The 72,089-nt window shown below is 32.7% G+C and overlaps 1 protein-coding gene and 1 pseudogene across 1 annotated transcript; one reads left to right on the forward strand and one right to left on the reverse strand.

Moving 5' to 3' along the window:
* Nucleotides 1-21,857: 21,857 nt before the first annotated feature.
* Nucleotides 21,858-21,955, forward strand: LOC128039488 (small nucleolar RNA R71; annotated as a pseudogene).
* A 28,724-nt stretch (nucleotides 21,956-50,679) lies between these two features.
* On the reverse strand, nucleotides 50,680-60,817 carry LOC105787982 (GPCR-type G protein 1). Its single transcript, XM_052625706.1, has 15 exons — nucleotides 60,436-60,817; nucleotides 59,126-59,226; nucleotides 58,571-58,678; nucleotides 57,837-57,957; nucleotides 57,401-57,530; nucleotides 56,954-57,032; nucleotides 55,891-55,979; nucleotides 55,174-55,266; nucleotides 54,099-54,125; nucleotides 53,920-54,006; nucleotides 53,439-53,510; nucleotides 52,832-52,962; nucleotides 52,521-52,685; nucleotides 52,284-52,341; nucleotides 50,680-50,917 (listed from the first exon to the last, which is right to left on the reverse strand). The coding sequence occupies exons 1-13, from the start codon at nucleotides 60,648-60,650 to the stop codon at nucleotides 52,532-52,534; spliced, it is 1,407 nt and encodes a 468-aa protein (XP_052481666.1). The 5' UTR covers nucleotides 60,651-60,817; the 3' UTR covers nucleotides 50,680-50,917; nucleotides 52,284-52,341; nucleotides 52,521-52,531.
* Between the last annotated feature and the right edge of the window lie 11,272 nt (nucleotides 60,818-72,089).

Below are 72,089 nucleotides of genomic sequence, written 5' to 3' on the forward strand. Positions count from 1 at the left end.
TGAAGGTATTCCTCCTGATGAGGTACCATCAAACCCTTCTCATGAAATTCCTAATCGAAGAAAGCAAACACTTGGGGCTGTACACGGTAAAGGAAAAAAATCAAGTTCAAGTAGAAAATCATCAAGAAATACATTAACTACTCAGATTGAGAAATTGTGTGAAAGTATGGCTAGTCCAAGGAAGTCAGTGAATGAAATTATTTTTCCTCACTCTCAATATACTATTTCAAATGCAATGGATGTTTTGCGTGCTTTGGGAGATGAAATTCCAAAAAAAAGATGAATTGTACTATTTTGCCACCAAAATGTTCCAAAGACCGGTGAAATGAGAAGTGTTTTTGAACTTAGATCCAGATGATAGGGTTTGGTGGCTTCGACGTGAGTATGCTGAACAAAATCCAATTGCATCATTTTCGTCCTTGGTAGCAACATCCTCATTTCCTTTCCAACCATACCATCAACCACCTCCACCATAAGCTCCTTAGAAATATTATTGTAATATAACTATACTACTTTTTTATATGTAAAACTAATGTATGATACTTTTTATATTTGATATTTTTATGCTATGCTTTTAATCAAGTTTCTGTGTTATATAGAATGTCACGAAATATTAATTTATTTTCATTTGATTACTTTTTCAGGTTATGGATGAATTTAACAATATGTATAATAGTTTTGATATGAATTATGATACCTTTGAATTAAGTGAAGAAGCTCAACGAAGAATAGCCACAATTGTTACCCAAGTTGAGCACAACAATTATCATAAAGAGGAAGAATATATGTTAAGCAGTGTATTGGTATACCATGAAACTTATTTCACTATGCAACCGTGTATGGATTCAAATAATACATGTCAAATGTGGGTGGACGAAGTATTAAATGGGCACGATGATCGTTGCATGATTAGTTTTAGGATGCCAAAAAATATATTTCACAGCTTGTTGCATGATTTGCAAACAAATTATGGCTTAAAGAATGGGAAAGTATCGGCGATGGAGAAGTTAGCATTATCATTGTACATTCTTGGAAATAGAGAATCAAATTCAAATGCAACAGAGCGATTTCAACGATCTGGGGAAACTGTTAGTTAAATTTTTACTGATATGTTGCATATATTTGCTCGAATGGGAATAGACACGATTAAACCCATTGAAGGTTAATTCGAGGAAGTACCGAACCATATTCGACATGATACAAGATATTGGCCTCACTTTAAGGTAAAATTTACACAATCTTTATATTTTAAAAACATAAATTATTTCTAACTTTTATCTCATTACTTGTATTTATTTTAAAGGATTGTATTGGGGCCATAGATGGAACACACATAAAAGCATGCATTTCGCCTTCTTGTCAAATACCTTATATCGGACTGAAAGGTGAACCAACTCAAAATTTTATGGCAGTTTGTGACTTCAACAAGTGCTTTATTTTTGCATTTCCTGGTTGGGAAGGAACAACACATGATAGTAGAATTTTTTTGCAAGCACTTAGAAAGAAAGAGTTGAAGTTTCCACACCCTCCACCAGGTTGAACTTTAATTTTTTAATTACTTTTTACATAAAAAAATATTAAAATTTTTAATTTATTTTTAAACTTGATATTATGTTTTACTTTTTTGTAGGAAAATATTATCTTGTGGATTCAGGATATCCAAAAATGGCAGGTTTTCTAGGTCCATATAGGGGGGAACGATATCATTTACCTGATTTTCGTCGAGGTAATCATCAAGTATCTGGAAAAAAAGAAATCTTTAATCATGCTCATTCTTCGTTACGCTCTGTGATTGAACGAACATTTGGGGTGTGGAAAAAAAATGGCCAATATTAAGAGATATTCCAAGCTATTCATTCGACAAGAAAATTTTAATAGTTATCGCAACAATGGTTTTGCATAATTACATTCGAAGACATGCTTGGTCAAATGATGAGGATTTTCGAGAATTTGAGAATATACCCGACATGCCAGTCTCTTCAAGCCAGTTTGACAGAGGTGAATCGAGTTCTTCTAACAGAGAATGTGACCTTGAAATCACGATGTTAAGGGAAACCATTGCAACTAGTTTAATGAATCCATATTTGTAAAAACATTTTGTATCATAACCTAATTTCTAGTAATAATGAAACTTGTTATGTCTTATGTTACTATATTTTTTATTAAAATCATCCATTTAGATACTTCAAAATTTGATCCAAGTATAATGTTACTATTTGTGAAAATAATATTTATCATTGTTATAAAAAATATTTAACTATAAAAATTAAAATAATTATCATTTTATCGATAAATAATTTAAATTAATTATATAATTCATTAAAATATTGGAAGATACATTTTAATATTTTATTAAATGAATTTATAAATTCACATATTTTAATAAATTTTAAAAAGTAAAATAATTTAAAAAACTTCTATTACATATCAATTCTAATCTGATGTCTTTAATAGTCATTTTTTATTCTCACCTCACCGCTACAGCTGTGTTTGAATCCAAACACACACTCCACCATTGTTTCTAATCTCACCGCTACAGTATCCAATCTCACCGCTACAACAACTAATCTCACCGCCACTACTATTTTTAACCTCACAGGAGGTAAACACACTACTCATCCAAACTAGCCCTTAGTAGGTACTATGTACCAGTGATACAGACCGTAACGATGGCTTGAGATCCTGCATCTATTGCAGATTTTTTGTAGCTTGTATGAGCAGCACGGTGAGGTGGTCAAAGCTCTAAAATCAACTCGAATGAGTGATACCCTTTGATTACCTAAAATTAGATCTTCATAATACGACGATTGAGAATGTGATGTGAATTAATGCACCGTGTAATAGTCACCTGTTGTGAGTAGTGTTTGACAGGAAATTTGTTATTTAATCTTATAATTTGATTTGTAATGTTAATTTGGTAAATTATCGTTTAAATTAGCGAACTTACTAAGCTTCAAGTAAGCTTAGTCATGCCTTGTTTTTTGTTTTGTAGATTACCTTTTGTGATCGGGAGATCGGATCAACTCGAAGAATCACACTATCCCGAGGACTTTTCAGTAGATTTTGTAAACATTATGGTTTTATGGCATGTAATAGGGCAAATGGTTATGATATTATATTTCCTAGCTATGTGGAATTGTTTGGATGTTCACTTTGATTTATTGTTCAAATTTAAGTACGTTAGTGCATGTATTCATGAAGTGGTAAGTGTCTTGTAGGTTGCTATTATGTGTTGAAAATGAATTAGATTAGGTGTATGTTATGGCATATATATGATAGCTTTGATCATGAGTAGTATAAGCATTATAATGTGTTTTGGTTCATAATACTTTGGTGTGGTTTTGATGAATAAAAAGGGCATGTGTTGTTTGTCTTAGAGTGTTTTTATAGACTTGTGAACATGTGCTATAAATTTGTTTAGGTACCTATGTAATTGGGTAAGGAAATAGCATGATTTTGGTCATTTTTGGGCACACACAGCCTGGGACACGGGCTATCACACGACCATGCATCACACACGGGCTGTCACATGACCGTGTGTCACACATGGGCATGTGCACTAAGCGTGTTAGGTGCAGGGATCACATAGGCTGGAACACGGCTTGCGAAATAACCGTGTAAGACAAGTCAGTGAGTTACATGGTTGAGCACATGGGTATGCACACGGGCGTGTGGGGTAGCCGCACGACCATGTTTGGAGCCACATGGTTTGGGCTCTATCACACGACCGTGTGACCCCTATAGGTGAAATTCTTCAGTTTTTCCTCAAATGTTCTAACTTGTTTCAATTTGGTCCCTAATTACTCGAAAGCTATTTTTAAGGCCACGTAGGCTCGATTTAAGGCCCGTAAATGCATGATTTATTCTATTTTGAATTTCATATATATTTATTAAATTAATTTAAAATTTAATTACCGTTGGCAATAAATGTTCTATTTTGTGCGGTAATACTTTGTAACCCGATTCCGGTGACAGAAACGGGTTATGGGTGTTACATGCACACTCACAAAGTGCGTTGGTGCACCCTTAGGCCTCATTCTACCCCTGATTTGTCGTAATTCGATGTAGCATATTAAACTAGTTTTTGCACTTAAGGAGCCTGGATAGAAGCATTTCTGTTATATTTTAATTAAGTTTCTTTAGTTTTACTTATATATAGTAAAATGTGCAAATTTTGTCTTTTATTGACCTTAAGGGTAGAATGAGGCCTAAAGATGAGCTAATGTACTTTTTGAATGTACAAGAGACCATTAGAAGGCACACTAAATGAATACTGGTTGCTATCTCACAACACGAATGACTCGATGTTACAACATAAGGAACAAAATGAATAAACTCAAGTCTGCCTCCAATGTCGCGACACAAACTGAAGGTGTCGCTGCATACCCCTAAAGATAGCTGCAGAGGAGCATACTGTTGTTATGTCACGACACAGGTCCTAGTGTGTCGCGACATCGATTCTGTGATAGAAACTAAACACAAAGTAGGGGCGGTTCGGTCTGTACAATCAAACTTTAAAGCTCTAGAATGTCAGGGAACCTAGGGTTAAGGACAACGACCACCTTAAGGCTATAAATAAGCTCATTTGTCACCTGTTAGAGACATCATTCCTTTAGCTTAGATTCTCTATGTAAATTTTAGTTTAGTATTTTCTTTCATTCTTAGGTTTTAGTTTTATTTAGTTGTTCTTGTCGATTTCAAGAGATCAGAATTGTGAAATCATTCAACTTTGTAGGTTGGCACTTAATCTCAATACAATCAGGCTCTTTCATTTACTCTATCTTTTCTATTTAATTAGCATGCTTTCTCTTTACATCGATTATATATTGTTTATGAATGCCATGAGGAATTAATCATTCTATGGGGGATTATTGAGTGTAGGTAAGATTTGTTAACTATTTTGTAGGGTTACTCAATGGATCAATTGTTTGGGAAAGGGAGAACGTGAAGCAAATCCTAGTCCTAACAACCCCAAAGTCATTAAGGTGGGAATTAACACAAAATATGTATGACCCATCCGTGAACACCTTAACTCCAAACCAGTTCGGACTGTAACGTCAAAAGATAAGTAGTTCTTGTTGATTCATTATGTTAGTGAAAGGTCAGAAGATCTTACAAGGGTAGTAACTAGTTTATTAACGAGGAAACCCAAAATGACAGTTGATGGAGAATATCGAAGTGAGCTAATCACCCATAATCAGATTTGATTTATTCTTTCTTTTTAATCTCTTGAGTTTTATCTTTCTTATGTTATTTTTTCTTTATTACTATTATTATAAGAACCCCAAGAATCCTTTATTTTATATTCTTTGTACTATAACTAATTTAAAAGTACTATTTTGATCTTTTAGTGTTTAGGTTAAAATTGATCTTGCATTTTCCTCCCTTAGGTACGATCTTAAGAGTACTCACCTACTTTGTTGTAAAACAATATTACAACTTGCGGATATCGCCTTGTCTTTCTATCTTTTTATTACAATATTCACACTCTGAACATTAGTACGTCCGAATGTAGTCAAGTTGTTGTCGCCATTTTCGGGGAGGCAACGCCACTAGGTTAATCTTAATTTTCGCAGTTAATTAGAATAATTAGGAAAATTTGAAGTTATAGATATAATTTTATTTGTTGTTACTAATCTCTTCTTTCTGAGTTAGTGTATGACTCGCAGTAGGGGCACACCTAATGTAGCAGTAGATGCAAGATCCACCACCTGTCGCAGGTAATGTACGAGGAGACCTTATGAACAGAACATACGAGGATGCGTACAAAATCATTGAGAAAATGGCTCTAAACTCCTGTCAGTGGCCAATTGAATGCTTCACAAATGACTAGAAACCTTCTAAGGTCAAAGCTATCCAGGAGGATGATAAGTATTATCAAATAGTGGATAGACTTACTTGTATTGAGTTTTCTTCTACACCATCTATGCATGGAGGAGATAACCCACTCTTCCATTATATCAATAATCCTGATGAAGTATAAACTACATTGGGAATAGGGGTGGAAACCCTTATTCGAATACATACAATCTTGGTTGGAGGGATTAGCCAAACCTGAGATAGGGAGGAAACCAATGAGGTGGTAATAGCTCAAATAGAGTTAAAAATACTAATTACCAACCTCTTTATTTGTAGAAACCTCAAGATAGGGCCAACCCTAGTGACCATACTACATGTGGTCAACGATTGGACAAAATTGATGGAGAAATGCAGTCAATGAGAACTGATGTCAAACAGGTGCAGTCTAAGTGCACCAATTCAATAAGAATGTTGACTAAACTTAAAGATTAAATGAGCCAATTGATGAGCATGATGGGTGACATCAAAAGACAAATTGAAACAGGTATTCCCAGCAATACGAAAGATAATCCATGGAGAAAAGGTAAGGAGCATGTGAAAGCAATTGCACTTCGACTGGGAAAAGTACTGAGTAGCCCAAAAACCATTACTCCAGAGACAATTACGAAGAAGAATGACGATCCTCAAAAAGTACCCCCAGAAGTAGAAGATGAGCTAGAATCAGAGGAGGTAACCATACTGGCAGTGGAAACCGAGAAGGAACTAACTAAAAAGTCTTTCAGTGCAAAAATCTCATTCCCTTCAAGACTAGAAGAAAAAAAAAAGCTAGATGAGGATGAATTTGTAAGTTTCCTAAACCTATTTAAGACATTAAATGTCAACCTACCTTTAATTGAGTTAATTGAAAAGGTTCCCAAGTACGCTAAGTTTTTATAGGAGATGATGGCTAGGTGTAAGAAAATTAAGGTAGGAGAACAAGATACTTTAAATGCTTCTTGTAGCGTGATTATTTAAAGAAAGGTACCTCGAAAGTTAAAAGACCCATGAAGCTTTACTATTCCCATAGAGATAGGGAGCATTCATTTTAATATAGCTCTATGCGATCTAGAGGCTAGTATTAATTTAATGTCTCTACCAATTTTTTAAAAAGTCGGGTTAAGGGATCTAAAAACTACTCAGCTAACATTACAGTTGGTTGACAGGTCCTCGGTAAGTCTGAAAGGGGTACTGGAAGATGTGTTAGTTAAAGTATGAAGTTTCATTATCCCATAGACTTTGTGGTACTTAATTTCGAAGAAGATCGTGAGATATTGATCTGGTTAGGAAGTCCCTTTATAGCCATTTCTAGATCCACAATTGATTTAGAAAAGAATGAATTAACTATGAAAATTAATGATGAGACTAAAACTTTTAAATATGGCCATCAATCGAGTGGGGAAGATAGGAAGAAGTTAGAGGAACAATGTAAACAATTATTTATTTCTAACGTCCTTGAGACAAGAGACACGCTTCCTTTTATGCATGCAGAAAGAATAAACAGGTTTAAGGAAAGGGACAAACATTCATAGGTGGAATGGCACAATAAAAGATGGACCAATACTGACAAAACAGGAAAATCCTCCTGTCTCGTGTAAAATGATATGCGATTTGTTCAAGTATACAGGTCGGTTCAAGTAATAAAGTGATGAGTGAGTATCATTCCCACGAGGATCAGATTGAGGCACAAAAGTGATCAAGTTATTATATTATCATTAATGTTATGGCAAGACTGAAGAATAAGATGCTATGGTAAACTAAGGTAAGTACGCAGTGATAATTCAAAGGAATGATGATGTATTTGATAGATGGAATTGATGACTAATTGGAAATGCTATGGAAAAAGTGAAAGTAGAAATGTAATGGCAATAACGAGAGTGATTATCCGAATAGACTGTAACAAAAAAATAAGTAACTAAATATGTTGTGACAAAGATACTACGAAAAAGAATAAGGATAGAGTGATGTTGATTTGGAAGGTCCAGATTACCTAGAATCAACCATTGCTGTTAATAATGCCTTGGCAAAATCATTTCTACTTACTGCACAAAAGAGTTCCAAAATGGCATGTCTCTCGCGAGAGCAAAACCTTAAGTTACCTTGCCCGTGTCTATAGGCTTTTTAGATATTTTGCATGGGCTCATTCTATATGATCGTGACTTTATGTCTAGAGTCGACTACAAGTGTCTATCAAATACTTGCTCATTTCATTTAATTTTAATCCAAACCTTTCGAAATTAGAATAAGTTTTTAGTATGCGAACAACCTTTTATGTCTAGAGATAATTTATAGTTTAATGAAGAAATAAGAAAAATCAAATGAAATAGTAATGTAAATTAGATAAATACCGCGTTCATAAAAATAACTAAAGGTTCATCGAAAGTAATCCCAACCCTATGAGATTTAGCTTATGGGTTAGGAAGTAAAATTCCAAACCAAAATATTACCCGACATTGCGTTCAACTACTCAATTCAATCTTTTGAAGGAAATAATAGAAGAATTTTGGGAAGCAGCTTTCACTTGCCCAGTCCACACTTCAATAGCACAAGGTTCTATGATGGCGAATAAGGACTGCCTTTGACTTCTTGTCCTTGCGTAGCTGGACCCTTATTCACACCTAAGGATTTCTCTCACCTTTTTCTGTCGTTTGTGACGTCTCCTTCATTATTTTTTGTAGATACATTAGGCTAGGGTCGGCTAATAGCTCATGATTATCTTCCCCTCTTTTAGGGGGATTTATTTGGTACAAGTTTGAATTTGAATTTGAATTGGGACTGTAGCGCAAAAAATGTTAACTTGGTCTTCTAGACATTGCCACGACTTCCGTGCTGGCAAACTGTTTGCACTTTGCCCTAACAAAACTTCACTCCTTTATTTCCTCGTTCCAAAACTTGTTCCTGTCACATCAAAACAAAAAAACTCCACCACAAGTGATTAAAAACACCTAATTCCAACACATTCCAAGTCCTAATGCAATACTAAAAATGTTAACTAAAATTTCCTAAAATGCAACAAAAGGCATGAAGTATAACTCTTTTCAAGAGTTATCACCTCCATAGGTGAATTGATGGCACTGTCAGATGAATCTGGCAGTAAAACTTAAAATTAGTTGAATCGTTGCTTAAATTTTGTAAATTATTATATACTTAACTAATCACATAGTTTATATTTTGAATTTTATTTGATATAGGTTCATCTCTAAACTAAAACATCCGTAAAGCTGGAGTTTTTAGCTGAAACAGAGTTTGTGTCGCGAGATCGCCCCAATGAGTCGAGACATAGCAGACAGTTTTCTCTAGCACTTTAAACTGACGGACATGTCACAACATGGAACCCCTATGTTACGACATCAGTGTATTGTCAGGGATTTCTAAATATAAAACCCCTGTGTCGCGACATCGTTGCAATTTTCTACATGGTTGACCCGACGCATTTGCGCAACCTGGTGACTTACCATTCACTTAACCTGATTTTTAACCCTTTAAAACCCTATTTTATAACCTAAAACCATATTTACTTCTAATTAAAACACCTCTTAACCTCTAATCTATCAAACTCTCTCAAATTTCTCAAAACCTCTTAAACCCTAAACCCCTAATTTCTTAAACATTTTATTCCCTCTTCACAAACACTTCAATAATACTTGGAGCAACAAGGAATGAGAAAATCGTGGGAAAATAAGGAATTCAAACGAACTTCGACTATATAATAAAGGTTAAGGGTTCTTCAACTCAAACTTTTTACTTTTCCATTGAATTGTTTACCTAGGATTGAAATATCATGCCTTCTAAGAAAGTTAGGCGAATCATGGAAATAGAGCCATCAATGGTTCAAAATCCCTCTATTTTCCCAAATACAGATGTTGAAAAATATTTTAATGAACTTCAAGGAAAAACATCCGTCCAAGAGAGGGGATTTGATCCATCCATGATTTTGTGTAAGGAAATATGGCCTTTAGTACGATATCATAGGTGGGAACATTTTTAAACAATCCCTAAAGAGGGTTGTGGTCCTCGTTGCTCAAGAATTTTATGCCTCATTACGGGACCAAGAGTCTAGAAACACTAAAGTTCATATCTGGATATGGTTTTTGTGTGAGGGAAAGAGGTTAGAGTAACCCTGCGTATTATTTGTGGCTTTTATAATGCTCCATACTATGAAAACATTTTATTGATGAAATTGATCTGGAATATTGTCGAGACATAGATATTGATAACATTATAAACTTTTTGACTAAAGGTAGAGGTGAAAGGAAATATCGCGTAGGTACCAATATCTCAGTCTCCTTTCAACAAGCGATCATATTTCCTGAGGCCAAAATATGGATCCAATCTGTATCAACAGGAATTGCACCTACTTTAAATATTTCTAACGTTAATACTTTTTTAACAGTGTTACTCTATGCTATTTTGCACAAAAAAGCAGGTATGTATCGGTAAATGGATTCATCGAAACATGAGAAGATGCATTGGTAGCCAAAAAGTGGGAGTCTTCTTTCCTCACCTAGTGACAACATTATGCAAAAAGGTAGGTGTACCTATGACATCCACTGAGCAATAGCTGAAACCTTCCAAAAGTATTATCAGCGATACATTGTTCCACCAGTAAGTAGAATTACGAGCCAAACAAATGAAAGATTGGAACAAGCGACAACAAGAAGTGACAGCTACACCGACTTCATCACAAGGGTTGACATGAGCTCAACAAGACGTCGGTAAAAATAGTCATCCAAAACTTGATTGGATGATACAGAAGATGCAAGAGTCGAGACCAATATTCCAAGAATTCGCAAGGAAAAATAACATCCAGGTCCTCTATTATACACCTAACATGTTCAGGCTGACGAATATGGAACAATAAGAAGAAGCGCATGAAAGCGATGAGGAAGGAGAATGATGGAAGTGAGGAGATGGATGAGAAGGACGATTGAACTATTTTAAAAAATTGTATTAAGTTTTGGATGATTTTAATTTAAACTTTGTATGAGTAAGATTAATAAGTAAACTTTTAGTATATTCTGTTTAAGTTTTCTATGTAGGAACCCAACACAAGGGTTACAAAAACAATTCAAGCTTAACATAGTCAAATGAGGAAGCACCCACCATTAGCAGTTGGAGTGACCACGGTCAATCGGGTAACTTCTCTCCTTACATTTTTATGGGCTACACATTGAGGATACTTTGTCAACTAAAGTGTGAGGGGTACCATAGCAAAATTTATTTTTAAATTTTTCTTTGATTTTTCTTGTCTTTTGTGTGCTTGAGCTTGTAGAAATACAAGTGATTGGCTAGGAGCATGTACATATATTGATTGTGGTTATGAATAAGTTTGGAATGCTGATAGGAAATTTTAAATTTTTTATTATTAGACTACTAAGTTCTATATGTTACACTGTAAATAGGTATTAAACCATCATTGTACCAAGTGATATAAAAAATACAAGGAAACGAGCATGCTATTATGAATGATAAAGGGTTGAATTTGTGTTTGTTTGGTTGATTAAATTTGTGCATGTTGAGATATTTAAGGATGACCTAAGGAATTGTTTGGAACACATCCAGAGCCAAAAAGTTGTCCTATTTATATTTCACCTTTAGTACCAATTTTTGAGCTTGTTGACACTTCTTGATGAACCACATTACAAGCCCTGAGCCTGAAAACGTCAATTCGTATTTGCCCTTTTTCTTTGGTCCTGTACTGCATGATTATAGACATCTAGCCATTTGTATTGAGGGTTAAGTAGATACATCACGGCAGAGTTTGCAAAAATATAGTGAAATAGGAAAGATTAGTGTGATATGGGAACTATAGGTTAGCCTAATGTATGGAACAAAAACAAAAATCCAAAAAAGGAAATTAGTACGAGTAGAAAAGGTCCTAAATTGGAAAAAATATATTCATGAGTGAGATGTATTGAAAAAGAAAAAAGTCACAAAGTCACAAAAGAAAGAAAAACTTGTTTAGTAGTGCACAAAAACTCGTAAGGCTAGCCATATTTACTATGTCATGCTATGATTTCCTATATATGGAGAGACAAGGAAGGTGAGAGAAGGAGAAATAAGGTGGTGAGCGGGTAAGGGTCGCTAAGGGGGAGGAATAAGGACCAGTATGTGCCAAACTATTTTTGTGTTTGTAACACTCTTTATGCTTATTGTTATTGAATTTCGTACCTGCCCTAAGCCTCGAAACATTACAAGCCGAAAAGTCCTTTATGACCTAAAATATCCTTATACATGAATGGATATCATACTGAACATATGCATAAATGACTGTTTGTATTCTGCTCGAATAATCAAAGTACTTGTATGATCTATTGATGGGTTCCTACAGGTGAAACTCTTAATATTTGTATACTTTATAGCGTATTATACTTAAATGTTGTGGTCAAAAGTGGTAAGTCAACTACTCATCTATTGAGATTGTTTATAAGTATGAAATGCCTAAGTTGTATGCTCCGAAGTCAATACTTGTATCATATTTGCTCAAGGGTCGTCATTTTATTATCATTGTTTACGTTGCTTAAGGACAAGAAATGACTTAAGTGTGGGGGAGTTTGATCTACCGTAATTTGATGTAGCAAATTAAACTAGATTTCTTAGTTAATGAGTCAGAATACAAGCATTTCTATTATATTTTAATTAAGTTTCTTTAGTTTTAATTATATCTAATAAAATGTGCGAATTAAGTCTTTTATTGACCTTAAGGGCTGAATAAGGCCTAAGGGTGAGCTAACATACTTTTTAAGTGTGTAGGAGACCATTAGAAGGTGCACTAAATGATTATTGGTCGTTATGTCACAACACAGATGACTCAATGTCGCAACATAGGGAATAGAATGAAAAAGCTCAATCTACCTTCAATGTTGCGACACACATTGAGGGTATCATGACATACCCCTGAAGATGGCTACAGAGGAGCATACTGGTTGCTATGTCACGACACGGGTCCTAGTGTGTCGCGACATCGACCCTGTGATAGAAACTAAAGATGAAGCAGGGGTGTTTCGGTCTTCACAATCAAAATTTAAAGCTCGGGAATGTTAGGTTACCTAGGGTTAAGGATGACAGCCACCTAAAGTCTATAAATAGGCTCATTTGTCACATGTTAGAGACATTATTCCTTTAGCTTAGATTCTCTGTGTAAAATTTAGTTTAGTATTTTCTGTCATTCTTAGGTTTTAGTTTTATTTAGTTGTTCTTATTGATTTCAAGAGATTTAAATTGTGGAATCATTCAACTCTTTGGGTTGGCGCTTACTCTCAATATAATCAGGCTCTTTCATTTACTCTGTCTTTTCAATTTAATTAGCATGCTTTTTCTATACATCGATTATATATTGTTTATGAACGCCGTGAGGAACTAATCCTTCTATGGGGGATTAGTGGGTGGAGGTAAGATTTTTTAACTGTTTTGTAGGGTTACTTAATGGAACAACTGTTTGGGAAAGGGAGAACGTGAAACAAACCCCAGGCCTCTCAACCCCAAGAAGTCATCAAGGTAAGAATTAACACAAAATTGATATTGCCCATTTGTGAACACCTTAACCCCAAACCAGTCTGGGATATGAGGTCAGAAGGTAAGTAGTTCTTGCTGACTCGTTATGTTAGTGGTAGATGGGAAGATCTTGCTAGGGTAGCGACTAGTTGATTGATGAGGAAACCCGAAACGACGGTTTATGGAGAATACCAAAGCGAGCTAATCACCCATAATCAGATTTGATTTATTCTTCCTTTTTAATCTCTTGAGTTTTATCTTTTTATGTTATTTTGTTTTATTAATATTATTATAAAAACCCCAAGAATCCTTTATTTTATATTCTTCCTACTATAACTAATTAAAATTACTAATTATATCTTTTAGTGTTTAGGTTAAAATTGATGTAGCATTTTCCTCCATTGGCTACGATCCTCGTAGTACTCACCTACTTCGCTGTAAAACTATTACAATTTGACTCGTATACTTGTAGTTACTGCCTTGTCTTTCTATCTTTTTATTGCAGTATTCACACTCTAGGCGTTAGTACATCCAGAGGCGGTCAAGTTGTTCTCTAAGGTCAATAAAATACTCAATTTGCACATTTTATTTACTTATTAAAAATGTATGAAAACATAATTCAAACCTACTGAAAATGCTTGTTTCAAGCTCCTAAAGTGGGATAATTATTTTAATTTGCTACACAGAATTACGATAGATTAAACTCCTCCACACTTAAGTCATTTCTTGCCCTCAAGCAACATAAACATAAGCATGAAATACAAATGACGGCCCTTAAGAAAATATGATACAAGTATTGAGTTTAGAGCACATGACTTGAACATTTCACATTCACTAACAACTTTAACATGATGAATCACTGATTTACCACTTCTGGCCATAAACATCTAAGTTTAGCATGTTACAAAGTATACAAGCATCAAGGGTCTCACCTGTAGGGATCCATCAATAAATCATACAAGTAATTTGATTATCTGAGCAGAATACAAATAGTCATTTATGCGTATGTTTAGTATGATATCCATTCATGTATAAGGATATTTAGGTCACATAGGACTTTTCGAGTTGTAACATTCTGAGGCTTATGATAGGTATGTATTTTAAAGATAGTAAGTATCAAGAGGGTTACAAAAGAAAATAGTTTGGCACATTGCATTGATCCCTATTCTTCCCCCCCGTAGTGATCCGTACCCGCTCACCACCTTATTTCTCCTTCTCTCACCTTCCTTGTCTATCCATATATAGGAAATCATAGCATGACATAGTAACTATGGCTAGCCTACGAGTTTCTGTGCACTAATGAATGAGTTTCTCTTTCTTTTGTGACTTTGTCACGTTCTTTTTCAACTCATCTCACTCAAGAATACTTTTTTTTTATTTTTCAAGAATTTTTTCTACTTGTATTACTTTTACTTTTTGAGTATTTCTTTTGTTTTTCACTTTCAGGTTAACCTATAGTTCCCATATCACACTAATATTTCCATTTCACTATATTTTTACAAACTCCACTGTGATGTATCTACTTAACCCTCAATACATACGGTCAAACGTCTATAGTTGTGCAGTGCAGGACCAAAGAAAAAGTGGCAAATACAAATAATCATCTTTAGGCTTGGGGTTTGTAATAAGGTTCATCAAGAAGTGTTAATAGGCTCAAAAATTGGTGCTAAAGGTGAACATGAATAGGTAAGATTTTTGGCTCTAAATGTGTTCCAACAATGCCTTAGGTCATCTCCGAATATCTCAATATGCACAAATTTAACCAACCAAACAACCTCAAAATCAATCATTTATCATTCATACTAGCATGCGCGTTTCCTTGTATTTTCTATGTCATTTGGTACAATTGATTGCTTAATACCTATTTATAGTGTAACATATAAAACTTAGTAGTCTAATAATAAAAAATTTAAAATCAACTACCATCATGCCAATTTTATTTGTGAACACAAACAACCTATGTACATGCTCCTAACCAATCACTTGTATTTCTACAAGCTCAAGCACACCAAAGACAAGAAAAATCCAAGAAAAATGTGGAAATTGAAAACAAAAAAACAAGTTTTCTATTGTACCCCCCACACTTTAGTTGACACATTGTCCTCAATGTGTAGCCCATAAAAAGATAAGGAAAGAAGTTAGCTGATTGATCGTGGTCGCTCCAACGGCTAATGGTGGGTGCTTCTTCCTTTGATCGTGTGAAACTCGAATTATTTGTGTCTCCTTCGTGTTGGGTTTCTACATTGAAAATGAAATGCAATATAACTAAAACTCTACTATGAATCCTACTCCTACAGAGTGTAAATCAAAATTAGTAAAAAATTAATATAGGTCTTTAATAACGAAATTAAAATTATTCAATCTTCTTCTTCAAAATCCATCTCCTTGCTTTTGCCGTACTCTTCATTCTCTCCTTCCTCTTCGCTTTCACACCTCTCCTCTTCTTGTTCCAGATTTGTTGGCCCAAACATGTCGGGTGTATAATTGGGGACCCGGATGTTGTTTTTCCTAGCAAATTCTTGAAAAAATGGTCTTGACTCTTGCATCCACTGAATCATCCAATCTAACTTTGGATGACTACTCTCACCAACTTCTTGTTGAGCTTGTGCCAACATTTGTGAAGAAGTTGGTGTAGCTGTCACTTCCTGCTGTTGCTTGTTCCAATAATTTATCTATTTAGCTTGTAGTTCTATAAATTTTTTGAACATTGTGTCCCCGATAATGTTTTAGGAAGGTTTCAAAGACTACTCAGTAAATGTCATAGATACACCCACCATTTTGCATAAGGCCATCACTAGATAGGGAAAGAAAACTCCCACCTTCTAGCCACTAATGTATCTCTTCATGTTCTAGTAGATCCATTTGCCAATACACACCTGCTTTTTCTACATGATTGCATACAGTAAAACTGCTCAAAAGGTATTAACATTAGAAACATTTAAAGTAGATACTATTTGTGTACACACAAATTGAATCCACATTTGATGAAAGGACACATGAACATTGGTACCTAAGCGATATTTCCATTCACCCCTTCCTTCAGTTAAAAAGTTTATAATTTTATCCATATCTATGTCTCAGAAATATTCTAAATCAGTTTCATTAGTAAAATCATTTTTATAGTATGGAGCATTACAAAAGTCGCAGATAATTCGAGGGGTTACATGCACATTTTTCCTTCGCACAAGTACTATATCCCATATATGGCCTTCAGTGTTCCTAAACTCTTGATCCCTTAATGTTGCATAAAATTCATGGACCACAGGGACCACAACATTATCTTTAGGGATCATCCCAAAACGTTCCCACTTATGATATCTGACTAAAGACCATATTTCCTTACACAAAATGATGGACGGATCAAATCCCCTCTCTTGGATAAAGGTTTTTCCTTAAAGTTCAATAAAATATTTTTTAATATCTGGGTTTGAAAAATTAGAGGGATTTGGAATCGTCGACGGTTCTGGTTCATTATTTCGTCTAACTTTTCTAGGAGGCATGATGTTTTGGTTTTAACTCACTAATGAAATATCAAGCAAACAAATCCAATAGAACAATAAAAGTTTGAGTTAGGAACCCTTAACCTTAAATATATCATTGGATTCCTTGTCACACTTTATTTTCTCGTCATTCCTTGGAGTGGTTCAGTTCTTGCCCTTCATAAGTAAGATTGAAAGAAGCAATTTTTCCAAACAAATCAAAAAGAAAAAGGGAAGAATATTTTTTTAGGGTTTAAGGTATTTAGGGAGATTTAAAAAAGGTAAAGGGTGTTTAAATAAGAGTTAATGTGTTTTTAGGTTAAGAAACATGTATTTTGGGGGTTTAAAATGGGGCAAATTAAGGGTTAAACTGTCGGGTTGCTGGAATGGGTTGGGTCAACCCTGTAGAAAAATTACTGTGATGTCGCGATATAGGGGTTCCATGTTGTGACATCCCTGGCATTTTGACGTTATCGCAACATCAGGGTTCGATGTCACGACCCACTCTAGATTTTTGGATTTTTTAGTAAATTGATTATGGTGTTGCAACACCTAAGGTCCATGTCAGCACATCAAAAGAATTTTCTCAATTTTAAAAGCTGCCCTAGGTGTTGCGACACAAGACTCTTGTGTTACGACACAGTTGCTTATAAAACACAAAGTTAATGTGAATTAAAATATATACTAAAGAGTTAGCTAAATATACAATATTTTACAAATGTTAAGCATTAGGTCAAATATTTTAAGTCTTACTGTCGGATTCATCCGACAGTATCATCAGTTCACCAATGGGTGATTCTTCCGTTCTGTCAGTATTAGTCCATCATCCATTGTGCCATTCAACTTGTGCACGTTTGTCCCTTTAGTTAAACCTATTTATTCTTTCTGGATGCATAAAAGGAAGCGTGTCCCTTGACTCGGGAGTGTTAGAAATAAATAATTTTTTACACTACTCTACTAACTTCCTCCTACCTTCCTCGCTTGGTTGATGGCTACATTTAAAAGTTTACGTCTCACCATTGATTTTCATATTTAATTCATTTTTCTCTAAATCAATGGTTGACCTAGAAGTGGTCAGGAAAGGTCTACCTAATAAGATCAGTATCTCACAATCTTCTTCAAAATCAAGCACCACAAAATCTGTTGGGATAATGAAACTACGTGCTTTGACTAACACAACTTCTAATACACCTCTTGGATGAACTGAAGATCTGTTGGCCAACTGTAGTATTATATGCGTATTTTTAAGATCTCTTAACCAGAGTTTTTCAAAGACACATAAAGGCATTAAATTAATACTAGATCCTAAATCACATAGATCTCTATTAAAATAAATGCTACCTATCTCTATAGGAATAGTAAAACTTCCTGAATATTTTAATTTTTGAGGAACCCGTCTTGAGATAATAGCTCTACAGGAAGCTCATATACTAACTTGTTCCCCAACCTTAATTTTCCTACGCTGAGACATAATTTCCTTTAAAATATTTTGTTTTCTCTATTATATTGTTGACCAGAAAAATGAGTTCAAATATAAGTGTTTGTCTATAAAAGAAAGGGGTATATATTTTAGGGACACTCTACTGAATTTTTAGGCTAAATTACTAAGAAGGCAGTTGTTTGCTCAATTCATCTTTTTAGTTAAAAGCTTTTGTTTCATGAGTGATTTATAATCAAATTGTGACATGAGATAATACATGGCAGTCTAGTGTATATTGCATTGAGGTTGTCAAGTATAAAATCATGTGACAATATGAATTGCCTAGAACAATTTTATGTTGGAAATTGAATATATGTGAAAAGAAATTGAGTTTAGGAGAGAGATAACCTAGGTATATTCAGAAGAAATCTGCTATAGTTTTAACTGCTGAAATATTTAGGAACTTCTACCTTTAGGAAACATTTTCTGTGCTTCATTTGCTAGACAGACTTACAAGAACTATAAATCATTTTTCTTTGTTTCAGTAGAAGATTGCAGAGAATAGAGCTAAACAATATGCTTATTATGATTTGGCATTATAATTGGTGATTGATTGTTTTGAAAATTCCTTACATTCATGCATATTCATACGTTATTTACTTCAGGACAGGCAGTAATTTAGGTTTGGGGGTGTGATAACTCTTGAAAAGAGTTATATTTCAGGCCTCTAGATGGAATTAATTGCTTTTAATTAAGTAAATGCATCTGCATTTTTAGGATAATTTTAGAACATTGCATAACAAAGCTTGGATTGATCTATAATAGTCATTATTTGTTACTTTTATCACTTAATGAGGAAATGTGTGGTTTTGTGTGAACACAGGTGTATGAAGAACAAGAAGAAAAAGAAGAAGAAGAAGATAAAGGAAAGAAAGAAGATGAAGAAGGAAAATAAGCAAAATGAAACATTGTCATGGAAAATGGTAAGATTGATTGCCAACAGAATTCCTATGGCAATTTTGAGAAGATGACTCAGCACTGTAACCACGTCACTCTCAATCAGTTGTGCGTGTACTTGAAAAACCAACATGAAAAGAGGAATGAAAAATGTGTGCTGAGGTGGAATGGATCTACCCAATAAAAGAATGAGAGAGAAGAAGAAGAAAGGGAGGGGAATTTGCTTAAGAAAAAAATTGGTGACAGCAGTTTTCTCTCTGCACAGAAAAAATCCATTGGAAAATTCCAAAGAAAGAAGGTTAGCAACAAAGAGAGCAGAGCACAGGCGTGAGTAAAGGGAAGAGACATCTACCCTAGGTTCAAGAGACTGAAGATCAGAGAGGACCTAGAGTGTGGCGAGAAATTCATGCATTTCTACTTTATTTTCTTAATTTCTCTGATTCAAACTTATTTTAGAATGTTGAGGAATGATTTTATTTTGATGTTAACGCTTCCACCTATGAACTAAATCCTTTCTGGGTTGGAGTTATTTTGGGTGAATGTTTTATCACATTTAATGCCCATGATTAGATATTACATGCATTATTGTTTCATTCGATTTATGTTTATTTTAAATACAAGCATGCAAGCTCTAGACATAGTTGATTGTGTGCTTTGTTCTTAAGTATTTTTAATTATGAAAAGGTTAAATATAATGGATCTTAAATTGTTTAATGCAAGCGAATACTCGATAGAATATTCGTATCACTCTAGACATACATGTTTCGATTTGTACAGAGAAGAACATTCATTATGGTTATTAATCTTGAGTTATATAGACATAGAGTAACTTAAATTTCTAGCTTAAGATCTAACAATCGACAGAGGCAAATCATAGTAGTGATTCTCTCGGTAGTAGATTAGACAATATTTTGATATGAACATTTCACCTGAATAATTCCAACCCTATTCATTCAGCAGCAGAAAAACTCTTTCTTTTCTCTATAATTTGCCACAACATTTTATTTGCCATATCAATTCTTTGTTTTTTTTTTCACATTTGATTTCATTAATTCATTATTCAAACATCTTATTCAACTCAAGAATATTTCCTGTTATTCAGTATAGCCACTAGGATTATAATAACTTACTCCATTTCTTACCAATTTCCGATCCCTATAGACACGATACTTACGTATCACTTTATTACTTGAATGACGTGTACACTTGCACAATTGCATTAGTTATTTACATGCAATAGTATGCCAAATATTGATCCACCAGTTGGAGTGTAACTGTATTCAGTCTAGCCTTACCAATATCTAATCATCTAAACACAGAAGTAGGCATCAAGTTGATACTTGATCCCAATTTGCACATAGCGTTACCGCAATAAAATTCTCCAATATTGCAAGGTAAGGTGAAACTTCCTGGATCCTTCAACTTATGAGGTAACTTGTTCTGAAAAAATAGGCTACATTCTGTAGTCAGGGCCATAGTTTCAAACTCCATAAACCTTATTTTCTTAGATAGAAATTCCTTCATAGCTTTCGCATGGTTCGACGCTTACTCTAAAGCTTCCACCAACGGAATGTTGATACATAGTTGTTTCAACATATCCAAAATTCTCCTAAATTGAGTATCCTTATATTCCTAGAGTCTTTGAGGATTTGGAGGTTGTGGAACTTTGGTTGGATTGGACAGCTCTTTGGAGGTAATGTCTCTGCATTTAACATAGATGTTAGATTATCAGAATTTACAAGTTTAGATTTTACCTCTTCAGAATCTGTAGCATCTAGTTTTTTTGGTGTAGGAATTTCAACTCCTGGTTTATTTTCCTTTTCCTTGATAGGCTCGTCTTCAACCTCAACTTCTTTGGGTAATGAAGTCCTTCTACTTTGTAAAGCAATTTCCTTGCAGTGTTCCTTACCCACTCTCCTTGGATTTTCCATGTCACTTGGCAAGGCACCTTACGATCTATTACGAAGTTCCGTAGCTAACTGACCCTTTTAAGTTTCCAATTTTTTTAGTGTTGTTGCTTGACTTTGGATTAAGGCATCATTCTTTGCCATGTACGCCTTCAACAAATTCTATAAACTATTAGATGGTTCAACTTGTGGTGGGTTCTGAACTTGTTGATTGAACCCAAGAGGTTGATTTGCTCTATGTTGTATGTAGTTGTTGTTTGGTCCAGCTCCTTGGTTACTTCAAGAAAAGTTAAGATGGTTACGACATGAAGGATTATAAAGTTTGACTGTGGTCCTTGTCCACTTCTATTTTGGTGTTGATTCACTACATGACAACAAGACTTGGGATTTGGTGGACAATTCTCGAAAGAATGACCGTCCCCATAAGATACACAAGAAATAGCATCAAGTTGACTCGATGGTTGAGCTGCAACATGATTAAAATCGTTAGTAGTAAACTGTTTCAGCATTGAAGAAATAAGAGATACTTGAGCTGAGAGTGAAGTAAGGGCATCTACTTCATGCACTCTGGCTACTCGTCTTCTTAAAGTTGCTCGATTTTTCAGCCACTAGTAACTATTACTGGCTATTCTCTCAATGATCTTGTAAGCCTCGTTATAAGACTTCGACAAGAGAGCACCAGTCGTAGAGGCATCTACCACCAACCTTGTGTATGAGTTGAGACCATTATAAAATGTCTCCCACTGGATGCAATGTGGAATCCCATAGTAGGGGCATCTACGAAGTAACTCATTGAATCTTTCCAATGCCTCATAAAGGGATTCATCATCCATCTTCTGGAAAGTGGTGATCTCATTCCACAACTTAGCATTTTTACTTGGTGGGAAATGCTTTACCATAAAGCATTCATCTAATTCTATTGAATGTGGTGACAACGAATTAAGCCATGCTAGTACTCGATCTCCCAATGAGTACGAAGACAACTTCAGTCTCAATGCGTCTTCAGTTATACTGGCTATCTTAAAAGAAGTTCTCACCACCATAAATAGTCGAAAGTGAAGGTGTGGATCTTTTGTAGGAATTCCACTAAATTGGCCCATTGTTTGAAGCATCTAAAACATCACATGCTTAGGTTCAAACATCAGTGCCTCAATCTTCGATTTCCTAACTCTCGAATTTAGTTCGTTAAAAAGTGCCATAGCATATTGTCTTATGGCTCAATCCCTATCATCAGCAATAAGGTTTGGATTACAAACATTAACGGCTCTATTCCCTTGAACATCATTTTGATTTTCAAGGTCCATCTCTACGGCTTGTCTTTGGGCTAATCTTTCTCGTCTTCTTTTTCAAAATTTCTGTTCGGTTTTAGGGTCTACAGGGAGTAGATCGATGATACAATCTATGCTAATCAACACCTGGAAAAAAATAAATATTAATTAATTAATTAATTAAAATAAAAATAAATAAACCAATTTGTAAGAAATAATTTCACAAATAATGATTAAATTAATAGTCCCTAGACATGGCGCCAAAAACTTGTAACGCGTAGGTTTGTGCAAGTATACACAATCGTCATCAAGTAATAAGTAAGTAAAAGAGTTATCGTCTCCACAAGGATTGTATATGTTAATAAAATAATTGCAAAATTAAATATTGCAAGTTGGTAAGAAAACACAATAATTTCGATTGGTAGGTGTTAAAGTAAATTAATTAAATGAAAATCAGTTAATCAAAATGCAATGAATGAAATGAGATGGTTTAGCAACAAATTCACAAGCTTCAGCAATAATAACATGAATGAGCTAGAATAATTACAACATTCAACTTAATTCATTTTTCATCATGCTTATCAATGTCCGGAAAGTATTCCATGGCAACTTGATCTTTCATTAACTTGAAACCAGTTTAAGTCCTTTTGGAATCTTTTACTTAGAAAAACATGCATACTACCATGATCATATTTAACTAAGGGTTTCTTAGAGTTATGTGAAGTAACAAGGACGGATTAGATTTGAAACACTTTAATCACACAAATCTAAATGTTATGCAAGATAATAGAGCTCTCTCAAATTATTATGAATATTTAATTTAATTGGGTTAAGATCTAAACTAAGCATGCATCTTTCAAATATTACATCCATTAATCATCATCTAGCTAGGATTGCTCAACTAATTCTAATGCATTCAATCACATTTTAATGAATGAAATACATGCATAAGTTTAATTGAAAGCATGAACGATTGAGCCACAAACATCATAAATATGAATCAAATGAACTTCGTCAAATGAATGTAATCATTCCAACTGAAACAAAATTAAGTTATCATTGTTGATGAAAAAACATTAAAAAAATTTGTGAACATGTTGATTAACTAAGAACAAATTAAAGATAAAAAATAATATACTCTTAATGATTTCGGTAGTCCTTCGAGAATCAATCGTAGAGGCTTCATTCGATCCTTATGTTTGGTCCTTCGCAAAGTGCTCCTCAAGGTGGCCGACCAGGGGAGAATTCTATCAAGGAATTGCTAGCTAAGGGGAATAGGGAGAATGAATGGATTTATATGTGAAAAGGAGAGGAATTGTGTAAATACCCGATAGTCAAAGGTGTCAGAAAACATATTTTTGGGACTCTATTTTCATAAATTGAACCCGTAAATATTTTTTTTAAATATTTATGAGGCTAGCTTAGTAGCTAATTAATTTTTGGAATAGTGAATTTTGTGAAATTAGGAGATATTATGGTACAGGGAGTAAATCGCGTAAGGGTTAAAACTTGAATTATAGATTGAAATAATCTAAAGGGGTTAAAGTAGAAATTAAACCATTTAATAAATCATTGTGTGTAGGTGGCCAAATATGGTTAAGTGTAAATGCATGTATGTATATTTTATATATGTTATAATATATAAAAATAATGATAATAATAAATTAAATGAAATAGAAAGAAAGTGGAAAGACAGAGATGAAATGCATGCAAATTAGAAAAGAAAGAAAAAGGAGAAGAAGCTCACGGCTAGGGGTTTGGAAGTTCAAATCCAAATTGGTTAGTGCAATTTAGTCCCTCTACTTGTAATTTTATATTTTTAGTATTGTTCAAGATTTTAGATGTTGACATTGTTGAATAGTTTAAGTATTAGGGATTAAATAGATAGATTTTAAGTTAGAAATGGAAAATGACTAAATTGTAGAATTAATTATTGATTTTAAACAATAGGGACTAAGTTGTGAAAATTCAAAATTATGGGGTCGAATTGAAAAAGAGGAAGCTAAACGTAGTCTAAAGTGAAATTAGTACAAAAATATGAAGTTAAATGTGATGATTAAAATTAGTCTCAATTTAGGGACTAAATTGAAGAATAAGCAAAACATAGTGTGAAAAATTGAAATTTTAATGTGAAATTGAAATGTATAATATTAATGTGATTTAATTGTTTTATTCTGAATCTAACGTCGTACTGGAATCCTCGAGTAAAAATGGGAAGGATAAAATCGATGTCGAATAGCTCAGAAACCACTGTTTGTGTTTCTATAATGCGAATTAAATAGTAGATTATTGCATATATAATTGTTTGCATATGGTAAGCAATTAAGGTGAGTACTTTGGTACTTGGGAATTGAATTAAATTCATAATTGAAATGAAATGGATTGATTTTGTATATTATGAAATATATTGATTATGAATATATATGTATTAAGAAAAATGTGATGATTATCAAATTGAATATATGCTTATATGTGATTATATATATTCATGAAACTGAGACATTGGTTGTATTGAAAAGTGAAATGAATCCCTATTAACTGTATCGGTTGAGTCGGATATAGATGGCATGCCATAGGATAGGAAGAGTTTAGGGATTACTTTGACCTCAAGTCGATGAGGCACTAGGTGCCAATTTTCTTTGGTTTAACCGATGAGACACTGGGTGTCAATTTATATAGTGTTAGGCACAGTTATTATTTTGGATATATCTGATAAGGCACTGGGTGCCAAACTAGTGTGTTGGTTGGATCCATGTATCCTTTCGAATCCGTGTCGTGTTAATAGGGGGAATTAAAATAATAGTTTATGAGATGAGAAAATATTGAAATGGCAAATATGAGAAATGATTATGAGATGAGAAATGAAATGAAATATGAATTGATGAATTGAGATGTGAAACTTGAATGAATTCAAGTATTGATCAAAGATATGAATCATGTCCTTGCATGAGATGATGTATTCAAATGTTAAATGAAATGCCATTGATATATTTATACTTATATATTTGAACATGTGAAAATCTTAGTAGATGTGAATAAGGAATGAGCAAAAATTATACTATTGAACTGAAACACATTAACATAGCTTACTTGTTGCATTTTGCATTTGAAATATTTATATCAAGTTTATGTTATTCGGATTATAGAAATACCACTGATTTTTACTAAGCGTGCGGTTTTGGTTTCCGTGCGCAGGCTAAGTACTGTTCGAATTATTGCCTACTCAGCATCAAATCACAAATCCCGAGCTCAAGTTTGGTAATATTTCATTTTGAAATGGCTTGTACCTAGGGAGTCTTTTGTTGATATCGTTTATAAGATGTTGTTAACTTAGCTGCTAATGAAATGATGGTTAAATATGTATATGGTTGAGGTCGAGGCTATGTTGGTATGCTAGCCTAGTTTATATTTTGGTATATGATAGTTTAAACTTGGTAGCTTAGCATAATGCTTGGTATGTGATTAGCTTCATATTTGGTAACTTTAGAAGTTTGGAAGTTAGTTCAAATATGGCAAGTGTGATATGAATGAAAGACTTGAATGTTTGATGTGTTGTTGATGTATTTGAACATATAAAATATGGTACCAATGAGGGTACATTGGTTAGGCATATTAGGTGATGAATTTGGTGTATTTTGGGCATGTTTAATCTTGTTTTCAATAGGTTAAACAATTAGCAATTGACTTACTTAGTGTCCAAGTAAATAGGAAATGGTAAACCTGTGATTTAAGGCACATTTTAGGTCCACATGGCCAGACACACGAGCATGTGACATGGCCGTGTGAGACACACGGCTAGCACACGGGCGTCCGAGGCCATTTTGATAGGGTACACAATTTGGCACATGGGCGTGTGGCTTGTCCATGTGACCCAAGTCAGTGAGTTACATGGGTACGAATACGGGCTGAGACACGGTCGTGTGTCCCTACTTCGAATGCCCACACGACCAGACACACGAGCTTGTGACTCACACGACCTGGTCACTCAGCAGTTAAAATTTTTGTTATTATTTTCTAAACTTCCAGAATTGTTTCAAATTAGACCCTATCTATTTTTTGAACTATTTTTAGGGTTTTGTTGACTCGTAATAGGGGCTATAAGTGTAACTTTTACTCTAAATTGGGGTGGATTAGCAAACCTAAATTAAATGCATTCCACTAACATCATCGAAGATAATTAAAAAGATAATCATAGATGATGTATGGACTAATACTCTGATGCTAATAATTGGAATAACCTTATATGTATCCGAATTCTGACATTCTAGAAGGGATAAATAGTGATAAGAGTGTAGATAGCGGAAGACCAAGTTTAGAATACATAGCACAATTTATTATTCTAATGTATATGAAACTAGCATGAAAGTATTAGATTGTCATGACCTACCCCTGCATATTATAATGTTATTAGTTAGTTTATTTGTTGATTATGATTGAATTAATTATTTGATTCGTTAGTAATGCTCGGGACCCTAATCTGACGGCGGAGAGGGGTTAGAGGTGTTACAAAATGAACAAATGGAGAATGAATGAATGATTGATTGATGGATGATGGATATGGGAATGAGAGGTGATATTTATAGTAGAAGGTTGATATGAGAGTTTGCTAAAAATAGCTTGGGGGATCCTTTGAAATGCTCCCTGTCTTGGCTGGCCATGAAATGTGGAAAGTGGCTGAATTTTTTCTTGATTTTCTTGCTTGATTCTAGCTTAATTTGTGCTAGGGGTTGGACGGTTTCTTGGGCAATATTTAGGAGTTAATTTATGATTCTTTCCCAAGTGGAAAAACCTCCAAATAAATCTTCCAAAAGCTGATTTTGGGTTGCTCATATGCTTTCCAAATTTGGGCTTCTCTTCCCCTTGATGGACGATTTTGTAACCCAATTTAAGACACAATTAGATTTCTTTTCAACAACAAACTTCAATTGAATCAAGGTAAATTTTTTTAAACCATTCACGCTCCAGCCATCCATATGACTTGTTCTAGTGTGACATTTCATTCCATGGTCTCACTGCAGTATATTAAGCATTTTATTAAACATGTAGCAATATAACTTAATTCTATGCAAAATTAACTCTAAAAATTAATAAAATTACAAACTTTCTAAAATCATGCTCAATGTCTTAATATAAATTAAATTCATATAATTTGCTAACAATATACTCAAAATTTGCTCAAACATTAAGTAAAAAGATGTTAAATAACTCTATATAATTTAGACTTATCAGGAACCTATAACCTTACTAAACATACTTACTAAGAACAAACTGAGAAAATAACAAGGAATGGAAAGGAACCTCATGATTTTCTTAGGCGGTGAGAAACTAAAAACGGTTCTTAATAATAAATTCCCTCTGGCCATTCAAGTTGAGGTTAGAAAATGTGGGAGGAGTCTGATGAGATAGCTCGTTGCTACATGATGGCAAGTGTGACTAGCACCCTTTATAAGCAACTAGAGAGTTGTAAGACTACTAAAGTGATTCTAGACAAACTAGAGGACATGTTTAAAGGCCAAGTTGCCTTGGCTCGATGATATCTCTTGAAAAGTTTTATATTTCATGCCTTTAGACCTAGCTAATTGCTTGTACTTAGGTACATTTAGTTGCATTTTAGGACATTTCATTAGGAGCTTGGACTGTGTTTAAATATTAGGTGTTTTTAATTACTTGTGTTAGAGCTATGTTTGGTGGTTTGGCAGGTGCAGGAACGAGAAAGAAAGGAGTGAAGGTTTGTTGGGGCAAAAGGTTGGACATTTTCTCAGCACGAATGTCGTGGCAATTCCAAGAAGATCGAGTCAACACTCAACGCATACCAGTTTCATCCCAACTATACTTGTACCAAAAAAATTTGCCTAAAGAGAGAAGATAATCCTGGGATGTTGGTTTTTATCCTAGAAAAAAATTAAAAAGAGGAGAAGATAATCTTGGGTTGTTTAAAAAAGAATTTAAAAATAGGAGAAGATAAACATGGGTTGTTGGATATACCTTAGGGAAAATGCTATAAAAAGAAAAAAGAGGAAACCCTAAACGGTGAACAAGAGCGGAGAGCCTTAGGTAAGAATAGACGGTAGTGGTTGAGTAGTGACAAAAAGAGGAAGACAAAGGAAGTCCCACCTAGCCATCGTAAGACACTGTGCTACTAGAGTGTGAACTGACACGTAGAAGCTGTCTTCTCGGAGTCTTTCGTATTTCTTACTTTGTTCTTCCGTGAATTGAATGATGAATATGGTGTTGGATATTACTTTGGTTTTGAATTTTATATGTCAACCCATGAGCTGAATCTCATAGGGTTGGGATTACATGATGAAACCTTTATTTTCTTTAATGGTTGAAGCATATATCTGAATTAATTTATTGTTTCATCCAATTGTTTTTATTTCTAAATTGCATGTGTGCAATCCCTAGACATAAACGACTAGCTGATCGATCTTACACACAATAGTCACTCTGCAACTAGCTGATCGATCTTACACACATTCGGAAGGTAAAATTGAAGACGTGATGGTAAGAGTAGATAAATTTATTTTTCCTACGGATTTCCTTATTTTAGAATTTGAATCTGACCAAAATGTGCCAATTATTCTTGGAAGACCTTTTCTTGCTACAGGAAGAACTTTAATCGATGTGCAGCAAGGTGAACTGACCATGAGGATGAATGATCAGTAGGTCACGTTCAATGTATTCAACGCACTGAAATATGCTGATGAGAATGAAGAATGTCAAACCATTGACTTAATAGAAACAACAGTGCAGGAAGAGTTCATGAGATTTTTCCACAGTAATTCTGATAGTGATGAAGATTCATTTGAGTAGAGACCCTTGTGCACTTTGTTAAAGAAAAATAGACCTTTCAATTTTGATGAACAATGCTTGGTAGCTCATGTATATCTGCATAGAGCTATTGATGTCAAGGACATGAAAATGGGGGACACATTTAAAGTTAATGGACAACGCTTGAAGCACTACTAGGGTGCTTATGTAGAGCGAGACAAACAATCCATTGATCTTCGAGATGTTTAACTTCAACATCTTGAAAATTCTTTTTATTTCATTTTGTCGATTTAAATTTCTCCTAGTTATTTCATTTCCTTTGTCTAATAAACTGTAGGAGGGGAAAGGGTCAGTGACGCAGAGCCCGACAAGGATGGGGTTCAACTGACCCCAATGAAGAGGAAGCAGAGGTACAAGGTTGCTGCTCATAAATCAACCCGTCAGACATAACAAAGTGTCTACAATATAGTCCTAGCAAGGAAAGTTTCCTTTTTCTTTAATACATATTGCATTGCATATATTTTGCCATGACATTTTCTGTACATAAATAGTTTGCATTATCTATTTATGCATTGAGGACAATGCATCCCTTAGGTTTGGGGGTGTATTGTGCCTTTAGGTTGCATTATGTATCTAGTACGTATGTTCATCCTAGCATAGATAAGTTGTTTTTCGATGTCATATGTTTATTAGGTACTGTTTTATCTATGAGAAGTTCAATCTTTACTTGTGATGCTCGATGATGAGCTTATATTCTTCAATATATCTAGAACATGTGATAGTGGATGAGGTGATTTTAGCTTAGGTTAGATTGTGTGAAAATTAATTCCTAAAAATAAGATGTCCTACACTCAATTTTTTTCCCTTTTTGATTATAGCAAGTGTTTTTTGATGAACTTAGGGTTTTTGAAGCCAAACTCAGTCATTTTTCCACGACATTACTTAAATAAAGGACAGTAGGCACTCCAATGCTTAGAATTTTCGAGTAAGTCAACACCACTTTGTTTGTTCCATCGTGCTGTTGACTAGAAAGGTGAGTCTGAGTAAAAGTGTGTAATAAAGAAAAGGGGCACTCCACTGTAGCAACAAGCTTAGTAGCTAAGGAGGTAATTGTTTGCTCCATCCATCTTTTTAGTCAAAAGTCTTAGCTTCAAGAGTGATTCATATCTAAATTGTGACATGATTGAATACTAGGTGATTCAGTGTATGCTTCATTGTGATTATCAAGTTAAAGAATTTGGTGACACATTAAATCCCCTAATGTTATAAAAATAAAGAAAAAGAATAATAATAAAGAAAAAAGAGAAAAAAAAACAAGTACAAATAAATATCTTGAAAACGTTGTGAGCAAGGGTTACAAAGTAGCTTGAGTTTAGGTAATAAATGAACTTAGCACATTAGGATATATTTGCTATAGCCAGGAAGCATACATGAACACTTGGGAAATTTTGTTTTTAGGGACAAATTTTCTGAACTACCTTTGTTGAAACGAACCTTTGACATTCGACCAAGTTTTTAGAGAAAGAAGACTACTGAGAACAGATGTATATGTTGTTCTTTTAATAGATTAACAGTACAAGATATTTATATGCAAGGGCAAAAATTTGTGCATTCATGCATTCATATGTATTTTGCTTGAGGACAAGCAATAACTCAGGTTTAGGGGTGTGCTAACTCTTGAAAAGAGTTATATTTCATGCCTTTAGACCTAGCTAATTGCTTGTACTTAGGAACATTTAGTTGCACTTTAGGACATTTCATTCGTATTTTCATCATTTCATTAGGAGCTTGAACTATGTTTAAATATTAGGTACTTTTAATTGCTTGCGGTAAGGTTGTGTTTGGTGGTTTAGCAGGTGCACAAATGAGAAATAAGGGAGTGAAGGTTTGTTAGGGTAAAAGGTTGAACATTTTGTTAGCACGAATTCCATGGAAATTCCTAGAAGACCGAGTCAACACTCAATGCATACCAATTTCAGCTCAACTATACTTGTACCAGAAAAATCTGTCTAACAAAGAAGAGAAGATAATCTTGGGATGTTGGTTTTTATCCTAGAAAAAATAATTTAAAAAGAGGAGAAGATAATCTTGGGTTGTTCAAAAAAGAATTTAAAAAGAGGAGAATATAAACATGGGTTGTTGGATTTACCCTAGGGAAAAAGCTATAAAAAGCCAAAGGAGGAAACCCTAAACGGGGAACAATAGTGGAGAGCCTTAGGCAAGAATAGAGGCTAGTGGCTGAACAGTGACAGAAAGAGGAAGACAAAGGAAGTCCCTCCCAGCCATCGTAAGACACTATGCTACTGAGTGTCACCTGGACATGCAGAAGCTGTCTTCTCGAAGTCTTTCATATTTCTTACTTTGTTCTTTCGTGAATTGAATGATGAATATGGTGTTGGATATTACTTTGGTTTTGACTTTTATAAGCCAACCCATGAGCTAAATCTCATAGGGTTGGGATTATATGATGAAACATTTATTTTCTTTAACAGTTGAAGCATATATCTGAATTAATTTACTGTTTCATCCAATTGTTTTTATTTCTAAATTGCATGTGTGCAATCCCTAGACATAAACGACTGTGCAGCATGCCCATAAACTAATTTAATTCTAAAAAGGTTGGATTAGTTGGATCAAAATTAAATGATATGAACAACTACTCAATCGATACTTACAGTAGACTTTATACATAGAACAACGTTCATACAGAAGGAAAACAATGCAGGGTACCATATTAAGGCTTATAGACACAGGCAAGGTAACTTGGGGTTTTTGCTCTTGAAAGAAGTAGACCATTTTAGAACTCTTCTGAGCAGTAAATTGAGTATGATTTTGTCGAGGCATTATTGATAGTAAGGGTAGATTCTTAGTAATCCCTACCTTCCAAATCAACATCATATAACATTTATTCTTTTTCGTCATCTCTTTACCATATCATTGTTAGTTATTTACTTGATCGATTAAATAATATTCTCATAGCAATTCTCATAATTGACATTACATTTCTACTCTCGTTTTGCCATAACATTTCCAAGTATTCATTAATTGCACATATTGCATACATCATTATTCCTTTTAATTGCCACTGCATACTTTTCATAGATTTACCATAACATTAATCGCATTTTATTATAATAACTTGACCACTTTTGTGCCTTAATCCGATCCTCGTGGGAATGATACTCACTCATCACTTTATTACTTGATTCAACATGTATACTTGTACAATTCGCATATTATATTCACACGCGACACTTGACAATTGATATAACTAGTTTGATGAATGCCTAGCAAAAACTCGGTACTTCGGTCAAAGACCATATGATCACTCTTATGAGTTACTTTGCCAAGGCTACAGATAATGTGGCCAATCTAGACCAGAACTCACAAATAGATATAGTGTTTAAAAGTTTGTCCAAGGATTTTGCAGGCTTTAGGGTCGCATATAAACTTAGGAACAAGAATCTAACACTTACGTAACTCATGAATGAGTTACAATCCTATGATTTGATGTTGAATGGTGATCAACCAGTCTGAAAAGAAAAAACAAACTCAGCGATTGCTTCTTCCTCTAAAAGGAAGGGAAAGCACGCTAAGAGAAACAAGACTAAGTCTTCTGGGCCACCTAAAGTGGAAAGTAAGAAAACCAAGAAGCCTAAAGACTTATTTAAGTCTAAATGTTTTTTCTCCAACAAGAAAGGGCACTTCAAGGCCAACTGTAAAGAGTGAAAGGATTACCTAGCCACTAAGGGAAAAGGTATGGAACTCTTTATGATATAAATTTGCTTAGTGGAAGATTCAATAGACCACTGAGTTGTTGATTCTAGAGCCACTAACCATGTTTGTGTTTCTCTACAAGGGTTAAGGAAACAAAAAATTTTAGATAAAAGAGTTTATCGTTGAAGACTGAAAATAGGACAAGTGTGTCAGTTGAAGCAGGGGAAATATACAACTTTATTTTGATATTTTTATGAAGATTATTTCGAAAAATGTTTTCTACGTACCATGTTTAAAAAGAAACTTACTTTCTGTTGTATGTTTATAATTGTATTTTTGCAAGTAAAGTGAAGTAATTTGTTTTGTATAATTGTATTTTTTGAACAAATTGGCTTAATAAAAATATACATAAATTACATTAATACCATTGTATATTATCCTCAATGACTTTTGCATTCAAAGCAAAATGAAAGCAAATACTGGTTTGCTGGTTACCTAATGTTTAACTAATATATTAAACAATATTACGTGGTCAAATCGTAATACAGACAGATAACTTAAATTAGTAGGTGAACCTAAACATGTCTTAGCCTAATAAAAAATAAGCAAACCAATTGAAAACTAATATGTCATCTATCAAGTCTAATTAGGGGGATGTTTTGCCTTGAGCATTAGAGCGAATGACTTCTAGAAGATAGAGACATAGATGAGACTAAATTGGCTGACAGTACATCGGACAGGACCCAAATAGAATAGATCATAACTCCATTTGTGGACCTATTCACTTATGACGTTCATAGTGTGGCATACCTTAATCCTGAGTGAATGATAGACTATATATGTGTGACTCATATACTTTGATTTAAGTAAAAGCCTAAGTTCAAATAGATAAGGAATTGAAAGTTGGTGCATTGGGTATATGACATTTACAATATATAACAACATTCATTATAGTATAATTCATAGCCTAAGATATAGGTAAATGGTATCCTCTCATTGGCATTGGCATTACAAGAGAGGTGAAAAGCAAACATGGCTACGGTTCATTTGTCTTTGTGATAAATGAGTTAATTACTATTTGATAGTAATTTACTTTTCATGAATGAAAATGTAATAGATACCATGAGATAAAATATAATCATATTGGGAGAACAGACTTATCCCAAAGAGATTAAGGATATCCTATGAAGGTAACACACTTATGACAGGGTCACTGAATGAGCACTGATTGAGTAGCTTTCGTAATGGGATGTAATTAAGGAAAACTTGGTCATGATTCTGTAGTGGAATGTCTTCATGACTAAATGAGTTTATAGTTAATAGGCAAAAAAGTTTGAACTTAATTATAAATTATTTGAGCCCTAAATATGTATGTTCAATCGATCCCTCCGCAAGCTCGTTGAAATCATAAATGAATGAAAATGATAAAATTGGAGAAATAGGTCACTTTCAAAAATGAATGTGTTTTCTCACTAAGTCTAGAAATTACTTGAGAATTAATTTAAGTTTTTAGAATTTTATTTAATTAAATATTGAAGTTTGAAAATGTAATTAAATTATTTAGTTATTGTGAATTCATTGAATATGGAAATTAAAATTATTTTCTCATAGATTCTCTTACAATAAAGCTGTCATGACTTTAACGGTATTAGAATTAGGTTGAAAAAATTATTTAATTGGAAAATTCATTTATGTGATTAAATTAATTTATAAATAGTATTCATTTTGGGAAATAGAAAAAACATGAATTAGGCTAGATTAAATTATATAGTGTTGGGTTAAAAGTCCAATAAGCACATATAATTGAACCCAATACTGACACGGCCCAAATTATAACACCCCAAACCCAGCCTAAACGTTAAGGTCAGATTATGAAGGTTACAGCGTTCATAAAAACATTGTCAATTAACTTACGTGAAAACTTAGTTTTATTTTCAGTCTAATAAAAATATTTAATTTATCAAAAACACGATTATTCAAAAGATCGCGTGTGAACACTTTAACGCAAACCTTGTTTTATTAATTTTATAAAAACAATCTCGAATGTTTAACTAATTAAGTTGTAAAATGTTATAATTAATTTCAAAACCTTGCAGCGGATAAATACTTTAAAAATCTTATCTCTTAAAATTTTAAGATTCCATCAGCTATGTCGTCTTAGGTGTGTTTACGAGTTATAAATAATAAGTCCGCGAAAAAAAATACCAAAACCAAAATTTAATGTTCCAAAACAAATTAAAATCCAAAAGATCGTAAAGTTCAAAATAAAAATCCAAAATACACTTATACAAAATTGTGTGAACTGAGCTCCAGAATCACCGCCAAGTCCTAAGTCTAAAGGTCACCTGAAATGTATTAAACAAACGGCTGAGCTAGAGGTCCAATGTGTGACTCAGCCCACAAAAAGTACATACTTATAACAAACACAAATGTAAATACCATTATAAAAATTTTACTTATAATGTACACATTACCAAAAACATGTCTAATCGGAATATCATATTTTCATAATCAAATATCATAACGAAATTCATAATTTCAGAATAAAAATCTTACACATTTTTTTATATAGAATCAGGTGTATTTCATAATCAGATACAGATGCATATTCATATTCATATTCAAACACAATCAAATTTAGATACAGATGCAAACGCAAATTCTGATACAGATATCCTACCCTCATCCGCTACACACCAACTCTATCCAACCAATTACACCAAATAAGACTACAAGATCCCATCCATCCAATCACACTAGGTCGTGGTGGTATGCCACTCATAGTAGTGCAACTGAGCTGCCAGACAGATATTGCGGTTTAACCACCAAAATTGCAGTATTACTGCCAAAAAACACTTCCTCCATCAAATCAGAATCCACCCCAATGCATATGCAAAATCACGTTAACATACATACATATCACATAGGGTATATGACATGCATACATACGCAGATATTATAAGGAGTGTAACACAACATATAACTTATACTGATTAGAGCATATCATATTGCTTATATTAATGTTATTTTTACATACAGTGTCTGTAATCTCTAATTTATATAGGTTTTTTAGTAGTTTATAACACCTTTTACTTAAAAATAATATTAATCCAGTATTTGATCACTAATTGAGTGAATTTTATTTATATTTCAATAATAAACATTATTTAAAGAAGAATGTAATTTTATGTTCTTTTGTTTTAAATTTATCCATAATTTAATTGTTTTTATACATATTAATTTTGACTTTATTTAATGCAATTGGACCAAGGAAATTATGCATAATCTATTTATAAAATAAAGTTACACGGACATCCCCCCATTCACTCCTTTGCTTGGCCAGCCATATTTTGTGGAAGGAATGGATGTTGGTTGCTTGATTCAAGCATGAAATCATGCTTGAATAAAGCAAGGTTGGACGGTTTCAAGGCCAAATCTTGTGGGCTGATTTTTTATTCATTTGAAACTGTAAGGACCTCTAATAAATTTCCCGAAAACTAATTTATGGGCTGCTCACAAGTGTCATACTGAATTGGGCTTGTTCTCCCTTGTTTGGACGATTTTGTGACCCAATTGTTTACCAGACTTGTCCATCAATTGATCCATTTTCAATTAGATAAAAAACAACCTCTTCATGACCCATTTGCATGTGTTTACCGTCCATGTAGAGTGAATTTGGGCAACTCCATGTAACTTTATTTTATAAATAAATTATGCATAATTTCCTTGGTCCAACTACATTAAATAAAGTCAAAATTAATATGTAGCAAAAACAATTAAATTATGCATAAATTTAATACAAAATTACATCCTTAGATCATGTCCATTATTGAAATATAAACAAAATTCACTCAATTAGTGACCAAATACTCGAGATTAATATTATTTTTAAGTAAAAAGGTATTATAAACTACTAAAAAACCTATATAAATTAAAGTTTACAGTGTCATTCACGTTTTACACGTAATTGTACTTTCAGAATTATCGAAACACAAATCGTACATAAGTTTTTCACCTACCTTAACCATAGCACATACTAACACGTCTTGACAAATGTCACGTTTTGAGTCTTATTTAAGCCAAACGAACCCCATGGAAATTCGAATTACGCATTTCTAGGTCAAACGAGCCTCAGTGGAAATTTTCCAAAAATTGGGAAAACATGGCCCAACTGGCCAACCCATGTGGCCTACATAGCCTCACACACGCCCGTGTGGCCCACACAGCCTAAATAGCCTAGACCATGTGGTCTACATGGCCTAGCATACAGTCGTGTGACGCAGAACAATTTCAAAAACAGTCTCTATTTTCAAGTTTTTCCAAGTTTGAAACATCGATTCAGGTTAGAATCACACATCTGGCGACAATTTTGATACCCATACAAATATCGCACTTTGATTTCTACATACAACATTAAAACAGATCGATAAATGATCAACAAAACACTAAAATCTTGAACTTCATTGCTAACAAAATTTAACACAACAACACCAAAACTGATCTTCCATCCCCTTACCAAGTAATTAATAGCCCCAAAGCCGTTCTTAATTTTCCAGGAAAGCGAGGAGCGTCTAACGTTTATCTCCTAATAGCACAAAATTAACAGAACAAACATCAATCTCAAGAAATATTTAGCAAAAAAATTCCTAATTAACCCAACTTCAAATAATTCCCACAGTTACCAAATCTATCGCGAATCCACTATAGAGAACAAAGGAACAGAAAATAAATGGGAGAATCGCAATAGGAGAAAACAAGAAAATAGAGCTTTAAGTGGAATAGGATAGGAATTGGGAAAATACATGCAAAAGAGGAGTAAAGAATTATCCAAAAGAAAATAAATCAAAACGTGGGAAGAAAAAAAAGAAAGTAAAGAGAAAGTGAACAAAAGTGGGGAGTGGAAGAGAGGAATGTGAGAGTGGGAATTGAGAGAGAAATTTTTGGGATAATTTCAAACTACCCACATCCCACTAAATCCCGCTACTAACCATATATCAGATTCCTCAGAGTTCAAAAATAATAATTTTCACCTTCTACACACAAGGACTCGAATACGAGACCAAAGGGTAAACTGAAGCCTTACCACGAACTAGCAAGCTCATTCTCGCCATTAGTTGAATGAAAATACTATTTATGCTAAAAGCTTAAGGATAGTGTTAAGACAAAAATAACAAAAATTTAAAGGAAAGATTCGAACCCAAAACCTCACTCCTACAAACACAACACCTTTCCACTAAACCAAATTAACTCACTTAACATAATTTCACAATCTTAACTCAAAAATCAAAATGTGACCCTTCTAAGTTTCACGAACCCAATTTATTCTAACTCAGTTTTCGGGATGTGACAACTCTCCCCTTCTTCAAATAATTTCATCCTTCAAATTCTCGCTGCCTTACCATTCACTTAATCACAAAACCTAAAATTTCACATTCTAAACTGATCACCACACTATCGCTGCACAACTCTAATTTCAATGCAATCCAAACAGCATTCCACTCCCTTTCCAGACAATATTTCCAATGAACTTTTCTATTCACTAACTCGAATTATCTCAAGAAACTCTTTATAGAAAAGAATCACAAACTATTCCACAAACCAAAAAATCTTAGAAACTCCAATGTCAACCAAACACTTAGTCAATGTAGTGTACAATTGGCATAGATCGCAAATGTACTTGTATTGTCGTCAGATGCATCTCGATTCTCTTGACGCCTAGTTGTACAAACCAGTATCTGATTCCCTCTCTAAGCCAAAGCTTGCATCCAATTAAGGGAATGCCGTGAATGGACCCTAGCACAATGCTCATCAGATCCACAGCTAAAACACACTCTTCCTCTAACACTAGCCCGAACAGTGGCTATCGCAGAAAACACCAATAAAAACATAACATAGCTCATGTCTATCTCAACCCGCTAAGGCCTAACTATTCTAGCCCATTTCCTAGATCACAGATTCAAGTCAACATGACTAGAACTCCTCTTATTCCGTACTTATTCATTTCCTTTTCCTCGCTTTCTAAACGATTAATCTCTTCTACTAACTCGGTCTCATTCGACCGAAGTCAATCAGTCATAGACCCTCGACTCACCGATATAGATTAGGCCCCAACGACCCTTTGTAAATCTCTAAACATATTCAGAGACACAGCAACATCTCCAGCTTCTCGATTATCACCCTAAAAAATGGCATCTCCACACACTAGATAATTTCCAAATTGAGCATACTGCCCCAAGAAAAAGACTTGGCGTGAGTCACTTGACAACGTCCACCACGTCCTCAAGCCCCATGTCCACAGGTATCACGTAAACTCATTTTACATATCTTTAGTTCAGAAGTCTAAAGTTTAGCTTAGGTTATTAAAAATACTAAGTCTAAGGTTTAACAGAAGTGCGTAGTTATATTTAAGCAGATAATATCTTATTTGTTAATCTCTAAAGTCCATCAGACTAACTAAAATGCAAATAGCTAGAGTATAAGTAACTTACTTAGGTCTACGTTAGAGACTCGGATTCACATTTTTCAAAACTTTAGCAAATTTTTGTGCAAATTAACCCAAATTAGATTTCCAAAAAATTTTCTTAAAAATAGAAAATTTCAAAACACATTATGCATAAAATTTTAATCCCAGAAATCATAGCTCGAGTTTTGCAACCTGGATCTAATACCACTAAATGTAACACCCCAAACCCGGCTTAGACGTTAAGGTCGGATTATGAAGGTTACAACGTTCGTAAAAACATTGTCAATTAACTTACGTGAAAACTTAGTTTCATTTTCAGAGTAATAAAATTGTTTAATTTATCAAAAACACGAGTATTCAGAAGACCGCGTGTGAACACTTTAACGCAAACCTTGTTTTATTAATTTTATAAAAATAATCCTGAATGTTTAACCAATTGAGTTGTAAAACGTCATAATTAATTTTAAAACCTTGTGGCAGAAATTTACTTTAAAAAAAATCTTATCTCTTAAAATCTTAAGGTTCCATCAGTTTTGTCATCTTGGGTGTGTTTACGAGTTATAAATAATACGTCCACGAAAACAAATACCAAAACCAATATTTGACATTCCAAAACAAATTAAAATTCGAAAGACCGTAAAGTTCAAAATCAAAATCCAAAACACACTTATACCAAATTGTGTGAATCGAGCTCCGGAATCGCCACCAAGTCCTAAGTCTAAAGTTCACCTAAAACATATTTAAAAAAATGGGTGAGCTAGAGGCCTAGTGTGTGACTCAGCCCACAAACAGTACATACTTATAACAAACACAAATGTAAATACCATTAAAAAAATTTACTTATAATGTACACATTACCAGAAACATATGTCTGATCGAAATATCATATTTTCATAATCATATATCAAAACGGAATTCATAATTTTAGAATAAAAAATCTAAAACACATTCTCTTATACAAAATCGGGTGTATTTCATAATCGGATACAGATGCATATTCAGATTTAGACATATAATTAGATTTATATACAAATGCACACGCAAATTCTAATACAGATGCTGTCAAAACCATTTCTATTTTGGAAAAAAACAAAAATTAGTTGTCGACTTTAAAAAAACAAAAATTGGGAGTCGCCACCAATCTTTTATTGAGGTGTGATTGGATCACCTAAAAAATAGCTTTGGTCTACGAGTTTTAGAAAAATGGATCCGAGAGTCGGTTACGTACGAGGAAGGATTAGCACCCTCATAACGCCCAAAATTGGTACCTAGTTAATTAATTAGTGTCTTAATGTCGAAAATTTAAAAATATGATCCTTAATAAAAACTTAAAAAATGTTACTTACTAAGACTCTTATCATTTCGGAGAAAGAAAAAGTTACACCCAATGCGTTAGGGCACGACATTCTAGTTCCTCAAAAATGAATTAGTCCAAATTACTCGTGTAATAAAATTTAAAAGAATATTCATTTGTTTAAGATTTATAAAGAAATCGCGGCCCAATAGGTTAGGGCACAATTTCTCAAAATCCTAAACTTGGAATATTTCCTTTGTTATTATTTTTTAAAAAAAAATCTTTATCTCGAGAAATCAATACGTCACATCCAATACGTTAGGATACAACATATTAAATTCGCAACAACAAGCTTTTCATTTTATTTCTTGATTAATGAGCAATTCTCGATTGTTAGTTTTAACGAGGAAAATTGGAACCCAATACGTTAGGGCTCAATTTCCTTGAAAATCCTAAATACGAGTATTATCTCAATTTTGAAAATTTTAAAATCGAATAAAAAAATGATGTAATGCTACATTAAGTGTAAAATACAATAATAAATACAACAATGGCATAGAAATAAACGAAATTAATGTACATAAAAACAACGACATGTAAAGTATCAAATGAACAAAATATAAATGAAAACATAAATCAATAAGCAAATGAAGGAAATAAACAAAAAATATAAAGAGAAAAAGGTACAAAATATATACATGAAATTATAAAGAATAAAAGACATACACATGGGTTTACATATAAAATTTTGGACTATAGAATTTATAACAAAATATATATAACGCATTTATGAAAATAAAGAAAAAATATATAAATATACATATATATATATTATAACATATGTGTTGAAAATATAAGTTTGTATTTAAGCAAATAAAAATATAGACATGTGCGTATATATATATATATAAAAATATTCATTAGAAAAATATATAAATACATATATGTACATATATACAAAAGTAAAAAAATTGAAACTAAATATAAAAGTATATATATGTATATAAAAGTTAGGAAGTAAAATAAAATAAAAACATATGTATAAAATATATATATAAGCATACGTATACTATATATAAAACAATATATATATTACATAAAAACGATGCATGCATGACTATAAAAATAATAATAATAATAATAAATAATAATAATGATACAAGATTAATGATGCCACATAATAGTATTAATAATATTAAAATAATTAATTTAATAATAAAAAAACTAAAATAACAAAGAGAGGATTAAATAGCATCATAATCAAAGACCAATGAATTTAAAACAAAGAGTATAAAAAAATATAAGGCCAAATAAAATGTAAACAAATTTGAAAATAATGAATTTGAAAATGAATAATAAGAGAAAAAGAGATTTGAAATCAACAATATACAAATCAATAAATAAATTATACACAAATCAACAAAATAAGAACGCAAGAGAGAGAGAAATTTGAGTAAATACTCTTAAGAATTATTATTACTCCCCACTTCCCCCCTTTACAATGAAGGGAGAGGCATCTATTTATAGTTGAGCCTTCCCAAATCCAACGGTACAGATTAATTACATCAACGGTTAAGATTAAAAGGTATCTACAAATTAAATCTCTAAGATTACAAAATCATATATTCTAAGATTGCATATCATATCTAAGATTACATATCATATCTAAGATTGCATATCCTTGAATATTATGTTTCCATATGCATCAAGCTTGTAGATAGACCTTCAACCTTTTCAAGTAATGGGCCATCCCGATCGGGCCAAATGATATAATTTTGGACTTTGTTTTATTATTTTGGACTTGTTATTTTTTTATGAGGCCGGGCTAAATTGGCCTATTACAGATGCAATCACAAATTCTACCTCCATCTGCTACACACCAACTCCGTCCAGCCAATTACACCAAATAGGACTACAATAGCCCGTCCATCCAATCACACCGGGTCGTAGTGGTATGCCACTCATAGTAGTGCAACTGAGCTGCTAGACAGATATTGTGGTTTAACCGCAAAAATTGCAGTATCGCTGCCAAAAAACACTTACCCCATCAAATCAGAACCCACCCCAATGCATATGCAAAATCACGTTAACATACATACTTATCACATAGGTTGTATGGCATGCATACATAAACAGATATTATACGGAGTGTAACACAACACATAACTTATACAGATCATAGCATATCATATTGCTTATACTAATAGTTATTTTTACATACAGATGTCATACACGTAATTGTACTTTCAGAGTTAACAAAACACAGATCTTACATAAGTTTTTTACCTACCTTAACCATAACACATACTAACACATCTTGACAGATGTCACATTTTGAGTCTTATTAAGCCAAATAGACCTCATAGAAGGTCAAATTACATATTTCTAGATCAAATGGGCCTCAGTGGAAATTTTCCAAAAATGGGCCCATATGGCACAACTGGCCAACCTGTGTGGCCCACACAACCTGAAACATGACCATGTGGCCCACACGGCCCAAATATCCCAAATCGTGTGGTCCACACATCCAGAATATCCCAGATCGTGTGGCCCACACAGCCCAAATAGCCTAGACCGTATGGTCTACACGGTCTAGTACACGACCGTGTGACATAGAACAATTTCAAAAATAGTTTTATTTTTGACGTTTTCGAAGTTTGAAATGTCATTTTGGGTTAGAATCACACACCTGATGACGATTCTAATACCCCACACTAATATCGCATTCCTAATCCTACATACAACATTAAAACGGAAAATTAAATGATCCATAAAACACTGAAATCTTGAACTTCATTCCTAACAAAATTTAACACAACAACCCCAAAACTGATATTCCTTCCCTTTACCATGAAATTAGCAACCCCAAAGTCGTTCTTAATTTTCCAGGAAAAGGAGGAGCGCCAAACATTTATGTTGTAATAGCACAAAACTAACAAAACCAACACTAATCTCAAGAAATTTTTAGTAAAAACTATGCCTAATTAACCCAATTTCAAATAATTCCTACACTTACCGAATCCATCGCGAATCCACAATAAAGAGCAAAGGAACACATAATAAATGGTAGAATCGCAATGGGAGAAAATAAGAAAATAGAGCTTTAAGTGGAATAGGATAGGAATTGGGAAAATACATGCAAAAGAGGAGCTAAGAATTATCCAAAAGAAAAGAAAAGCAAAACGTGGGAAGAAAAAAAAGAAAGTAAAGAGAAAGTGAACTAAAGTGGGGAGTGGAAGAGAGGAACATGAGAGTGGGAAGTGGGAGAGAAATTTTTGAGATAATTTCAAAACTACCCACATCCCACTACTAACCACCTATTAGATTCTCTCAATGTTCAAAACAAAAATAATTTTCACCTTACACACACAAGGATTCAAACATAAGACCAAAGGGTAAGTTGAAGCCTTACCACTAAACCAGTAGGCTCATTCTTAATATTAGTTAAACAAAAATATTATTTATACTAGAAGCTTAAGGATAGGGGTTAAGACAAAAATAAAAAAAAATTCAAAGTAAAGATTAAGTCACTTAACATAATTTCACAATATTAACTCAAAAATCAAAATGTGACCCCTTTAGGTTTCACTAACCTAATTTCTTCTAACCTGGTTTTCGAGATGTGACACAAACTCCCCTCATATTACATATGAGGGTCCGCAACCCTAGTATATTTAACTAAGGTGTTTCGTCTCCTTCTAGTTAAACTAAAAGACTAATTTCTCTATTATCTAAATATTATTTGTGTTCTACTAATTCAACCAAGATTCTCTCATCTCTCTCTATAAATAAATGGAACTAGTAGAGTTACTCACAATAATTCATATAAGTTTTCAGTATCTTTATTCTTCTAGAAAATAGTTAGAATTTATTTTCTAAGTATAAATTCTATTTTTTAGGAATAACGATTCTGTCGATTTCTATTGAGAGAGAATTATTTTCCTACTGAAAGAAATAAATCATTTCGAGTTATGTGTTTGGTTCATGATTGTTCGAGCCCACACTCGAAGCAATTCGTGGTACGAGAATAGCGAAGAAGGTCATTCGGCTAAAAGTTAGGAACATTTAGGATCCATCTCGCACAATGCACAGGTACTTTTTTGGAAAAATTTTATTGCTATAAATATCACAAACCGACTTAGTTTTTAATTTTTTATTTTTCCGCTGTGATAGTAAATCATTTTTAAACCGAATTTTTCCAACATGTCAACCATTTGTGAATGGTCGCTAGAAGTGGGCATTGCAACATCCATTGAGGACTCCAAAAGGTCATCTTCTACCTGATTGCTTCCATAAGATCTTTCATCATCAATTACCACATTTATGGACTTCATTACCTTTTGTGTTCTCTTGTTGTAGACTTTATAAGTTCTATTGTTTATAGCATATGCTAGAAACATACCTTCATCAAAATTGGAGTCAAACTTTCCTTGCTGCTCTTGATCCTTCAAAATGAAGTAGGTACTACCAAAAACATGAAAGTATTTCACACTTGGTTTTCTGCATTTCCACAATTTATTAGGGTGACTTACGTCTTTGGCCTTAGGTGCACCATATTGATCACAAAAATAGTTGTGTTGACAACTTTAGCCCAAAACTTGTGAGTAGTACCCTTACCATTTAGCATCACTCTAGCCATCTCTTTCACTGATCTGTTCTTTCTTTCTACAATTTCATTCTAGTCTGGAGAATTTTCTAAGCTTCTTTAAGAACTATGCACTTGTAAATGCGCTTGAACTCTCGCATATTAATACCACAGAATATGACATACAGAGCCTTAGAGTTTGCATTTGCAACTCCCTCTTCTTCTATAGTCCATTCAACCTCAGGCTTAGGAATCTTTCCAGCACAAGAATCAATAGTAGGAGCTTACCAGCCAGTGAGTACAGAATGTCAGGCTTTCTCATCAACATACTACCATTCTCAAGCATAAGGGGATGAGTAATAAAAAACCTTCCATTGTTTGCAAACAACAATACCAGGATTCACCATTAAATATGTTAAGTGTCTGATTTGATACCAATTGTTGCAATATTAAGTTGCTTATTTGCTACAAATGAAAACTACAATGGAAGTTTTAAACTACAATGGCCATTACAGCTTAACATTGCGACAATAGTGCAAACAAAATAACATTTAACGTCAAGGATTTGTTTATGTAGCTCGGTTTCTCTACGTCTACAAAGCCTAGCTTGGTGAGTAATTCTACTATCTTTGTTTAAAAACACAATAAGTGATTCGCACTCTATCATTCCTAAGTATAAAGATCTCACCTTTGTAAGGTTAGATTTGAATCACTCGAATCCAATCCAATCTTCAAAAACTAAGTATTGGTTTCCATAAATGGAACAAAGTATCTTTAATAAAACAACACGTGAACAAGTCTAAGGATTTTCTTCGTTAAATTGCCAAACCAAATAAGGCAAGTATCTAAAATACCTTAGTGGCAGTCTGTAGTTGGCAAGTATAAAAACAAGTTGATGGGATACGTCATATCATTATTTCAGACAAAAGGTTTAAGTCAAATTTCACATCTAGTCATTATACTTTTTTTCTTTTTGAACAATTTAATTCTTTTTCTTTTATTTTATTAACTTTCCTTTTTTATTATTTCTTTTATTTTCCTTCTCTTTTTATCCTCCCTTACATTTTCTCTCTTTTCTCTTTCATAATTCTAGCCATTACTTATATTAATGGCATTTTCTTAGTAGTAACATTGACCTATTTGGTTTTTGTTAGTCATGCACATTATGGATGTGTTTGTAGGTACCTATTATAAGACTTTAACATGTATAATGTTAAAGTTTCAATCTCTGACTACCTTGTATATCCCTATTCGCTTCAGTCGTTGAAAAACATTTCGGAATCATATTTATGTATGAAGCTTGAGGTTGAAGTTATGATTTTGTTCTTTCAATATCAAAGAATTCAAATTTCCACAACATAATTAGCTTCACCTAAATCCTTCATTCTAAATTTTTGTGCCAACCACAATTTAACTAATGATAACATCCCTACACCATTCCCATGGAGTATAAGATCATCAACATATAGAACAAGGAAGACCACCTTTTTATTCCTAATGCATTTGTAAATACAAGGTTCATTAACGTTCTGATCAAATCCAAATATTTTGATTGCTTGATAAAAAATGCAGATAGACTTAAGCATTGTTATAGGCAAGAAGGTTTCCTCATAATCAAATACCCCTTTTTTTGCGTGTACCCCCTTGCTACAATTTTAGTTTTATAGGTTTTAATATTTTCTTCCGCATTTCTTTTCCTCTTGTAGATCCACTTATGCCTTATGGGTTTTATCTTGTCCGATAAGTCTACAAGTTTTCAGATTGTATTGGATTTCATAGAATCCATTTCAACATCTATAGCCTTTCTCTAGAGCTTGAAATCAACATTCTGCCTAGCATCTTCATAATTGAGCGAATCATCTTCTTGCTCTATGGTTTCCATGTTATAAACATTGGCATTGTACATGAAGAAACTAGTCTCCTAGAGACTCTCCCACTACGTTGAGGTTTTATGTGTTGTTGATCATTTGAATAGAATTTAATATTAAAATTTGAGAGTTCCCTTTATTTCTTAAAAATTCGTCGAGTAATAATCTAGTTTGAGTTTTAAAGTTGTTCATGCAACTATCCTTAAGAAATGTTACATGTCTTGATATCTTGATAATTTGGTCCCTCAAGTTATAAAATAATCCACCACTTCTTCCTTTTAAATAACCTACAAACATGCACAATTTTGTTCGCTAATCCAACTTCTTAGTATCCTTATCCAATACATGCACCAAACATTCTCATATCCTAAAGTGATTTAGGTTGCGCTTCCTACCATGCCATATTTCATACAGAATCTTAGATAATGACTTAGTTGGTACATAAATCAGAATATAGCGAGTTGTTTGCAACGCATATCCCAAAAGGATGTTGGAAGTTACGAATAACTTAACATTGAACTAATCATGTCAAGTAATGTTTTGTTCTTTCTCTCAACTACACCATTTTATTGTGGAAATCTTGGTGCGATCAATTGAGAAAGAATCTTATTTTCAATGAAGTATACTACGAACTTGTTAAATAAAAAGTTTTCAACTTGATTGAATCAAAGTTTCTTAATGAATACATCTAATTGCTTCTCCACTTCTAAAACAAAACTCTTGAAATTTTTGAAAAATTTTAGTATTACGATGCATTAAATAATTATATCCATATTTGAAATAATCATTTATGAAAACTATATAGTACTCATAACCTCTTCACTGGTGATGTTCATTGGACCAAAGTTGCCATAACAGGAGGGATAAATTTAGTAAAAAATGGAAAAAACCAAAAAAAAAAAAAAGATAAATATTTTTTTAACTTACTCCATTGTAAAAGTATTCTTTAAATTGTTATTGAAATTGAGAGAAGAGAACTCCAAAAAGATGAATATTCCAATATGAAGTCAAAGTGGGGGGTATTTTACCAATAAAAGGCATTTTTTTTCAAAATTTACCGAAATGGGCCAACTGTTTAATTATTTACCGGAATGGTCCATTTTCCGCGAAATCGCGTCCACGTCAGCGCGATGTCAGGGTACGCGCTAGGAAATCTCGTCCACATCAGCGCGATTTGCTGACATGGACGAAAATCGCGCCCTAGAGGACGCGATTTGCTGACGTGGCATGAACAGTTTATGTTTTTTAGCTTGAAAAACTTTGAAAGGCCATAGCTTTTGGCTCGGTTGTCCGATTGAGACGATTTTTTTATTTCGAATAACTTTTTGAGATCTACGCGCTGACAAACTGCTTAGAGATGAATAGGGACTAATTTGTAAAGTATAATTTGTTAGTTACGAGTATAGGGACTAAAGTGTAATTATTTCAAAATTAGCATGAAATTTTTGTATTTAAGAATATTTGAATGTTATGGAAGGATGAAATTGAATTTGAATTGAAAAACGAAGCTTAGATTTGAAAATATTACTATTTAGGTTTTAGGGACTAAATTGAATAAAATGGAAAATTTTAGGAACTTCTCAAAATGGAATGAGTGACTTATACCTATAACAGGATGATATAAGACAATTTCGTAAAAAAGATCCGTGTTTACTTCAAATAAATAAGGAAAATAATGATTTGAATGTTTCAAAATTTAATTTTAAACCGAAAAAATCAAAATTTAGGGGCAAAAAATGATCTTTTTCGATAAAAACTGCGGCAAACAGCCTTTGTCAGCGCGTAGATCTCGAAAAGTTATTTGAAATCAAAAAAAAATCGTCTCAATCAGACAACCGAGCGAAAAGTTATGGCCTGTCAAAGTTTTCCAAGCTAAAAAACATAAACTGTTCATCCACGTCAGCAAATCGCGTCCTCGTAGGCGCGATTTGTGTCCACGTAAGCAAATCGCGCTGACGTGGACGCGATTTCGCAGAAAATGGCCCATTTCGGTAAATAATCAAAAAATCGGCCCATTTCAATAAATTTTGAAAAAAATGGCTTTTTTTGATAAATTGCCCCAAAGTGAGAGCTGAGTGAAATCAAGGGTTTTATAATAATAATAATAATAATAATAATAATAATAATAATAATAATAATAAAAGCTATTTATGTTGAGATTGTCTTCCTATTGAGGTATTTATCATTTTTTTTTATAATTTTTGATGCACTGTTAAGTAATCTAAAAGGATAAATACTTATCAATGGAAAGAGCAAAATCCTTGTTAACAAAGGATTGGAATGGGAATCAAGTTCGAAAAAGTTGGATTTTGGAGGGTTCAGCCATGGAAATAAAGGCAGGGTTGCGCCTGATGGAACGAGAAGGGGTTAGGGTATGGAGGTGGGATTGTGACAGTAAAGGAAGGGCTACAGATTTGACAGCAGCCATGTCGGCGAGGATGAGTTGGACGAAGATGAAACCTGAGTTTTAAAAGAAAGAAAAGAAATAGAAACACATAAATGAGGTGAAAATATTTAATTAGGTTGAAAATTTATCAGGTATTATGAAGTTTTGAATTTACTGTGTCTATTACAAAAGAAATTATTTAATCTTTATAAAGAAATTATTTTGGTCATTCATTTAATCTTTTATCTTTTTCAACCTAATATTTAAAATATTTTTAATAATTTTACATTTTTTATAATTTTAAAATTATTTTTTAATTTTTTGAAATTTTAAATTTTAAAATTTATTAATTATTGATATAACATTCACGTGGCAATCCATATATATACCACATCAAGAAAGTTAAAGTTTGTTAACTTTTCATCCATTGTAAGTAATTTGACAAACAATGTAAGTTTAAAGTCTAAAAAGACGAAAAATTAAATGCACTAAAATAACTTCTTTTATAAAGTTAGAAGGCCAAATAAGTAATTACGCTAATTAAATCTTATACTAAAAGAAGTCATACTATATATTTTCTAATTTTTAATAATTTTATCTAATTTATTTTTCTATAATTTTTTAATTTTTATTCATTTTTATTTTTTACTTTCTAAAATTGTTTCTAATTAGAATTGTTTTGAATTTTTAAATCAATAATAAATTGAAAATTGTAAAATCATAAGAGTTATCCCGCAAATTAACTAAAATTTGCACTTTATCTAATACCGATTACTAAATTAAGAACATTTTGCAGTTTATTAATATCAAGAATAAGGCTAAAAGCAAAAAATAAAGAAAGAAACCGGAAAAACCGGGCCCACCCAAAGTGATTAAATAATTTTGAAATATATATTTAAGAAAAAGCATGATTAAACTGAATTTTATTTTTATTTAATTTATAACTAATTTTAATTTTATGATGTAAAATAAATACTTTCGTTTAAAAGAGTGGAAATAAGTCAAAACTTCCATATAGAAAATCATTTTTCAAAAAATACTAGAATAAAAAAAATATTTATTATTTTATTTACTCGACAAATTATGTTTTTAACAATATTTATGAAAAAAACTTAACCAAATGGAAGTATCAGCAACCGTTCATAAAATAAAAAATTTCAACCGAATAAATCTAAAACCCACCTCTTATCATCAGCGACATCTAGTCGTTATTATCGGCATTTGATACCATTGCATTAAATTGTAAAGGAGAGCTTGTATTGAAAACAATATAGCCGAGTTAAAGAATCGGGGTTTACATATGACTCGACAAATGAATTATCAACTGACATACACAAATAATCATCTCTCTTACATCATAAACAAAATTATAGCTTGAAGTTTCTTCATCTTGAATCCATTAATTGGTGATGTAGAAGACAAATCCAGTCTCAAGGGGTTTCCAAAGTATGTTTTACATACGTAATTTGCAACCTGCAAGTTAGTGGCAATGGTTTATCTTCCTGGAATGCAAGGGGTAAGAACAACAAATAGAAAAATGACGAGCAAGAATAATTTAAAATCATGCAATGGTTGCAACCTGCAAGTTAGTGGCAACGGTTCATCTTCCTGGAATGCAAGGGGTAAGAACAACAAATAGAAAAACGACAAGCAAGAATCATATAAAATCATGCAATGGCAAATGTGATTAGTTAGTCTCATCCTGATTTCTTCATTGTTTAAACAGCAAACTAGCTAGAAGTACAAATTTACTTTGATTCAACTTTAGGTAATTCTTTACACTATCTAAGAATTTTTTGTTGAACCTAATGAAAGTATCCAGGAAATAATTCCGACCTCGCTTGAGTAAGGCAGGGTGAACAAAAGGACAAAACCTGATCTTTGATACTATGTTAAGCATCCAACTTAAAACTAATTGGAAGCCACAACTTTAATATGAAACCACGAAAACCTGATACTTAGCAGGTATAACACCACTTAACACTGAACAAAGTTGTAACTAATGTACTAGCCAAGCAAGCATTTCAATTTTCTTCAAAAAGTGGAAGGGCTGTTACAAGTGTATTTCAATGCATCATTTCAAATCAATGACCAAAAAGCGTATTAATTAACAGAATACGTGTTAAGTTTATATCTATGTAAGCTAAATTTTTTATCCATATCTAACATTTATGTACATATTTGGACATGAATATAAAGTATGAGCTCTAAATATATGAAAAACTCTGAACAAATTGCATTTAGAAACATGAATGGTGCAGATACACACTAGTACTGGAGCAAACCGTTTCTTTAAAGTAAATCTAACACTGACCAATACATATTGCTGCTACAGCTGCAGCTTCGATTGCACCCTAACTCCTTAGGAAATTTGTTGCTAGCAAAGACCTAAATAGTAACTTAAGGGTTGATCTCCTAAATAGGATTAGAAATTTGTGGTTTTTCAGGAACTTTTGGGGGAGAGTCATGTTGCTTATAGGAACCTGACTCTTCAACCCATATTGTATTCATTAGGTGAGTTCAAGTCCACAGCTTTGAGAGCTAAAACGAAACAATTCAATGGAATTTCTGAGCTAATCTTAATGATCACAGAACAATACTGCTTTGACAAATATGACTCATGATTGTCTTTAAGATGAACCACACGCAGTTATTTGTTAGATACCAGTTTAAGCATAAAACTGAAAGCTTTTTAATAATGAGAAACGACAGACTTGTTTCCACACATATTAATTCATTTTCTTTTTTAAATGAAAAACCGAAAATATGAATCACATATAAAAAAGACTGAATAGGCATAACATGGTTTAAATAATGTTGGATTAATCCAATTTGGTACCTGTTTTGGGGCTCGAAACTGAATTGAAATTTTACAATAATGCTTCCTCGTGGCAAACCTAAACAAGGAAAACAGTCTGATATGATGCATTCAGTAAAAAACAAGTTGGCAAGAAGTACCCTTTTATCTTTTCCTCACATTGCTTTGGCACAAATGAAATTCTATATCGTTGCAGTCACTAGAAGGGATTAAATGTTACAATGACGTAATGAAGTGATCTGCTGATTGTTTACTTACATGAGAATACATCAATCAATAGGGTGTTTGTCAGCTTGGCGAGACGTATAATGTGCAGAAAGCAAAATCAGAGAAAGGAAAGCACTCGCTACAAAAATTGCATCAAACCACCGGTGGTAAAAGTCAAACTGAATATCTCCACCCAAAACATCTGTTATAATCAACCTGCCAAGGGATACACAACTCATAAGCTACAGGTTTTAAACCGAAAAGAGATATTTAACAACCAGGAAATTATTACAAACTGAAGGGAATATTTTTCTTCCTTAATAAGAAACAGAATAGATACAAAGTCATCGATCAAGCCATACCTGTACTCAGTCCTCAAACTTTTTCTTATCAGAAGAATTGAAGAGAGGAAGTACATTCCCATAATTTCAGAAAGGAAAAGGACAACATTGCTTGAAGATCCACTACCAACTCTGGAAACTGCAAAGAAGAACTGCATGCAACAAAACATTGGAAGTAAAGCTGCAGAATACTAGATACTAGGAACCACAAACTTCTTCTAAAACAAATATGATTTCATTCAATAATGAAGATAGGGCACATAAGGTGGACATGATGCCTCAAGCTTGCTGCTCATGCATACAACAAAATGAATATATATAAAGAAAAAAGACAATATTCTCCATAAGAAGAGGTCAATTAATAGTAAGAACAACAATAGCAATAAGTCAATGATCAATGATGATGACAGTCATAAAAGCTGCCAAAGTAGCAACATAGAATCAATAAGATGACCTGAATATTTTAAAGGTTTTTACATTGTTAATGAAAATTCATTGATTCTGGATCGGCAAAACAGAGACTTTTGGATTTTCAATAAAATGTAGACATAGCATATGGTAACTAAAACTACTGAACCATATAAAAAACAGAACTACCATGACAGCCACCAAAAATGAACAAGATTACCTTCATTAGATTTGTTAAGAAACCCCGCACTGATATTGTGATCAAGATTCCAATAAACAGCAGGGAAATATACTGCAAATAACAAATATAAAAACAGTAAGATACCAACTATTAACCCCAACCAAAAGACTGTATAGTTTAATACCTAAAGGCAACAAGATGGTTAACTTTTCCTAAATCACAAAATGCTAGAACCAGCACTCACTGTACAAATGAATAAAATACCTAAGCACAGATCATTTGAAACAAATTATACAAGTATAAAAAAAATTATACAAAGCATTACCAACTCAGGTTCTAAATTTATTGACCTTTGACTAAATGAAGTTCTAAATTTATTGACAAATGTACAAAAGTTCTAAATATATTGACCTTTTAGAACACCTAAATAGTAAGTTCTCAATTGTTTATACCAGTAGCAGGTTCTAAATTTATTGACATTATAAAGTACCTAAAGCAATAAGTTGTATTCACAACTGACCTGTGATAACAATGCAGCATCTATTCCAATATCAAAGAACTGCAACAATATGGTAATTGACATTGTAACAGGGTCAACTGAACCAGCCTGCCAAAGAAACAGATTTTATGATACATTACAATGGTCTTAAAATAGGAGAAAAAGATAAAGATAGCAGAGATCATTCAGAGAGGCCACACCTCCTTGAAAACAACACTTTGTAATGACTGCACGGAGAAAAAAAAAAGATCAATCAGGCAACTTCTCCATGCATTAAATCTTAAATCGGAAGAAAAACAAAATCAAAAGGAAATTGATAAATAAGCAATTTCACAAACTCAGAATTAAATAGTAAACTTTTAAGGACCCAACCAGCCTCAGAAACCCTTAGCATAAACAACAAAAATTAAAAATTGAAGATGTAGGTCCAATACATTGTTAGAGAGTCGTTTCTGTTTCAGGAACACTACCATGTAGTAAGTTCACATTGTCCTTGTTTGGACACAATGAAATACACTGATTCATGCTCTTTCCCTATTCTCAAAGCAAGGGTTGCAAACATTTCAGAGGACTTCACCACTTCAGCCCAAATGTAGGCTACTCAAGTCAATGTGCAATAGAGCTTTTATAGGCGTAAAATGCCCCACAACATCATGCAATTATCCATTTATATCACCATTTTAACGTGTCAATTTGTTAAAGCTGTGGTAACATAAGTTCTCTATCATTTTGATAGCATACTATAATCTTCATAGTGGGAATTAAGTTAAAATGATATAAATCTTATTAAGTTGATTAAGGGAAACTATAAGATGAGCAGACACTAGCTCATATTGGAGAAGTAAAGTTTCAGTAAAAAAATGAAAAATTAAAGATTCTTAAAGTAGCAAAAAAAGGAAATCCTACAGAAATAGGGCCCTAGCTCATATTGGAGGAGAGGTAAAGTTTCAGTAAAAAATGAAAAATTGAAGATTCTTAAAGTAGCAAAAAAAGGAAATCCTACAGAAATAGGGCCCCCTAAAAACATAAACACCAAAAACATGTGCATCTAGTTATCCATGAAATCAACGAGATTTTGAACTTTTAGCACATTACAAGAATTAGAGCTCATTTTCAGTAAATGTTTGTCAGACATGTCAATTTTTGCAATCTTAATGATTGTTATCTGCAACATATTTCTTTATAGAAGACATCTCATTTTTAGGCCACTAAATTTTACTCTTTACTCGAAATGAACGATGTAGTAAAGGGAAGTAAAATTCCTTAATGATATACCTTAATCATTTTGTACACACAATAAACTGAACCTGCATATCCAAGCAAATTCTGCATATGGCCCTTCCATGTTCGTGAATAAGCAGCAGCCTCCTGCAAAATATAAACAAGAAGACCAACGGTTGCTTTCCCTGAAAGAAATCTAAATCAAAAAGGAAAAGGAAAGGAAAAAGTCTATCTTAAATAACTAGAACAATCTGGGACCAATATGTAGCATAATTGGTACATCTTCTTGAGCAAAACATTACAGGGTAGCTAGGACGGTGACAATCATGTTTATCAAAATACTTAAACATGGACTAAATTTCAAACAAATAAGTACTGGTATTTTGGCCTTAAAAAAACTACAAGAAATAGCAAAACAGAAAGTCTTTTACATTCTGTTAATATCAATATCTTATTTTCTATTTCTCAGCATCTTTTTGCTTTAATCAATGCATGGTAAATCTTATACAAGAGAACAGTTCACTATATCAATTTTCAAGAAGATTAACAGATAATATGACAGACAATATCTCATGTCAATTTGATTTCACTTCTGTTATCTCTAAGACATAATCCATCATCTAAATATCAGATTTTAAGGTGCCCACTGATCTGACTAGCTCTGAGCCTTGGTTTGTTTCCACTTTGAAAGATTAGAAGACCTTAAGAGACAGTACAAAAAAAAATCCTATCCAATATAGTTAGAAAACAAGTTTCCAGCTGAAGTTAGACCTTAGCTTGGCGAAGCTCATAGATTTCCAAGAATAGCTGCTTTGAAAGATCTTCCAGAGCTTGAACCTCAGCATCCAAGATTTTAATGTCTGCAAAGAAAGATGATTAACCACTTCATAGATTAGAAAATATTGAATCATAATTATTATTTACCTTCCAAATGTAGAACCCAAATGCCAATGTAAAGAGAGTGAAATAAAACATCTTCCTTGGAATTCTAAAAGTACATAAACACAAAATAGGAAAGCCACTGAGACGCAAAAGCCAAGAAACAAGCATAGATGACTGTCAAGAAAAAAGAAATTCAAAACACTATGTGAAAACATAACATCAGTACATCAAAAAGTTTAAATTGGCAATTCAGTCTGTCCATAAAAGTTTGAAACTTGAGTCAAAACTTTGATAACAATAAAGCCACTAGGCCCAATTCCAATTTAGACCAAGAAAAATAGGCAGGACCTTTTGTCTCCCTGATGCTTACAGGCAGGAAATTGCATTCAATGAATGAACCACGTCTTTAAGCATGGATAACAAAACAAGGTTAAATTCCACCAAAACTAAAAGGAAAACAATACTGCCATTTCTCCACTTTAGTTCATTCTTACAAAATCTACAATCTCACAGTAGAGGTGTAATAGCTATAAAGAAACCCATATAGAAGAAGAGCCATGACACATAAACATCACAAAAAATAATATGTCCAACTTTTAAAGAGAAAAACAGAAAGAAAGTAAAAATCAAATTGAAAAGGAAATGAGACATATGAAAGCATATCCTTCACTTATTTAATGATCAAAATGTCAACACATAAAACCATGCAACCATAATGAATAACATTTCCAAATTTGAGTCTATTAGATGATAGTTGAGGTTCATATAACAGTATGATTATCCAAGGAGAAATCCTATTGACTTTATTGAGGTGTCCTGGAAACATTAAAAGGAGAAACATCAAAATAAAAGCTTCGAAGTCGAAGATTTTATACAGAATATACCACATCACAAGTTCATCAGTATAGGGAATTTTACAGTATATTTTGAAGAGGGGCAAAGGAATGAAGACCTTGTTCCTTTTGATCATCTTGCACTGAACGTACAACCGTGCCTACAATCCTTTTGAAGAAGGATCTGCCCTTTAAGTTCTGAAACATAAATCTTTAATTAGCCAAAAGAAAATAGTAACTCTAATCACTGCCAATCACAGGACTTGAGAAGCACGTAGGTTTTATGGTCAAAATATAAATAAATTGTTTTTAAAAAATGGCAAGAAATAAACAAAAAAAACTAGACAAGAACAAATCATATCAAATTCAAATTTGACAGAATTTCAAAACCAATGAATAGTTAGCTTAAGCAGAATGCTATAAATGCTATTTATGTTTATCTCCATTTTCAGCCACAAACTATGCTTCATTCATAACCTTAAATATTTCTATTGGTGTCATTAAAGACCCCAACCAATAATTGCATCAATTTGAAAGTGACGAGACAAGGAGCAAGAGCAGTAAACCTCATCAGATCCTTGAATTCGTTCCATCTCCATTTGAGAAAGAATGATTTTCTTTTTCTTAGCCACACAAGTTTCAATTGATTGCATTAGTTGTCTCTCCAATGCCTTAATCTCTGATTCATCAATCTCTCTGCAAGAGTAACAAATCAAAATCATTTAGATACATAGAAACAACCATGATACAGGAAAACTAAATATGCCAACGTTTGATTTTACTCATGTGTTAGCCATCAACAGAGAAGAATTAAGGTTGCAACCAACAAGTTATGATCAAACAAAATACTAAGCAAGCAATGAAAAATAATTGAGGAAAATTATATTCTGCACATAACACAGGGGAAATGGTTCTTAAAATATGAAGCATGCAGGAAGTCAATCTGTTTAACTCTTCTGCATCCAAGAACCAAGAAATCAGATAACTAATACATGTCAATACCTGATGAAAAGTGATAAATAGCTGTATGGCAAATTTACAGCACCGAAACCGGATAGGACAGCCATAACAGTTACTCCAACAACACCAATTCGACTAACCAACTGAGGCATCGTGAAGAAACCTGAAAAACAAAAATCAAAAGGAGCTGAGAAGCTGGAAGGCAGGAGCTAATATTTCTGAAACAATTGCGCAAAAGATGTATGCATAACATTAAAATTAAACCATTATCCTTGGATCTAGGTTGCCAATAACGCCAGAAAGTCCAGATTTTTTGCCTGCAACTATTAACTAGGCAGAAGCATAATCTTTTAAAGAAATAAGAAATGTGAAAATGTAAAGGATGAGCTGACTGATCTCACCTGCCTTATCAACAACAGACTCTTATAGTATTTTTTTTTTAATTATACCTCCAAACCAATCATAAATTTCTCTTTAGCCAAAACTGGAAAATAAGTTCCAACCTTGGCATCCAGCTAATATTCATGGAACGCTGCAGCCTATATTATTTTTCTAAAATCTTAAAAGCAGACACATTTGCTCCAGTGCAATCTAATTATAAGCATCCTCCAAAATTTCAGGCGTAGTCCTCATATCATTAAGATAGACTTTTGGAATCATTTCAGGAAACCAGTTTAATCATTAAGAAGAAAAATATGTATAAACATGGTGAGTTTGTGCCTGTGCATGTGAGCCACATTGAAACTATGACCTTAACTAAATGCAAACGAAAAGACCTTTGTCTGGAGAGGGCATGGGAAAGTGAACACCCATGCGCCAAAAAGCATAGAGAAATGCCAACAAAAATATTATAGCTCCAAGTCCAGCCCGCTCCTTCCTCACACCTGAGATGCACAAACAGAAGACATTAATAAGCCTAAACGATAATACTGAACCCAAGTAATCATGTTATTAGTTTTCACTTTCATGTGTAGCATGTTTGGTCTCAGAAACTTTCACTAACAGTATTGCCACATGCATAGGCATGAATTGACAATATTAGGAACACGGTAACTATTCTTGTAGATCCCTTTCAGCTCAGAACTCAACTGTGTGACAAAGATGTTTAAACGGATAGTATAAACATAGTTTATTCACCATCTACAAGAGGTAACTCATTAAAAATGATGGTTATTCAATGATGTGGACGGTCATATCAAGGGGAAGGAGAAAAAGCAAAGTCCCAGAAAGGTTAACATCTCAACACTAATCCTCACAAGAGAAACAAGTATATTATAACAGAAAGTAGGTGTTAAAACAATTCAATTAGCTTTAGAAAATAACAAACTTACCACTATTGCAAAGCATCAAGTAGCAATGGTAATATGGCAACATGAATACTAGTAGCAAAATCAAACAGAATAGATCCACCTTCCAGTTTATCAATCTTGCCCTGTCAACAAAAGGGGAAATGTGAGTTAAATGGGAATTATGACATTCAAATAATTAAATCAATGTTTACAACCACCCTAGAGAAAATTAATAAAATGCAGAACAAAAGCACAAACCAAATAAGCAACAAAAACTTAAAATGCAGAAGTTTAATGCACTTCATTATCTTATGACTTAAGAGAAGGGGGACTTCTAATAAATTGTACCAACAGATTCACATTTCAAAAAGGATCAATTTACAGGATTAGCCTTTGGATAGAAGATTAAGCTCTAGAGAGAATTAATAAAATGTAGAACAACAAAAGTGCAAACCAAATAAACGAAAAAAACTTGATATTCAGAAGTTTAATGTACTTCATTATCTTATGACTTAAGAAAAAGGGGACTTCTAATAAATTGTACGTCCAGATTCACATTTCAAAAAGGATCAATTTACTTGAATTGCCCCTTGAATAGAAGATTAAGCTCCATAGTTGCATTAAAACTAATATACTCAAATCAAGTGTAAAAGTACACCTTTTTTCCTTACCATATTCTCTTCCAATAAACTAAATAGCATGTATACATAGAAGTGACTTAGTTAAACATTCAGATATATAAAAGCCAATAGGTGTTCTAGCACAAAAATAAAATAAACCAGTCTTCTGAAAGCAAAAGGAAATTACATAAAGTAACAACTAAAAGGTAATAGAAAAAGAGAAGAAGCAAGCAATAATATGCAAATTACATTCACCAGCCTCCAAGTAGTCTCAGAAACCAGGAAAATTCTGAATCATCAGATTCCAATTCAACTTCTCTTCTTTTTTTTTTCTCATTCACAGACAACCAAAAAAGAAAACCAAAAGCCGTACAACTATAATACTCAAAAGCCCTAAAACATAAATGGATAGTTAACTGCTAAAGCACGATTCACACAATCGGTCTCAATAGTTACATTGATCCAAAACTCAAATATCCAATTTCCTATAATCCTATCCATTCCCAATTTCTCAATAATAAATTCCCCAAAAGAAACTAGTATTCAACTTCATTTCCTCTATTCACAAAACCCACAAAAATAATTACACTGAAAAACCACTAAACATACATAGAAATTTAATTAACTCCTGAAAAAAAAGAGAGCAAAATTAGACTAAACTAACAGAAACCCAATATCTAAAACAACAGAAAGAAAATCCAAAGAGAGAGGGAGAGAAAGGGCGACTCTTACTCTCTGGAAAGGACAGGGATGATCTCAAAAAGAACAAGCTGGAGAAGGTTACAAGAGAAAGCGAAAACAACACTGAAGATGATTTGAACCAAAGCTCTTTTTTCCTCGTACTCTTTGTAAAGCCTCCGGTTTAAGAACCAAAGACCTGCCCATCCTAGAAGAACTAGAGATCCAATTACAACCATTCCCTCGTAGATCCCCCATCCCCACGCCATCTTCTCTACAAATTTCCTCTCTCTTTTTTTCGAAATCTTTTGCTGTTTATTTTTTCTTTTCTGGATTTGCTCTCTGCTGTTATTTTTGGCGCTCCTCTGTTTAAGTAATTTCCGTACGACTGGGGAGGATGCTCATGCTGCTTTTGGCTTTAAATTTTAGATTTTTGGGTAAACTATCAATTGCAACTTAGAATTTAACAATCATTTGTACTACCACTTAAAAGGGCCGTAACTAGGGATTTGGACTACCACTTAAGGCCATAATTAGAGAGGTAACGGACTACCACTTAAGAGCCGTGATTAGGGAGGTAATGGAGTTTAATGATTGATTGACCATTTCGTAACAAAACAATAACTAAGTGACTAAAATGTAACATTTCAAACATAAGTGACTAAAATGTAATCTGAAGCAAATAAAAGTGACTATTTTTATAGTTTACTCTTAGATTTTTGTGGAGACTTTTATATATATTTTTAGGGATAACTTAAATTTTGGCCCTTGAACTTGGCAAGTAGGTTCATATTGGCCTCTAAAATTTTTTATCCACTTTGACCTCTGAATTTGAAAATCGTTATTCATTTAAGTCCATTCTATTAATGACTGTGAAATAAAAGGGATAATGTGACTTTTAGCCCTTAAACTTGGCATGTAAGTTCTCATTGGCCCTTTAACTTGATAAGTAGGTTCCCTTTAGTACTTGTAGTTTTTTTTTTGTCTATTTTGAACTTGAAAACTAGGTCCATTTTGATCCCAAAACTTGAAAATTCTAAATGTTTGATGAAGTGGCACTTCAAAAATAAAGAATAAAAATTAGATAATGATGTGGTACAATCTCAGAGTATCCTATTTAGTATTTTAATAACCAAACCGATGGTTGAATAGGTTAGATCACCTGCGTTATACCCCGAAATTAGGTCTAGAAGTTTCGAAGGTAAATTAGGAGTTTTGGCTCGGAATGGGTTCAGAAATTTTGAATTATGATAACTCGAAATTATTTTTGACTATAGCTTTTTGAAAATCAAATCAATTTTTGAAAATAAGGTAGAAAAAAACTTTAATTTTGAAAAGATGACTATTTTGTAAAAAAGGTTAAATTAAGAGTAGTTTTAAAGTAAATAAACCAAGTTTTAAAAATCAGCCTAAATTTTTCCATTCACCCTACTTTTGATGATGTGAATGAAAAATAAAAAGAAACCCCTTCATCCATTTTCTTTGTGTCATCTATTAGAGAATAAAACCTCACAATTTCATCTTTCGATTTTTTCTTTCTATTACTCCAATCTCTTGTTTTCTGTTATCCTTCAAACATTAAATCCCCTTTGAATTCAAAGAAAGACACCAAGAACACCATTAAATCCATTGATTTTTCTTCAATTGAGTTTTTTTTCGAATTTTCAACCAAACGTTCGTTTTTCTCCCATCGAAGGTAACGATTCAATTTCCTATTAGTTTTTAATGATATCTAGTCTTTTAAATAGAGTTCTTACATATTGAATCGAATATTATGAATAAATGCCTAAAATTGGGTTGTTAATAGTGAATTTTGGGATTTTGAATAAAAATGAGGTTTCAAAGTGTTTTTCAATTAGTTTTGATATGATTAAAAGGTTTCTAAACTTTCCCTAAAGTTTCATTAAAAGATTCTAAGGTTTTAATGAGTTTTCATAAAAAATGGTTATTTTATGTCGAAATTTCAGAATCAGTGTAATTTTGTGTAGTTTGAGGGTTGAGAATTATTCTTAGATGTATAATTAGATGATTGGAATCGATTATAGGCAATGGGAATGAGTAAAGATGAAATTATTTGAGTTTCAAATTTATTAGCCAAAAATTTTAGTTATAAGAGGAACTAGCCTTAGACCTGTGTTTTTGTTTGTTCAAGGTGTGTTATGGCTGCTAATTGATTGTGTATATTGTGTGGTTATTATGTGTGAAGCTTCGGAATTGTTAGGACCTTCTTTGAGTATGGCGAAAGGCTAAAAAAAGTTAGTTTAAGCTTTCGATAATTAGGCAAAAGCATGAATGGTGAGTGCTTGGAATCGCTGCTAATAGACACGATTCATAGTGTTAATTGGGAGCTTAGGAGTAACATAAACCCTACTCTAAGTTTCAAGTGTAAGCTTTTCTTATACCATTATTTAGTTTGTAAAATATGTGATTGTGTGATGTGGACTGAGTATTAAAATGTGATAATGTGTCATGTGATATATATATTTGTAATGGCTATTGTGAATGTGTTAATTGTGGGTATGTTATACATGTCGAATGACAATGATGATGTTGTGTTAGCGATATAAATGTGCAATGAAGGTGTGCAGAAAATGGTAAATACATATATATTGAATTGTGGAATGTGATGTTGTTGTGACTGGTAAAGTAAGTGAATATTGGTATGTGGTATGTGATAATCTGATTTCTAATGCAATCATATGTGAACGGATATGTGATAGCTCAATGAGCATAGTTGTGGCACTTATAGTGCAATTAAGGGTCCGTTTGTTTACATGTAAAAGGTTTTACAAAAAATATTTTTTGCATTTTCCTGTGTTTGTTTCACAGAAAACAACTTGATCAACGTAAAATAAGCCTTTTTTCCTGTAAAATGACTTACCCTTTTGAAAAATGTAAGCCATTTTCCAGAAAAGAGCTCCTCTATAAGTAATTTTATTTTTATATAAAAATTAACTCAAATCAAACTTAATATTATTATATTGATAATAAATTTTATTTTTAAAAATATTTAAAATATTAATATAAAATATTATATTTTTAATATTATTAAACATACATATTTAATTATTTATATTTATTCATATAATAAATTATTGATATAATTAATATAATTTATTATTTTAATAAATTATTTAATATTTCAATTTTATTTTAATAATAAATTTTAAAATAATAATTTTAAATAATATTCTTCACATATTATTGAAAATATTCAATTTAATATTTTAATAATAAATATTTATTACACCTATAAATATATTAATAATAAATTTTTGTAGTATAAAGGTTAAAATATGTCATAAGTCTATATACTCTTCATAAATTTGCAATTTAGTCTTTTTACTTTTATTTTCAAGAATTTAGTCCCCTACTTTTCAAATTTGAAAATCAAGTCAAATTGTTGACATTGTTAAATTTTTTGTCAATTTTGTTGATGTCACAGTTTTAAATAAAAATGCTCACTTGGTAGTCATACAATTAAAAATGTCGTTGTAATGAACTGAATTTAACAAGTTATTTTTAATATATGCAAAAATGTAAAATATAAATTTATAAATATAAAATAAACTCAATTAAACATTGAAAAGATAAAAAATATCAAATGTATGCTTGTTTCATTAAAAATAGTTTTTATGAAATATTTTTAAGAAATCTGTCAAACAACAGAAAATATTTTACATAGATTCATCCAAATACCATAAAATATTTACTTTTCCAGGAAAACAAGTCATTTTCCAGAAATAATTTTCCGAAAGCCATTTTCAATGAAACAAACAAACCCTAAATGTGAATCTGATAAGTGTGCTATGTGCACAAGTTGTGCTGTGAATTGATGTTTATGAATAAGGATTATGTGTATTAAAACAGTAATTAAATGTGTGAATTTTACGAATATTTTGGCCTTGTGATCTCGTGAAACTGTTGGATATAGTTGGCATGCCATAGGATTGTGAGTACTCACTATTGTATTGTGTTTTTGGGGCATTGAAGCCCAAGATAGTTTTGGAGAGATAAGGGAATGTGAGCACAACTCCATTCACCAGGATATGTTGGTGTGTTGGAGAATATTTAGCTTTATGCTGCACTTATGGGATATGTTAGACTCTTTGAGTCGTTGGTGTGATAGAGATGCGTGTATCCAATGTGTGGTGATAGAGCCCACTTTTAAGTTTCAAGTTACCAAGTTGCCAAATACCTCCATGATATTTGGGTATTTCTCGAGTATCGATAATCGGGGTAAAAATATCGATACTTTTTTATTTGTATCGATAATTTGCTAAGTTTTAATTTTTACATAGAAACATAATACTAAAATGGTATTAATTTTCTAATCGATATCGATACCATATATGAGAAATATCGATATCATCGATTGAGTATCGATACCTATGTGATTTTTTTGGCAATTTACGTTAAGTGGTCTTTAAGCATGCTTCTAACTTGTTATAAGGTCAATTAATGTATGCTTAGTAAATTTTAACCTCGTCTAGGGTAAATTAGACTTAAACCACATTTAGTTATTTCATTATGATGATAATGGCATGACAGTGAGATGTATTATGCCTTCTTGATGATGAGGCAGTGGTGTAGCTTCTTGTTACTCAAGCTTGGCGACCGAGCTAGGTATAGGTGTTATAGCATGTTCTTGATTCAACCAGTTCGATCATTGGACCAACAATAATTAAATAAATAATTAAAATTCATAAAAAATCTAAAAATCCAAGTAAAATCAATTTTACCTTTCCTTTTATGTTTTTTTAGATTTTTAATTATTTATTTACTTATTATTGGTCAACGATCGAAGCGATCGAACTAGTAGTCTAACTTGTTCAACCATGGATTCGGTTATTAAAACACTAAATATGACACTCTAATATTGTGTCACATCATCGTTTAAATTTTTTTATTTTTCAAATTTAGTGTGTCACATCATTTAACTTTTAGATTTTTCAAGTTTAAGAATCAAAATGGACCTAGTTGTCAAGTTTAAAATGGAAAAAAATACAGGTACCAAAGTAAACCTAGTTGTTGAGTTCAGGGGGCAATTTGGACCTACTTGTCAAATTTAGGTGCCAAAATTTACATTATCCCCTTTTTCACGGTCCAATGGACTTAAATGAATAACGCTTTTCAAATTCAAGGGTCAAAGTGGATAAAAAAAATTCAAGAGCCATTGTGAACCTACTTATCAATTTTAGAAACCAAAAATTATATTATCTCATATTTTTATTTAACTTATTTTTTAAAGAGTAAAGTACATTCTAGTAACTCAACTAAGAATACTTAGGGCACGTTTGGTTCGCTGTAATGAAATGGAGGTGTAATGGAATAGAGGTGTAATGGAATAGAGCTGTAATGAAATAGAGGCGTAATAGTAATTCAATTGTTTGGTTGAATGGAATGGAATAGAACTATAATAGTATTCTTGTGTTTGGTTGAATGGAATGGTGTTGTAATAGCATAAGGAAAAAAACTAAAATGACTAGAATACCCTTAGCAGAATTTTTTTTAGGTAGATGATTATTGTTATTGTTATTAAATTTTAATAAGATTATTATTAAAAATAATTTAATAATATATAATTTAATAACATTTTTAACATAATTATGTTTTTATTTTGTAAAATATTAAAAACCATAATATATCCTTTAATTTAGTGATCATTTTATAATTTTTTAAAATTAAATGACCAAAATATAAACTTACTAATAATTTAATTACTTGAGTGTAATTGACCCATAAAACCCACCAAATACCAAAGCCCACTCACCAAAATCCGCCATCATCACTTTCTTCCCCCATTATTTTTTCCTTATCACCGAAATTTTCCATCAACAAGAACAAACTAAAGCCTAGCAACCCAATCCAGAAGAAAGCTCTAGAAGCCACCGATGCTTCAACCAATGAAACAAAAGCAATAAACTCTCCTACAAAGCAACAATCAGTAATTAATTTCCTTTGGTTACCTAAATAGTCCTCTTCTCAACCTTCTTCAACCTTTCATTTCTTGCAAAAATGCCCTTTCCAGATCCTACATCCACCCAAGACTCCCCTCCCTTAAATCAGAAAACATATGTTCAAAGAAGTAAACATATGCCCTTCTCTGGCAAAATCAGGAACTCCGTCTCGCAGGCATTGATGTATCCCTCGTTTTAATCCTTCAACAGCCAACAGATGGGCAACAACATTCCAACATTTTTGTTTTATCTAAAATGATAAAATATTTATCCTTCCATTCTTATCTACTTATTATGCTTAAAAATTTTGGATCCCAAAATTCCCAAAGAGCAACCAGCCAGGACTTTCTTTTCTGCCTTAAAGACCAAACAGTAACAAAGATGAATTAACATGTAAGCTACTTACTTTAAAAATCTAAGCAGATTCGGTTCCTTTAGGTGTTCCTGTAGATGTTCTTTTCTTTGTACTTTGTTTGAGTGCTTGAGATTGAGATGATTGAGTCTCTTTTTTTTTAAAGATAAATGTTAATAAATTTTTTTTGGCCATGGTTTACTTTACTACAATGTTCAGATTAAAGTGTTGCTATTTTTTTATCGATTTTCTTTGTTTAATTTTGGAGTTTTAAATTATTTTCTGCATGGGTAAATTGGGTAAAACAAAGTGAAATATATTTCGGGAATCGCTGAATAACCCATTCAGAGGTGGGCGTGCGTAATGGTGATTACGGGACTTTGCCGCTTAGTCCCGGAATGGCCATTCGGTTGAATGGTCATTCAGCCAACCAAACACCTGCTTCACTATGGCAATGTGAATACACTCGGAATGACTTAGCCATTCAGGTGAACCAAACATGGTGTTAATTATTTCTACCATTCATAAAAAATTGCAAAACAATCACCCAACTAAGCATATTTATCTTTTTTTTTCAAGTCCATTAAAAGTTATCTTTGTAACCCAACTAGCAATCTTTTTACTCTAATTCCATCAAAAGTTAATTTTGTGAAAAAAAAAAGGTGAGAATTCAAAATTTAATATAATGATAATTTAGCTTGTCGTGTCGGTTTAGTTATGATTTTAAAAAATTAACCATCAACATTTATATATTATCTCAATTTTACCTAAATTTTAAAAATATAAACAAAAACTAAAAACTTTGAAACTTTTCTATCTAAAATTGTTTTTTTCCTTTTCTGTTTTACGTGCAAATTTGTATAAAAAGGAAACATGTTTACAAATTATCAAAGGCAAGAAGAAAGAACTGCGAAATATGAAACTTTAATGCTTAAATATCTTTAGTGAATTTTGTAACATCTCGAGATAGAGTCTAGAAGTTTTGACTTCACAAGCAGGGGATTCGCCAATGGTATGGTGAACTGATGTTCGCTAGAAGACTTTTAGTAAAGTCTGCCAGCAAGTTCGATGAACAATGTACGCCTAAGGACGTGGTAAGAAGTGTTCGCTAGTGTTTAGTGAACCGGGAGCTCGCTAATTGGTTTGGCGAGCTGGGGTTCACCAGTATAAGTCGAGTTACACTTAAATTAGGAAGTTGACTTGTCTTCCAATTAGAATAACTATCCATGCACATAACTTTTTCCTAAGTCAAGTAGGGTATACGAAGAGTACTGGAACACCTAGTGCCTATACATTATGCCCTTCTCTTAAAGAGTTCTCTCATCGATTATTCTTTTTTTCAAGTCTCTGTTCTGAACCAAAGTTCTTAGAAACCAAGGTAAGCTTCTATTCTGCTAGAGTTAATTGTCTAGGAACTAGGTTAGCTTGTATGTTTGAATTTGTGTGCTTTGTTAAGTAGTTTATGTTTATGTATGTTGCGAACCAGCTAGACCATCTACTAGCAAGGACAAAGGATAAGCAAAACTTGTTTAAATTCTCAGCCAATCGGTGAGTGTTTAGGGATCATCATTTGTGTATGAACCACTGTGTTTTTTTAGAAGTTTAAGGTTTTTAAAACTAACTTCCAAAAGTAAGCTTTTCTATAAACTCTGTTTACAAAATATATGTTTATATTTTTTTTAAGATATGTTTTATGCGTACCTCTACGTGAGCTTATGTCTTCAATGTTTTAAAGATACGTTTTAAAAACATGGTTTTATAAACAGTGTTTTGTGAGTTTTTATGCTCCATTCAAAGGGACATGTTGGTGTGTAGGAGAGTGTTTAGCTTTATGCTACACTTATGGGACATGTTAAGGACTCTTTATGTCACAGGTGAGGTGATATAAAGAGATCCAGTTATCCAACAATAAGATATGACAAGTATAAGAACATGTTATATGCTTAAGAACAAGAACAAGCACAAAGACATGTCAAGTACATGAAAATGTTTTATGTTATCTTACGAAAACAAGCCAAGTTTTCAAGTTTGATTTTCAACAAGTATGTCTTAAACTATTTTACAAACTTATATGTTTTTCTATCAAGTAGGTTACTGTGAACTAGGTCAAGCACCTTCAAGACGAACCCAACTCGTGATATGGTTTTCAGATTATGCTTTGGTTTAACTCTATATTTTAAGCATACTATGATGTTTTATATATATTCACTGAGTTCTCAATGAACTCACCTACTCCTCTCTTACTTCTTAGGTAAGTAGATCGTGGAAGGCAATGGCGAGGTGATTGATCCAAGCGAGGCTAGTTAGTATGGGTACCAATGAACCCTGGGAAAAAGGCGATTGGTTAATTGCCTGGGATTAGATTTATTACATTAGATGACTTCACTGTTATAAAACTCAAGTTTCCTTAAGTTTATTTTATTTCTAATTCCGCGAACCATACTTGTTTGTTTGATTATTTTGACTTCCTTCCAGTATAAATAAAATTTCAAGTTTCATTATCCTTCCTTTGGTACGTGACCTGTTGTGTTCTTCTAATTTTAATTAAGCATGACTTAACTTTTAAATGCGAACCAGTTTTGATGCGAGGTATCCATGCATGCAACTCCTATGTGTTTGCGACCCTGAAATTACATGTGAACCCTTATTAGCAAAAGCCTTACTTGTTTACAAACCTAGTTAAAGTATACGAACCCTAAGATGTATAACCCTTCTTGTTGTAAACTCATGTATTTATGCTAACTCATGTTATTCTGCGAACCTATGTTATTATGCGAACCTATGTTATTATGCGAACCCATGTTGTATGTTATCACGTGAACCTATGTTGTTGTGCAAACTCATTTTTGTTCAAATATACGAACCCTGTAAATCTTTGTACAAACCCTGAAGCTTTTATTATTTGCTGACATGCGAACCCTTCCCCTTTAGGTAAACTTTATGTGATCGTATTTTTTATATTCCATGCATGTTATTATGACATTCCCCTACTTTATGATAACTTAACACATTTTATGTTGTAAACCCATGGTGTGTTTGAGGTTAGGTTGGGAGTTAATGGAGAGTCACTTTGGTGGTTAATATGGCATGTCAGATTTGGGTCTAACCAACTCGATCGGGTCTAGGGTGTTACATATGTATACACTTTGGTGTCTCTATTTGAACTTCAGGGCATCTAATTGCACATTTGTGCCTCTGCTTGCACATTCATGCCTTTGTTTGCACTTCGGTGCCTCTGTTTAACATTTCGATACTCTCTGGTGTGATGTAGTTACCTGAGTATTTGAGTTATGTTACTATAGTTTATCGGGCTATTAAAATTTGTGATTGATCTTTAAATGATTTGTTAATACATGTGTTTATCCATTAAAAGATTTATGTTAGAGAATGATCATACAAGAATGTTTCTTTTTGGTATTGATTCGATGAAATGTATATATAAATGATTTTGATTAAACTATTGAAGAGCATAAAATATATGATGATGCACTGTGTGTGCCAATATATTTGCTTTGGTTTATCCAATGATGCACTGTGTATGTGCCAGTATAGTTGCTTCGATTTATTCGATGATGCATTGTATGTGTCAGTATAGTTGCTTCTGTTTATTCGATGATGCACATTATGTGCTAGTATAATTACTTCGGTTTTACCCGATGATGCCCTTATGTGCCAATATATATCTGTCGATTCATGTGATGATGCACTCAAGTGCCTGTATGATTGTTTCGATTTTAGAGTGAGATACAAGTAGATTAATCCATGCATCTAGTTTGAGTTCGAGTTAGGTTGATAAAGTTATAACATAGGATTAGGTTAAAGGAAATATGAATTGGGTTGATATTGGGATGTAATGACCTGAATATAAATTGCCATATATATATGTGTGTGTGCATGTGTGTGTAAATATCAATAGCATGTGAAAGACCATGCGACATTATGAAAATATTCCCCAAATATTTGATAATTAAACTTTCCCAAAATGGATTAATTAGTGATCATGCTATAGTCAATCTTTTACTTGTTGGATTTACTGCTCAATTAAAATGATGGTGGGACCATGCACTCACTCAGACCCAACAAGAAGAAATTTTAAAAGCAATAAAAAAATATGATCAAGGAAGAATTATTTTAGATGAACAAGGAAGAGAAATCCAAGATACAATAGCAACTTTAATTTTCTCTATCTCTAAACACCTCATAAGAGATCCTTTTCATCTTAAAGATAGAAATTGAACTATTATAAAATTTAAAATGCAAAAATTAATGATTTTAAATGATATAAAGATGTATTTATGACCGAGTTATGCAAATATCTAATAACCAACATCCATTTTGGAAAAAAGTTTCTAGCATGACTTTCTACTTTACTAGGAGAAAAGTTAAAAATCAAATTAAAGAATTATAAAGGTATTATTCCATATGGAAAATTTACATATGTCGAACTAATTAGTTTCACCCAAAAGAAGGATTAAAATTTATCAAGATTTAAAATTACAAAACAACTTAAAAAGAAATATATTAATGTAGAAAGGAATTAGGATCATTCTACCACTAATTTGACATAAAAATGAACTTTCTTTTCCAAAAACATGTTGCCTTGTAAAACCAAATAATATGAGAAATAATATTTCAAAATATTATAAAAAGTCAAAGTATAGAAAATATAGAAAAGAAAAGAAACAATAAAAATTAGAAAACAAAATAGATAAAACAATAACATGTTATAGATGTGGAAAACTAAGACACATCTCAAAATATTGCAAGATTAAAAAGAAGATGAATAATTTAAATCTAGATGAAGAAATAGAACAAAAATTAATGAAATTCTTTTAGAAACAACTTCCTCTAAAATGATACATCATCAATTAGATGAATTACAAATAGACGAATTACATACAACATCCCAATCCTTTGATGAAAATGAACCTTCGGTTAATATGTTAACTAAAGACCAAAAGTTCATGATTGACGTTATTGATAAAATTCAAGACCCAAATAAAGAAAAGAAATTATCCCTAGTGAATCACAAATGTACAATATACAAAATACAATTTTAATAAATATAAAAAAACAAAACACAGACAAATTACAAATTCTGAATTACAAATGGAAATAAAACAAACTAAATTGGAGCTTTCCCAGCTTAAAAATGAACAACAAGAAATGAAAAAAAATGCAAACTTTAAAACATGAAATCCCAGAGGATAGTTCTTCAGAAACTGAGCCCAAACCTGAAGAAAATACACGAGAATATATTATTATTCTCACTGAGGTATCTATCCAAAGATATTTAATAAAAACAAATATTATTATGAATAATGAATTTCAATTGGAAACAATAGCCCTTTTGACACATGAGCAGATAAAAACTGTATTAGAGAAGAGATAATTCC

This window comes from Gossypium raimondii, chromosome 2 (assembly GCF_025698545.1).
Source record: "Gossypium raimondii isolate GPD5lz chromosome 2, ASM2569854v1, whole genome shotgun sequence".
Classification (NCBI taxonomy): Eukaryota; Viridiplantae; Streptophyta; class Magnoliopsida; order Malvales; family Malvaceae; genus Gossypium; species Gossypium raimondii.

Bases quoted from the DNA above. Each gene is read 5' to 3' on its own strand.
- LOC105787982 (XM_052625706.1), bottom strand. From the start codon at position 60,650: ATGGCGTGGGGATGGGGGATCTACGAGGGAATGGTTGTAATTGGATCT. The intron at 59,227-60,435 runs GTAAGAGTCGCC...TTTTGTTGACAG, and splicing joins ATCCCTGTCCTTTCCAGAGA to GGCAAGATTGATAAACTGGA. The intron at 55,267-55,890 runs GTCTAACTTCAG...TATATTTTGCAG, and splicing joins ATGAGCTTCGCCAAGCTAAG to GAGGCTGCTGCTTATTCACG.